Genomic DNA, 72,089 nt, shown 5'->3' with positions numbered 1-72,089 from the left:
CTTCGAGGGCTAATAGACTTTCGCAATAAGTATGTGAGTTCATTAGGACTAATGTGAGTCCATGGATTATACACACTCTTACCTTTCCATAATTTGCTCGCCTCTTTGGTACCGTGCATTGACCTTTCTCACCTTGAGAGTTGGTGCAAACTTTGTCAGTGCATCCAAACCCTGTGATATGATACACTCTATCATACATAAGCCTCCTTATATATTCATCAAAACAGCCACCATACCTACATATCATGGCATTTCCATGGCCACTCTGAGATATATTGCCATGCAACTTCCACCGTTCCTTTTTTATGATATACACATTCATTGTCATATTGCTTTGCATGGTCATATAGATGACATAGTATTTGTGGCTCAACCACCATTCATTATTATCATACATGTTACGCTATCATCATTGCACATCCTAGTACACTCCCAAAGGCATTCAGATAGAGCCATATTGTTCTAGTATCGAGTTGAAATATTGAGTTGTAAGTAAATGAAAGTGTGATGATCATCATCATTAGGGCATTGTCCCAGTGAGGTAAGTGAGGGAGTCCTGAACTAAGGGGTCCTCGGGCGTCCGGCCCATTAGCCATGGCCGGACTGGTGGGCTGTGAAGATACGAAGACCGAAGACTGCACCCGAGTCCGGATGGGACTCTCCTTGGCGTGGAAGGCAAGCTTGACGACCAGATATGTAGATTCCCTTCTTTGTAACTGATGACCCACAAGTATAAGGGATATATCGTAGTCCTTTCGATAAGTAAGAGTGTCGAACCCAACGAGGAGCAGAAGGAAATGATAAGCAGTTTTCAGCAAGGTATTCTCTGCGAGTACTGAAATAAGTGGTAACAGATAGTTTTGTGATAGGATAAATTGTAACGAGCAACAAGTAACAAAAGTAAATAAAGTGCAGCAAGGTGGCCCAATCCTTTTGTAGCAAAGGACAAGCCGGAACAAACTCTTATAATAGGAAAAACGCTCCCGAGGACACATGGGAATATCGTCAAACTAGTTTTCATCACGTTCATATGATTCGCGTTCGATACTTTCATAATTTGATATGTGGGTGGACCGGTGCTTGGATGTTGTTCTTACTTGAACAAGCATCCCATTTATGATTAACCTCTATTGCAAGCATCCGCAACTACAAAAAAAGTATTAAGGTAAACCTAACCATAGCATGAAACAGATGGATCCAAATCAGCCCCTTACAAAGCAACGCATAAACTAGGGTTTAAGCTTCTGTCACTCTAGCAACCCATCATCTACTTATTACTTCCCAATGCCTTCCTCTAGTCCCAAATAATGGTGAAGTGTTATGTAGTCGATGTTCACATAACACCACTAGAGGCTAGACAACATACATCTTATCAAAATATCAAACGAATACCAAATTCACATGACTACTAATAGCAAGAATTCTCCCTTGTCCTCAGGAACAAACGTAATTACTCACAAAGCATATTCATGTTCATAATCAGAGGGGTAATAATATGCATATAGGATCTGAACATATGATCTTCCACCAAATAAACCAACTAGCATCAACTACAAGGAGTAATCAACACTACTAGCAACCTACTAGCACCAATCCCGGACTTTGAGACAAGAATTGGATACAAGAGATGAACTAGGGTTGGGAGATGAGATGGTGCTGGTGAAGATGTTGATGGAGATTGCCCTCACCTGATGAGAGGAGCGTTGGTGATGACGATGGTGATGATTCCCCCCCGGAGGGATGTATCCCCGGCAGAACAGCTCTGCCAGAGCTCTAGATTGGATCCGCCAAGGTTCCGCCTCGTGGCGGCAGAGTCTCATCCCGAAAAGTTCCTCCTTATTTTTTTCTCATTGAAAGACTTCATATAGGAGAAGATGGACGTCGGAGAGCCACCAGGAGGCCCACGAGGTAGGGGGCGCCCTAGGGGGGGCGCCCCACCCTCGTGAGCAGGGTGTGGGCCCCCTGGCCTTCATCTTTGGCGAGGATTTTTCTTTATTTGTTTTAAGATGTTCCGTGGAGTTTTAGGACTTTTGGAGTTGCGCAGAATAGGTCTCTAATATTTGCTCCTTTTCCAGCCCAGAATTCCAGTTGCCGGCATTCTCCCTCCTTATGTAAACCTTGTAAAATAAGAGAGAATAGCCATAAGTATTGTGACATAAAGTGAAATAATAATCCATAATGCAATAAATATCGATATAAAAGCATGATGCAAAATGGACATATCAACTCCCCCAAGCTTAGACCTCGCTTGTCCTCAAGTGAAAAGCCGATAACAATAAATATGTCCTCATGTTTAGAGGTAGAGGTGTTGATAAAAATAAAATACGGACATGAAGGCATCATGATTATTCTCATAACAGCAACATATATAGCTTTTGTCATATGATTACTTATGTTCAAGTGATGATCTATTCACAATGCAAAAGTATAAATCATAAACCTTATTGGGCTCCGACAAATTATAATCCCAGTCATTGAAGCAATTGCAATTTATCATAACGTCGAAAAGATTCTATGTTAGAGCTAAAAAGCAAGCCCACATACTCAACTATCATTTAATCCTCCATAATTGCTAACACTCATGCAATACTTGTGGTTACGGAGTTTTAATCGGACATAGAGAAAGATAGGGGCTTATAGTTTTGCCCCACAACCTTTTACCTCAAGGGTAATGTCAAAAATAATGGTTCATGCTCCCCTACATCCAATTAGATATATATATATCATGTTCTTTCCAACATCCTGAGCTTGCCAAAGGAGAAAATGAAAAAGAAAAGGTGAAGATCACCATGACTCTTGCATAAGGTAGAAGATAATAATAAAGGATAGGCCCTTCGCAGAGGGAAGCGGAGGTTGCCATGCACTTTTATGGTAGGATGCATAAAATCTCAATGCGAAAGAACATCACTTTATATTGCCCCTTGTGATATGAACCTTTATTATGCAGTCTGTCGCTTTTATTACTTCCACATCACAAGATTGTATAAAGCTTATTTCTCCCACACCAATTAATCATACATATTTAGAGCAATTTTTATTACTTTGCACCGATGACAACTTACTTGAAGGATCTTACTCAATCCATAGGTAGATATGGTGGACTCTCATGGCAAAACTGGTTTAAGGGTATTTGGAAGCACAAGTAGTATTTCTACTTGGTGCTGAGAATTTGGCTAGCATGAGGGGGAAAGACAAGCTCAACAAGTTAGAGGATCCATGACAACATACTTTATCTCAGATATAAGAAATACATAACTCATTACGTTGTCTTCCTTGTCCAACATCAACTCTTTAGCATGTCGTATTTTAATGAGTGCTCCCAGTCATAAAAGATGTCAGTGATAATTTATCTATATGTGAAAACCTCTCTTTACTTATTACTTCCTATTAATTGCAACAATGACCAAAGCTATGTCTGCCAACTCCCACCAACTTTTAGTCATCATACTCTTTCTATGTGAAGTCATTACTCTCAATGAGATCAATATGAACTCTTTGTTTATTTTTATTCTTTTTCTCTTTTCTTTTATTCACCCAAGATCATGGCAAAATAATCAAGCCCTTGATTCAACCCTAATCTTTATTATATATAGCTCACGTACTCGATTACAAAGAGAGATCATAAAGCAAAACTCAAGACTAGATCATGCCATAAACTTTATTCTACTAGATCAAGATTGTAACATCCCAAATTTTCAATTTGGAATGTTATACATTAGATCATCATTGCATATCATATTTTATTTGCGTTTGGTTTTGATCCTAGAATTTCTACGCAACTCAAGGACCCACGGAGAGAGTTGGGGAATTCATTATTTTCATATTTGAGTTTTCTCAAATTTTGAGAATAGGATCATTTGATTTTATTTATTTTATCATCAATTATTTCTATTCCAAAAATATGAGAGAGGGAATAAAATGACTTTCCCAAAATAAAGAAATATTGAGGATTTGATAATAAAATCAAATAAGATTTTATTTCGGAGTTTTTCGTTATTTTATTTGAATTTAGGAAAAATGTGAGTTTTTCAAAATTGCATTTAGGCCCCAAATAAATGTTCACCTTGTGCGGCTTGATTTTAGAAGCCCGTGAAAATTTATTTCGGAATTTTTGGAGCCCGTTTAGCATTTCTTTTTATTTTTTTTCTTCTGCGTGTAATTATTTAAAAAAACGAACCGACCTAGGGCCGTGTCCGACTAGGACTCCCGGGCCGTTAGGCTATATATAGCCGGGGGAGGCCCAGCCGAAACCCTAGCCAGCCCCAAGTCGCCCCAGCCCCGCCGCCGGACGCCGCCGCCGCCGCAGGCCGCCCGAGGTCTGCCCCCACCTCGTTTTCCGCGCCGGTTTTTTTATTTTTTCTCGAAAACCGTCCGGTTTTTCTGTCAGTTTTTTTTAGGTTCGGTTTTTTAAATAGATAGGTTCTCCGATTTATTTAAATAGCGAGCGTTCATCCGTTTGTTCGTTCTAGCGAATGTTCGTCGTTTTTCTTTTTCTCGGATTAAATCCGCGATTTTTCTGATCGCGATTCCTGATCCAATTTTCTTTTTAGTATAACTTTTCGCTCGTTTATCAGAATCAGGCGATTCAAGCGCCTAGAGTTTCGTCTCGAAATCCTCTATCTGTTTAATTAACTTAAACAAGTTTTTGCTACTGTAAAATTTGCCCTAGATCCAGATTAGTAGAACGAAGTTGTTTTCTTTCGTCGTATCACTTTCGTTGCCTCGTTCGATTTGATTCTTTTTGCAAACCGGTGTTCTTAAGTTGAACCTTCTGGTTAGATCTCTTATTTGAGTTTTACATATGCATTAGATGAGTACTTATTGTATGCTTGTTTGTTTGTTTGTGATAGAGTACCCGGAGTGCGCCGCTTGTTACTTCGAATCACTAGGTTTCACGGATCATCAGCAAGGCAAGTAACACTTTGATTATACCTTTCCTACTACCCAGTTTTATTGCATTAGATCAATCCTCACACATTGCATGATTAGGATCTAATTAAATTGTGGGATGGGAAGTAGTTGAGGTAGTACCTATTACCTGTTAATTATCAAACCTTTGGGAGTTACTTCTACGTTTGCTTATTATGCCATGCTGTGCTAGTAGACGTGGATTGGGTGAGTGATATCCATGACAGATGTGAGTATGTTAATTAATGGTTTATCTAAGGTGGCAACTCAAACACACATCTGGGTGGATTGAGGCACCTGGGTATTCCAGGACTTGCCTGTTTTCTTTTGGACCGCCACCCAGGCTCAAAGGGATCATGAGACTATTCATACTAGAAACTTCCATGTGCAGCCACAAGCTATTATGGGCTCTAGCATAGTTGACTAAGTCGTGCGAACTCTTACAGTGGTAGACTAGCAGATGTAGGGGATGTAGGTGGTACGGTCTACCCGATCGTAAGGTGCTAGCGCTTCTGAAAGACTATGTCTCGGTCATCCGTCTTCTCAAACACCATGTAGTGCGAGAAACCAAACGGAGGCGATCGAGTCTTGTGGGGAAAAGTGCGCAAACCTCTGCAGAGTGTAATAAACTAATCATGGTTAGCCGTGTCCCCGGTTATGGACATCTTGAGTATCTAGTTGCTGGATTATCATGTGAATCTCAACATGTTACCCTAAATTAATTTTGTTGGGCTTTGTTTAATGATGATGCTTAATTGGGATTGAGAATGCTGTCAACCATTCTCAATGTTTAACAACCACCATGATAGTAATTAAATTTATTCCTTTGTAGTAGGAAAAAATTGGCTTTTCGCAAGACAGTAACCATAGAGCTTTCCACCAGCCAAATATGCATATAGTATAGCTGTTTCATTCCATTATTCTCTATGTGTTACCGTGCCAGCATATTCCATGTGCTGACGCGTTTCGGGCTGCAACGTTAATGTTGCAGACTTTTCAGACGATGATTAAGGAGTTTTTAGGTCATGGTTCTATACTCAGTGATGCCATTGGAGTTGATGGACTCACTTATCTTCCAAGCCTTCCGCTGTTATCGTTATTAGATGGCCTTAAGCCATATTTATTGTAATAAGTTCTCTATGGAGACACTCGATGTAATAAGTGTGTGATTGCTACTCTGTTATAAATCCTCCGAGTACCGTGTGGTGTCAGCATTACTGATCCAGGGATGACACCGGAGCACAGAGATCAGACCGTTTGAGGTCTGGTCGCTACAGAGATGGTACCAGAGCACACACTGGCTGTAGGACACGACCACTAAGCTAAAGACCTAGATCACTATTCACCCTCTTCTCTTCTGACTCCTCATCTTTTCTACTCTTTTAGGATGGCGGATGCAAGGAACAAGTTCACGCAACCAGATGAAGATACACCCTTTGGACGACACTTGAAGGAAGTCACTAGATACCTGAACATAGGAGTACCAAGCTTCACCGGAACCTACAACGCCACTTTACCTGAAGAAGAGCGCTGGATGATTCAAGTTCAAGTTCTAGGGAGAACGTTCATGCAAGTCACTGAGCCCATAGAGTTTTCTTTCGATGCACCAACCTGGAGTCTAGGAAAGAGCATGGCAGCTCACATCACCATGGGAGGCATTGGAGAAGTCTGCCGCAATGATCTCAAGGATACTATCTACCAGATTTGTGGGCGCCGAGATGAGCACTGGGAGATGATCAGCACCAGGAAGGATAGATCAATTGCAGCTTTTATCCAGGAGTTAAACCAACACATTTGACGACAGGAGAACCAGATGTGCGCCGACATGATAGATCTGAAGAAGGCTAAGACAAGAATCAAGGAACTGGAGGAAGAACTCAAGGCTACACGCGAAGATCATGAAGAAGAAATTGAAGTATTGGTGGATAAGAATGCCGACCTAACAATGAAGCTAGCAATATTTATGGGAGGCCCTACACTAGTAGATGAAGACGAAGAACCCAAGGAGATTCGTCCGGAAGACTACATCATCATCGACGACACCGATTCGGATCTAGACGATAGCGATGATGATTATGTGGATGAAGCTAGAGCAGATATCATGGAGTCTGCAACCGAAGAATATTTCTAGTAGACCACCTCATCAGTAGTAGTAGTCCACCATGTAAATATAGTAGTCCGAGCACTTTTGCGATAGTTAGATCGATTGTATGCCCTTGTTTGATTGAATGAAGTGAATTGTTTGCTTTTGCCTCATGTGCATATGGGTAGTGTTTTCTCTTTAGATCCCCCTCTATTCTTAACTCTCATCTTTTCTAAACCCTCAGATGCCTCCGAGACGTGACCCCAGATTTGCCTTCCCACCAGAGCTCACCCAATTGATCCAGCAGCAGAACACATTGATGTAGTTGCTAGTCCAGAATCAGAATCAGGGGAACAACAACAACAACAACCCACCACCACCACCTGTTGATCACTTAGCGCGTTTTCTTAGGCTGAATCCGCCGATGTTTTCCAGTAGCACCGAGCCGATAGTAGCAGATGATTGGCTACGTAAGATAGCTAGAGAGTTGACCACAGCAGGGTGCACGGATGCGGAGAAGGTGAAGTTTGCCGCACATCAGCTTGAAGGACCCGCGGCATCATGGTGGGAGAATTTCACAGCCACTTTCCCTGTCGACACTGTCACATGGGACCAGTTTCAGCAGGCCTTTCGTACTACCCATGTTTCAGCAGGAGCTATGGCCATGAAGAAGCGTGAGTTTCGTAACTTGCGCCAAGGAGGATGGACAGTTGGCCAGTATGTGGAGGACTTTAGTAAGTTAGCACGTTATGCCCTAGATGACGTCACTATGGATGCAACGAAGCAGGAGAAGTTTCTAGAAGGACCGAATGATGAGTTGAGCATGCAGTTGATGGTAGCAACCTTCAACAACTATCAGGAGTTGGTAGATCGTGATCTTATGATTGAAGGCAACCAGCGGCAAATTGAGAATCGCAAGAGGAAGTATGGATAAGGCAAATACAATTCAGGAGCTCAGTAGAAGCCATGTTTTACCCCTAGACCGGGAGGACATTTTCAACATACCCATGGAGGAGGTAGCTCGCACAATCACAATGGCACCAGGAAAGGTAACGGGAATGGAGGAAGCAATGGCCAGAATCGCACCAACCCATCAACCCCAGCTAAGAAGGACCTAAGCCAAGTCACTTGCTTTAAGTGTTCGAAGACCGGACATTATGACAATGAATGCCCTGAATTAGAAAATGGAAATGGCAATGGAAGCTCTGGGAAGAAGTCGAACCCTTTCAACAGGGGACAGGTGAACCACGTTAGCGTGGAGGAGGTTGAAGCTCAGCTTGATGCAGTAATAGGTAAGTTTTTGGTTAAGTCATTTACTCCACTCGTTCTTTTTGATACTGGTGCATCGCATTTATACATCTCAAGGGGATTTGTGGATAAGTATAACCTGTCAACCCAAGCCCTTAGGTCACCCATGTTAGCAACCTCGCCTGGAGCAGAATATATGGCCAGTCGATGGTGTGATCGGTTACCATTAAGGATTGGTAACTATGTTTTTCCCTCACACCTAATAGTATTGGAATCCCAAGGATTGGATGTGATATTAGGCATGGATTGGTTGTCAAAGTATGAAGGGAATGTTGAATGTGCTAGTAAGTCAATTTTGCTTACCACCCCAGAAGGGAGAAGGATCAAGTATATATCCCGACATGTGCCAAAGAGGACACAAGTAAATTGCTTAACAGAAGTTGTGCAGGAGGAAGTACCAGTGGTAAGGGATTTCCCTGAAGTATTTCCAGAAGAGTTGCCAGGCATGCCACCGAATAGAGATATTGAGTTTTTGATTGAGCTATTGCCAGGCACCGGGCCAATATCAAAGAGACCATATAGGATGCCAGCAAAGGATTTGGTGGAAATTAAGAAGCAGATTAAGGAGTTACTGGATAAAGGATATATTCGCCCAAGTTCTTCGCCTTGGGGATCGCCAGTACTTCTGGTGGAGAAGAAGGATGGATCGTTAAGGATGGTTGTTGATTATCGAGGATTGAATGAAGTTATGATCAAGAACAAGTACCCATTACCAATGATCAATGATCTGTTTGATCGATTGCAAGGAGCTAAGGTATTTTCCAAGATCGATTTGCGATCGGGATACCACCAGTTGAAGATTCGAGAACAGGATATTCCTAAAACAGCATTTACCACCAGGTATGGGCTGTACGAGTATACCGTTATGTCATTTGGTCTGACTAACGCACCTGCATATTTTATGAACATGATGAACAAAGTGTTTATAGAGTTCTTGGATAAGTTCGTCATGGTGTTCATTGATGATATCCTGGTTTACTCGAAGAATGAAGAAGAGCATAAGGAACATTTGCGATTGGTACTTGAGAAGCTCAAAGAACATCAGTTGTATGCCAAGTTTAGCAAATGTGAGTTTTGGTTGAAGGAAGTAGGATTCCTCGGACACGTTATATCCGGAGAAGGAATAGCAGTAGATCCCGCTAAAGTTGAAACCATGACTAAATGGGAAGCACCGACCACGGTTGGAGAGATACGGAGTTTTCTTGGACTCGCAGGATACTACCGGAGATTTATTGAGAATTTCTCAAAGATTGCGAAGCCTATGACTGAGTTGTTGAAGAAGGATACCAAGTTCAAATGGACTGAGGAATGTGAGGCTAGTTTCCAGGAGTTGAAGAAACGTTTAGTTACCTCACCAGTGTTGATTCTGCCAGACCAGACCAAGGATTATGAGGTGTATTGCGACGCTTCACGTCGAGGACTTGGAGCAGTGCTTATGCAGGAAGGGAGAGTTGTTTCATATGCCTCAAGACAACTGAAACCTCATGAGTTGAATTATGCTACGCATGATTTAGAGTTAGCAGCCGTAGTGCATGCATTGAAAACATGGAGACATTTCCTCATTGGAAATCATTGTGAGGTGTATACGGATCATAAGAGTTTGAAATACATTTTCACGCAGAAGGAGTTAAACCTCAGACAGAGGAGATGATTGGAGCTCATCAAGGATTATGATATGAGATTGCATTATCATCCCGGAAAGGCTAATGTAGTAGCCGATGCATTGAGCCGTAAGAGCTATGTCAATACATTAATGACGGGAGCAATACCAAGGGAGTTAGCGGAAAATCTTCGTGAACTATGTTTGGAAATAGTTCCGAGAGGCTATGTAGAAGCATTGGAGATTCAGTCAACCTTGATGGATAGAATCAGAGAAGCTCAGAAGACTAACAAGGAGATTGCCTCTCTTAAGGAGAAACTGAGCAAAGGAAAGGCTAAAGGATTTCGTGAGGATGAGCACGACACCCTATGGTTTGAAGACCGTGTTTATGTGCCCAATGACCCGGAGATTAGGAAGTTGATTCTGCAAGAGGCACATGATTCACCATATTCGATTCACCTAGGAAATACCAAGATGTATTTGGATTTGAAGGATATTTTCTGGTGGACCGGAATGAAGAAGGATATTGCGGAGTATGTAGCAGTCTGTGATGTATGTCAGAGAGTAAAGGCAGAGCATCAGAAGCCAGCAGGATTGTTACAACCGTTGCCAATACCCGAATGGAAGTGGAATAAATTAGGCATGGATTTTATCACGGGATTACCCAGGACTCGTTCAGGCTATGACTCGATTTGGGTTATAGTCGATCGGTTGACGAAGGTAGCTCATTTTCTCCCGGTAAAGACCACTTACACCAGTACTAAGTTGGCAAAGATATACATGACCAGGATCGTATGTTTGCATGGAGTTCCGAGGAGTATCGCATCAGATAGAGGAACCCAATTTACCTCAAAGTTCTGGAAGCAGTTGCATGAAACTTTGGGTACTAGGCTAGAATTCAGTACAACTTTTCATCCACAGACAGATGGACAGACCGAGAGAGTCAATCAGATTTTGGAGGATATGTTAAGAGCTTGTGCGCTAGATTATGGATCTAGTTGGGACGACAATTTGTCATATGCAGAGTTCTCTTACAACAACAGTTACCAAACCAGTTTAAAGATGGCCCCTTTCGAAGCTTTGTACGGAAGGAGAGGCAGGACACCGTTGTCATGGGATGAAGTTGGAGACCGCCAATTGTTTGGACCTGACTTGATTAAAGAGTCTGAACAGAAGGTGAAATTGATTCGCGATAGGCTCAAGATAGCCTAGTCCAGACAGAAGTGTTATGCAAATTCTAAATGGAAGGAGACGGTTTACGAAGTTGGAGATAGAGCTTATCTTCGAGTATCTCCACTTCGGGGAACAAAGTGTTTTCGAGTTAAGGGAAAATTAGCGCCACGATTTGTAGGACCATATCGAGTTTTGGAGCGTATGGGAGAAGTGGCCTACAAGTTGGAATTGCCTGAAGGATTGTCAGGAGTTCATGATGTGTTCCATGTTTCTCAGTTGAAGAAGTGTCACGTGGAGATGGCTGACATACCCTTGAGTGACACAGTGCCATTGGAAACAATTCAGTTGGATAACGATTTGACCTACGAGGAGAAACCAATTAAGATCCCCGAGTTTGCCAGCCGAGTCACTCGCAGCAAGGTTATCAAGTTTTGCAAAGTTTAGTGGAGCAATCACACGAAGGATGAAGCCACCTGGGAGCGAGAGGAAGATTTAAGGACCACCCTCACCTATTTTCTAGCCAACCCTAATCTCGAGGGCGAGATTCATCTTAAGGGGGGTAGGTTTGTAACATCCCAAATTTTCAATTTGGAATGTTATACATTAGATCATCATTGCATATCATATTTTATTTGCGTTTGGTTTTGATCCTAGAATTTCTACGCAACTCAAGGACCCACGGAGAGAGTTGGGGAATTCATTATTTTCATATTTGAGTTTTCTCAAATTTTGAGAATAGGATCATTTGATTTTATTTATTTTATCATCAATTATTTCTATTCCAAAAATATGAGAGAGGGAATAAAATGACTATCCCAAAATAAAGAAATATTGAGGATTTGATAATAAAATCAAATAAGATTTTATTTTGGAGTTTTTCATTATTTTATTTGAATTTAGGAAAAATGTGAGTTTTTCAAAATTTCATTTAGGCCCCAAATAAATGTTCACCTTATGAGGCTTGATTTTAGAAGCCTGGGAAAATTTATTTCGGAATTTTTGGAGTCCGTTTAGTATTTCTTTTTATTTTTTTCTTCTGCGCGTAATTATTTAAAAAAAACGAACCGACCTAGGGCCGTGTCCGACTAGGACTCCTGGCCCGTTAGGCTATATATAGCCGGGGAGGCCCAGCCGAAATCCTAGCCAGCCCCAAGCCGCCCCAGCCCCGCCGCCGCAGCCGCCGGCGCCGCCCCGCCCCGCTGCGCCGCGCCGCCCCCGCCGCCGCGCGCCGCCCGAGGTCCGCCGCCGCCTCATTTTCCGCGTTGTTTTTTTTATTTTTTTCGAAAAACCGTTCGGTTTTTCTGTCGGTTTTTTTAGGTTCGGTTTTTTTAAATAGATCAGCTCTCCGATTTATTTAAATAGCAAGCGTTCATCCGTTCGTTCGTTCTAGCGAATGTTCGTCGTTTTTCTTTTTCTTGGATTAAATCCGCGATTTTTCTGATCGCGATTCCTGATCCAATTTTCTTTTTAGTATAACTTTTCGCTCGTTTATCGGAATTAGGCGATTCAAGCGCCTAGAGTTTCGTCTCGAAACCCTCTATCCGTTTAATCAACTTAAACATGTTTTTGCTACTGTAAAATTTTCCCTAGATCCAGATTAGTAGAACAAAGTTGTTTTCTTTCGCCGTTTGACTTTCGTTTCTTCGTTCGATTTGATTCTTTTTGCAAACCGGAGTTCTTAAGTTGAACCTTCTGGTTAGATCTCTTATTTGAGTTTTACCCGTGCATTAGATGAGTACTTATTGTATGCTTGTTTGTTTGTTTGCGATAGAGTACCCGGAGTGTGCTGCTTGTTACTTCGAATCACTAGGTTTCCCAGATCATCAGCAAGGCAAGTAACACTTTGATCATACCTTTCCTACAACCCAATTTTATTGCATTAGATCAATCCTCACACATTGCATGATTAGGATCTAATTAAATTGTGGGATGGGAAGTAGTTGAGGTAGTACCTATTACCTGTTAATTATCAAACCTTTGGGAGTTACTTCTATGTTTGCTTATTATGCCATGTTATGCTAGTAGACGTGGATTGGGTGAGTGATATCCATGACAGATGTGAGTATGTTAATTAATGGTTTATTTAAGGTGGCAACTTAAACACACATCTGGGTGGATTGAGGCACCTGGGTATTCCAGGACTTGCCTATTTTCTTTTTGGACCGCCACCCAGGCTCAAAGGGATCATGAGACTATTCATACTAGAAACTTTCGTGTGCAGCCACAAGCTATTATGGGCTCTAGCATAGTTGACTAAGTCGTGCGAACTCTTAAAGTGGTAGACTAGCAGATGTAGGGGATTTAGGTGGTACGGTCTACCCGATCGTAAGGTGCTAGCACTTCTGAAAGACTATGTCTTGGTCATCTGTCTTCTCAAACACCATGTAGTGCGAGAAACCAAACGGAGGCGATCGAGTCTTGTGGGGAGAAGTGCGCAAACCTCTGCAGAGTGTAATAAACTAATCATGGTTAGCCGTGTCCCCGGTTATGGACATCTTGAGTATCTAGTACCTGGATTATCATGTGAATCTCAACATGTTACCCTAAATTAATTTTGTTGGGATTTGTTTAATGATGATGCTTAATTGGGATTGAGAATGCTGTCAACCATTCTCAATGTTTAACAACCACCATGATAGTAATTAAATTTATTCCTTTGTAGTAGGGAAAAATTGGCTTTTCGCAAAACAGTAACCATAGAGCTTTCCACCAGCCAAATATGCATATAGTATAGCTATTTCATTCCATTATTCTCTATGTGTTACCTTGCCAGCATATTCCATGTGCTGACCCGTTTCGGGCTGCAATGTTAATGTTGCAGACTTTTCAGACGACGATTAAGGAGTTTTTAGGTCGTGGTTCTATACTCAGTGATGCCGTTGGAGTTGATGGACTCACTTATCTTCCAAGCCTTCTGCTGTTATCGTTATTAGATGGCCTTAAGCCATATTTATTGTAATAAGTTCTCTATGGAGACACTCGATGTAATAAGTGTGTGATTGCTACTCTGTTATAAATCCTCTGAGTACTGTGTGGTGTCAGCATTATTGATCTAGGGATGACACCGGAGCACAGAGATCAGACCGTTTGAGGTCTGGTCGCTACAAAGATACTACTACTAGGATCGAGCTAAGAAAAACGGTAAAGATAGGAGTTGTGATTATGATATGATACCGGGGCACCTCCCCCAAGCTTGGCAGTTGCCAAGGGGGTGCCCATACCCATGTGATTATATCTCCTTGGTTGGTGAAGAAGGTGGAGGTGTTGATGGTAGCTTAGTTGATGGCTTAGGCTTCTCCCTTAATTTGCGCTTGAGGACGGCATTTTGATCCCTCAGATCATCAATCTCCCACTCCAGGGTTAATATCTTTTTGCATAGGTCCTGCTTATTTTCCTACAAGAGACGAAAAGGGATAAACTCGAACTTGGGTTTCTTTACCCTATCAGGGAGACTTGACTTTTTGAACTCCATGTGCATGTCCCCAGGTTGAGGCAATGGGGCTTCATCTTCATCTGAGCTCGTCTCCTCCTTCCCCTTGGGTTCATAGTCCTCTTCTTCCTCCGTGGTCCAACCATCGTGTTCCACATATCCATAGACCTTGGGATTTGCTAAGTAATCATCCACATAGCTTTCTCCTTCCGAATCCTGGGAAGACATGTTGATTTAACCTACAACGGGACAGCTCGAAACGAAAACAGAGGATATTTGCGTGATACGGGAGTCAAAACCTTTGGGAGGTTATATAATGAATTTTTACCGACCCAAATACGTATCGTGCAAGAAAACAGAGTCCGGAAGGCACACGAGGTGCTCACGAGGTAGGGGGCACGCCCACAACCCTCGTGGGGCCCTCCTGTCCTTCCCGTACTGCTACTTATTTTTCTATTTTTCTAAATATTCCAAAACAGAGAAATATTGCCTTAAAAATTGTTTTGGAGTCGGTTTACTTACCGTACCACATACCTATTCCTTTTTGGAGTCTGAAACGTTCCGGAAAGTGTCCCTTATGTATTCCTCCGGTGTTACGGTTTCAATAATATTGGTTTCAACATTTATGGGATTACCTGAGATATAATGTTTAATTCTTTGACCGTTTACCACCTTTGGATTTGTGCCCTCGAAGTTGTTGATTTTTATGGCACCGGAACGATAGACCTCTTTGATAACATAGGGGCCTTCCCATTTAGAGAGAAGTTTGCCTGCAAAAAATCTTAAATGAGAGTTGTATAGCAATACATAATCACCTACATTAAACTCACACTTTTGTATCCTTTTGTCGTGCCATCTTTTGACTTTTTTCTTTAAACAACTTGGCATTTTCATAAGCTTGGATTCTCCATTCATCAAGTGAGCTAATATCAAATAACCTCTTCTCACCGAAAAGTTTAAAATCATAGTTGAGCTCTTTAATAGCCCAATACGCCTTATGTTCTAGTTCGAGAGGTAAGTGACATGCTTTTCCATAAACCATTTTATACGGAGACATACCCATAGGATTTTTATATGCAGTTCTATAAGCCCATAATGCATCATCAAGTTTCTTGGACCAATTCTTTCTAGACCTATTAACAGTCTTTTGCAAAATTAATTTGAGCTCTCTATTGCTCAACTATACTTGACCACTAGACTGAGGGTGATAAGGAGATGCAATTCTATGATTAACATCATATTTAGCAAGCATTTTACGGAAAGCACCATGAATAAAGTGTGAACCACCATCAGTCATTAAATATCTAGGGACTCCAAACCTTGGGAAAATAACTTCCTTAAGCATTTTAATAGAAGTGTTATGATCAGCACTACTAGTTGGAATAGCTTCTACCCACTTAGTAACGTAATCAACAGCAACTAGAATATGTGTGTATCCATTAGAGGCAGGAAAAGGTCCCATATAATCAAAGCCCCAAACATCAAATGGTTCGATAACAAGTGAATAATTCGTAGGCATTTCTTGACGTCTACTAATATTACCAATTCTTTGATATTCATCACAAGACAAGACAAACTTACGGGCATCCTTGAAGAGAGTAGGCCAATAAAAACCAGATTGCAATACCTTATGTGCAGTCCTATCTCCAGCGTGGTGTCCTCCATAAGACTCGGAGTGACACTTGCGTAGGATTTGTTCCTGTTCATGCTCAGGTACACAACGTCTAATAACACCATCTACTCCTTCTTTATAAAGATGTGGGTCATCCCAAAAGTAATGTCTCAAATCATAGAAAAACTTTTTCTTTCGCTGGTATGTGAAACTTTTTCTTTTCCCAAATGGTATATCTTTTTGTAATAAATTAGTCAGAGGCCGAGAAATTTTTGAGAAGTCCTTAATGAACCTCCTGTAAAATCCGGCGTGACCAAGAAAACTTCTTATACCTTTGATGTCCTTGGGACATGACATCTTTTCAATAGCATCGACCTTGGCTTTATCAACTTCAATACCTCTTTCAGAAACTTTATGCCCCAAGACAATACCTTCATTAACCATAAAGTGGCACTTTTCCCAATTCAAGACAAGATTAGTTTCTTCACATCTCTGCAAAACTCGATCAAGATTGCTCAAGTAATCATCAAAAGAGGAACCATATACGGAAAAGTCATCCATGAAAACCTCACAAATCTTTTCACAAAAGTCAGAGAATATAGCCATCATGCATCTTTGAAAGGTAGCAGGTGCATTACATAAACCAAAAGGCATACGTCTATAAGCAAAAGTACCAAAAGGGCATGTAAAAGTAGTATTTGATTGATCTCTAGCCGACACATGTATTTGAGAGAAACCAGAATAACCATCTCGAAAGCAATAGTGTGTATGTTTGCATAATCTTTCTAGCATTTGATCAATAAAAGGTTAAGGGGTAATGATCTTTCTTAGTAGCTTTATTTAATTAGCAGAAATCAATTACCATCCTATAACCTGTGATAATTCTTTGTGGAATCAATTCATCTTTATCATTAGGAACAACAGTAATACCTCCCTTCTTAGAGACACAATGGACAGGACTTACCCACTCATGATCAGCAACGGGATAGATTATACCTGCCTCCAGAAGCTTTAGTATTTCTTTTTCTTACCACTTCTTTCATTTTAGGATTCAGACGTCGTTGAGGATCACGAACTGGTTTGGCATCTGCTTCTAAATTTATTTTATGTTGACATAGAGTGGGACTAATGCCCTTAAGATCATCAAGATTATATCCAATAGCAGCACGATGCTTCTTCAGAGTTTTCAATAATCTTTCTTCTTCATGCTCTGAAAGGTTAGCACTAATAATAACAGGATATATCTTCTTTTCATCAATATAAGCATATTTAAGATTATCAGGCAACGGTTTAAGCTAAAACACGGGATCACCCTTGGGTGGAGGTGGATCCCCTAAAATTTCAACAGGCAAATTGTGTTGCAGAACAGGTTCCTGTTTAAACAATACCTCATCTATTTCCCTTCTTTCATTCATGAACATATCATTTTCATGGTCTAGCAAATAGTGTTCTAAAGGATCACTAGGAGGTACAGCAATAGAAGCAAGACCAATAATTTCATCCTTACTAGGTAATTCTTCCTCACGATGTTCTTTACTAAATTTAGAGAAATTAAACTCATGAACCATATCATCCAAGCCAATAGTAACAACATTCTTTGTGCAGTCTATGGTAGCATTGATAGTATTTAAGAAGGGTCTACCAAATATGATGGGACAAAAGCTATCTTGTGGGGAACCAAGAACAAGAAAATCAGCAGGATATTTAGTTTTCCCACACAAGACTTCAACATCTCTAACAATCCCAATTGGTGAAATAGTATCTCTAGTGCCAAGTTTAACTGTGACATCAATACCTTCTAACTCAGCAGGTGCAATTTCATTCTTAATTTCTTCGTATAAGTCAATAGGTATTACACTAGCACTAGCACCCATATCACATAAGCCATGATAACAATGATCTCCTATTTTAACAGAAATAACAGGCACGCCTACCACAGGTCTATGTTTATCTTTATCACAAGGTTTAGTAATTCTAGCAGTTTCACCTTCGAACTGAATAACATGCCCATCAATATTATCAGACAAGAGGTCTTTAACAATAGCAATATTAGGTTCTACTTTAACTTTCTCAGGGGGTGTATAAGTTCTAATATTGCTTTTACGAACAACAGTTGAAGCTTTAGCATGATCCTTTATTCTAACAGGGAAAGGTGGTTTCTCAATATAAGAAGTAGGAACAATAGGATCATTATAAGTGACAGTCTTTTCTTCAACTTTAATAGGTGCAGCTACTTTTACTTCTATGGGAGGATGATATTTAAACCACTTCTCCTTAGGGAGATCAACATAAGTAGCAAAATATTCACAGAAAGAAGCTACTATCTCAGAGTCAAGTCCATATTTAGTGCTAAACTTACGGAAAATATCGGTGTCCATAAAAGATTTAACACAATCAAACTTAGGTGTCATACCTGACTCCTTACCTTCGTCGAGGTCCCAATCTTCAGAGTTGCGTTTAATTCTATCCAATAAATTCCATCTGAAGTCAATAGTCTTCATCATAAAAGAGCTAGCACAAGAAGTGTCGAGCATGGTGCGATTGTTTTCAGAAAGCCGAGCATATAAATTTTGAATGGTCATTTCTCTTGAGAGCTCATGATTGGGGCATGAATATAACATTAATTTAAGCCTCCCCCAAGCTTGAGCGATGCTTTCTCCTTCGCGAGGCCAGAAATTATATATATATAATTGCAATCATGATGAACAAGATGCATAGGGTAATACTTTCGATGAAATTCCAACTTCAATCTTTTATAGTCCCATGATCTCATATCATCACATAGCCTATACCATATCAATGCGTCTCCCTTCAAAGATAAAGGGAAGACCTTCTTCTTAGCAACATCATCGGGTATACCTGCAAGCTTAAATAATCCACAAACTTCATCCACATATATTAAGTGCTCATCAGGATGCTTCGTTCCATCTCCTGTAAAAGGGTTAGCTAGCAGTTTTTCCATCATACCCGAAGGAAATTCAAAAGGAGTTTCATTTCAATAGGTTCAATAGGTTGAGGAACAACTCTTTGCTCTACTGGACGGGGTGAAGATACCCTGAACAAGCACCTCAGAGAATTACTTGCCATAGTAACAAGTGACAGTAAATTTCAGCACACTATATAAATTTTTCCTTGCCAAATTCCACCTACCAAAGGCGCTACACTCCCCGGCAACGGTGCCAGAAAAGAGTCTTGATGGCCCACAAGTACAGGGGATCTATCGTAGTCCTTTCGATAAGTAAGAGTGTCAAACCCAACGAGGAGCAGAAGGAAATGATAAGCGGTTTTCAGCAAGGTATTCTCTGCGAGTACTGAAATAAGTGGTAACAGATAGTTTTGTGATAGGATAAATTGTAACGAGCAACAAGTAACAAAAGTAAATAAAGTGCAGCAAGGTGGCCCAATCCTTTTTTAGCAAAGGACAAGCCGGAACAAACTCTTATAATAGGAAAAATGCTCCCGAGGACACATGGGAATATCGTCAAACTAGTTTTCATCACGTTCATATGATTCGCATTCGATACTTTGATAATTTGATATGTGGGTGGACCGGTGCTTGGGTGCTGTTCTTACTTGAACAAGCATCCCACTTATGATTAACCTCTATTGCAAGCATCTGCAACTACAACAAAAGTATTAAGGTAAACCTAACCATAGCATGAAACAGATGGATCCAAATCAGCCCCTTACGAAGCAACGCATAAACTAGGGTTTAAGCTTCTGTCACTCTAGCAACCCATCATCTACTTATTACTTCCCAATGCCTTCCTCTAGGCCCAAATAATGGTGAAGTGTTATGTAGTCGACGTTCACATAACACCACTAGAGGCTAGACAACATACATCTTATCAAAATATCAAACGAATACCAAATTCACATGACTACTAATAGCAAGAATTCTCCCTTGTCCTCAGGAACAAACGTAATTACTCACAAAGCATATTCATGTTCATAATCAGAGGGGTAATAATATGCATATAGGATCTGAACATATGATCTTCCACCAAATAAACCAACTAGCATCAACTACAAGGAGTAATCAACACTACTAGCAACCTACTAGCACCAATCCCGGACTTTGAGACAAGAATTGGATACAAGAGATGAACTATGGTTTGGAGATGAGATGGTGCTGGTGAAGATGTTGATGGAGACTGCCCTCTCCCGATGAGAGGAGCGTTGGTGATGACGATGGTGATGATTTCCCCCTCCTGGAGGGAAGTATCCCCGACAGAACCGCTCTGTCGGAGCTCTAGATTCGATCCGCCAAGGTTCCGCCTCGTGGCGGCGGAGTCTCGTCCCGAAAAGTTCCTCCTTAATTTTTTCTCATCGAAAGACTTCATATAGGAGAAGATGGACGTCGGAGAGCCACCAGGGGGGCCACGAGGTAGGGTCGCCCTAGGGGGGCGCCCCCCACCCTCGTGAGCAGGGTGTGGGCCCCCTGGCCTTCATCTTTGGCGAGGATTTTTCTTTATTTATTTTAAGATGTTCCATGGAGTTTCATGACTTGGAGTTGCGCAGAATAGGTCTCTAATATTTGCTCCTTTTCCAGCCCAGAATTCCAGCTGCCGGCATTCTCCCTCCTTATGTAAACCTTGTAAAATAAGAAAGAATAGCCATAAGTATTGTGACATAAAGTGAAATAATAATCCATAATGCGATAAATATCGATATAAAAGCATGATGCAAAATGGACGTATCAGTAACCGACCTTGTGTAACCCTAGATCCTCCCGGTGTCTATATAAACCAGAGGACTTAGTCCGGATAGGACACTCATTATCATAGCCAAACAAGCTAGACCTCTAGGGTTTTGCCATTACGATCTCGAGGTAGATCAACTCTTGTAACACTCATATTCATCAATATCAATCAAGCAGGACATAGGGTATTACCTCCATAGAGAGGGCCTGAACCTAGGTAAACATCGTGTCCCTTGTCTCCTGTTACCATCGACCTTAGACGCATAGTTCGGGACCCCCTACCCGAGATCTGCCGGTTTTGACACCGACATTGGTGCTTTCATTGAGAGTTCCTCTGTGTTGTCGCCAAAAGGTTCGATGGCCCCTTCGATCATCAATAATGACGCTGTCCAAGGAGAAATCTTCCTTCCCGGACAGATCTTTGTGTTCGGCGGCTTCGCATTGCGGGCCAACTTGTTTGGCCATCTGGAGAAGATCGAAAGCTACGCCCCTGGCCATCAGGTCAGATTTGGGAGCTTGAACTACGTTGTGGACATTCGGGGAGACTTGATCTTCATCGGATTCAAGACCGCGGCAGCTGCTCCCGGTGACCCAGATGATCATGACCTAAATCTGTCATCTGGCCGCATCCAAGAGATTGCTCCTATAACCGCTCTTGCCCTAGATCCGGAGCAAACCACGCCATCCCACTACGGAGGCCACAGATTCCACGGCGTTGGAGCCGCACATAGACTCAACCTCTCATGATGTCTTGGTCACCAGAACTGCGGACTCGTCTCTGGCCGTAAGTTCCAAACCACGTGAGCCCGCGGACTCCGAGCTTGATCGTTTATCGATATTCGAATACGGTGTCGCGGACATCTTCCAGCACTCGCCTTTGGGCGATGTGCTAAGCTCGTTAAAGAACCTGTCCTTGATAGAGGACTCACAGCCAAACATTATTCGGCTCGAACCAGGTGCTGGCTGCGGAGAATTTTGCTTCCCACCCACCACCCACTTCATAGCCACAGTTGAATATTCGACAGATACACTTGACTACGACTCTGAGAACATTGATGGTATGGATGACGATGCTGAAGACAGCGAAGACCCCGTTGATACAGCTAATGACCAGGATGAACGGGAAGATGGGCAGGTTAGCCCTGGTAAGCAGGCCAAGTACGAAGATTCGGAGGACGACAATTACCTTCCCCTCTCTGAGGATGAGGTGAGCCTCGGCACCGATGATTTTATCGTGCCTGAGGAACCTCTTGAGCAGGAGCGCTTCAAGCGCCAACTAATAGCCACTGCAAGGAGCCTAAAAAAGAAGCAGCAGCAACTTCAAGCCGACCAAGATCTACTCAATGATAGATGGACCTAAGTCCTAGCCGCCGAAGAATTCGGCCTTAGTGGCCCAACCAAAAGCTACCCGAAGAGTAGATTTCTACCCTAGGGCGACGACAAGGTGCTCGAGCCCGCGCCATTATCGCACAGGATGTAAGGTCAAGCACAACTTGGTCCAGGTAAAGCGGCAACTCAAGTCGAACACCAGACCGCCCCACCTCGCCATAAAGGAAAGAACAAAACAGCTCGGTATTGTGCACTACCGTCACCAGGCCCCGGGTAGCAGAGTAGGACACCCAAGAGCGACCTATGGATCGCAAGGACATACCTCGACACGCGACGATGGCCACCTATCTGGACGTGACAAACCTAGCCACGCCCGGGCTGAAAATCGCAATCGGACTCCATCGGAGATACGTCGCAGTGTGGCCCAACATAGAGGCGCCACGCACCCTCTTTGCTTCACAGACGAAGTAATGGAGCATGAATTCCCAAATAGGTTCAAACCTATGAATATTGAATCATACGATGGAACAACAAATCCCACGGTATGGATCGAGGACTTCCTCCTCCATATCCACATGGTCCGTGGGGATGACCTTCATGCCATCAAATACCTACCACTAAAACTAAAAGGACCAGCTCGGTACTGGTTAAACAGTTTGCCCGAAAATTCTATTGGCGGCTGGGAAGATTTGGAGGACGCCTTTTGTGAAACCTACCAAGGAACATATGTCCGGCCACTGGACGCCGATGTCTTAAGTCACATTGTCCAGCAGCCCGAAGAATCAGCCAGGCAGCTCTGGACTAGGTTCTTAGTTAAAAAGAACCAAATCGTCGACTGTCCGGACGTGGAAGCCCTTGCGGCCTTTAAACACAGCGTCCGGGATGAATGGCTTGCACGCCACCTCGGTCAAGAAAGACCTAGATCCATGATAGCCATTACCGCTCTAATGACCCGCTTTTGCACGGGAGAAGACAGCTGGCTCGCTCATAGAGGCAATAGGCCAGTGGCACATGCACTTCTAAAATCCGAGACGGCAACGACAAGCCATGACAACGTAAACACAACAATTGCAATGATAATGAAAGATCACGCGGCATAACGGTCAACGCCGGATTTAGCAATCCTAATCCTAGTCAATGGAAAAAGCCATTCAAGGTGAACATAGATGGACCATCCAACCTAGATAGGATATTGGACCGACCCTGCCAGATTCACGGCCACCCCAATAAACCAGCTAATCATACCAACAGAAGTTGTTGGGTCCTCAAGCAGGCCGGTAAGCTCAATGCCAAACACAAGGGAAGGGGTCCGCCATGCAATAGGGACAACGGAACGGTTCACCAGCCAAGTGCCGAAGGCCAGAAGCAATTTCCCCTCGAAGATCGATCAAATCCGGGGCAGAAATATCAGTTCGGCTTCCATTGCCCATCTCATATACCCGTTAAAACTATACTGCGCATACATAACTACGCGCTTAAGATACCATGGGCATCGGCGGAAGCATAATACGAACAACTCTACAAGCACTCCGGTAACATTTTCTATCTACTTTCCTTTTTCTTTCTTTCTTCATTACCTCTTAACAGGTGGCGCAAAGGAGAAACATCTAAAACTAACTCTATCAGAGTTCGGATCCGTACACTCATCTACGGGGCTACTTCCTTCAAGGGTTCCCCTCGCCGAGGAAAGGCGGCGCAGACGAGCGACGGGAGGTCCAAATAACTTTTAGTAGACCGCACTCTTTTTCGAGCCTGTAACATGCCTTTTTCCTCTGCCTTCGACCCAGGGCATATCAAACAGCCGGGGTCGTGGCCCTTATATATATCTAGTAATCTTTGGCATATCGCTTAGGTCCCAGTTCACATTACCAGTATTATTTATCCGTGTCTTTACGCAATTGAACAAACCTCCTATGGTTGTTTCACATATATACCCCGGCTTAAACTTGCCAGGGGCTCGGTACGGGAACAATCGAGTTGCCAACAAAAGTCCGAACAGCTTTTGCAACATACTTCGGCGTCGCGAGTTTGGCCTTATATGCATCAGCTCCGAATCATGTCTTGGGTCAATAGTTGGGTTGCCCAGCTCCTGTGCTTGCTATCCTAAGTTCCGCTCTATCGTCTAGGTTAGTAAAGGGAGAACTACTGCGATTGTGCTTCCGGTTCACCTGGCTCAGCACCTCAGTAGAGAAAGCCGAAAACTGACTGTCATGATGCGGTGAGAGCTAGTCAACCACTCGATGACTTATCAGAATCTCTAGCGATTCCTCCATTTCACATGAAGGACCACTTTTCCGTCAAATATGTACACGCATCGTATGAATAAGCCGCATACATACCAGGGGCTATGTCATAGACCCACCATAAAACTCCTATGGCTAAGTGAAAGTGTTAACGCCCTATAGTCTAGTTGCCTATTTCGCCGCATTGACACCTCCTTCATGGACCAAGACGTTAGGTCAAGAGTGATCAAATGCTTTTCCGTACACCCCCGTACTTCCCACGAGGGGGCTGAAGCCGATGACTGGAAAACTTTCAGATTATATTAAAATGGCCGCACAGGAGGAACACAAACTTTCGAGCAATAAATAAAAACAGATTAACTATAAAATTGTCTCATACAATTCTCATACATCTCACTCGAACATTATGTCTTTCGAGCACTGGCCCTATATCAAGCGGGCAACCACTAGGACGTCTTCAAAATAATGCTCCGGTTCTTGGTGGTCCTTACCCTTGGGTGGACTGTTCACTGCAACATCGATGGCCTTCATCTTCCCCCATAATGTCTTGACTCGGGCAAAGGCCATCCGTGCACCCTTGATGCACACCGACCGCTTCACAGCGTCGATACGTGGCACCGCGTCAACAAGACGTTGCACCAAGCCGAAGTAGCTATTCGGAACAGGCTCAGTTGGCCATAACCGAGTTATGACATTCTTCATGGCAGTGCCGGATATCCTATGAAGCTCGGCCCACTGGGACATCTACTTATTTAGCAATAGGGGGCGCTTCAACGCGCTGAATTGTGACCAGAAAAGCTTCTCTGATGCATACCCCTCTCGCGCCTGGTAAAACTGTGCCGCATTGGAAGAACTCTTCGGCAAGTCTAAAAACTCGTCCGAAGAACTCTATAATTGGTTACGCTGAGCATAGTTTGGATTGCCGAACTTAGTCTATAGCAAAAATGCCTCACTGGCCGCAATCTCCCTAGCTTGCCAGATCTCCTCATAGGCGGCTCTGGATTCAGACCACGCTTCCCTCGCCTCTTGTAAGGACTTGTCAACTTCAGCCATTTTAGCTTCATTCTCCTTCTCAAGAAGGTCACAGCGGCTAGCAGCATTTTTTAGTTCAAGCGCCATCGTGGATATGTTCTCCTCGTCTTGATGCCGAGCAGTTCGTTCGGCCTTTAACTCAGCCGATGCCTTTTCGGCAGCCGCATGACTGCATCGGGCCTGCTCCTTGGCCCGAGCCAGCTCCGCCAGAAGAATTTCAATGGCGGCAACACCATCTGCAGCCATGCATATTACAGTATATAAATTTCAGCATTATGCTTCTATCACAAACATGTATGTGAAGGGACTGCCCCGAACACATACCTTGCAATTCGTCAAGACGCACATTGATTAACGCAATGTCATCCTCGGCCATATCAAGCTTTCATTGTAGCTCGGCAATATCCGTAGTCTGGGAAGTAGCCAGGGGGAAGTAGCCTGTGTTCAAGTCGATCAGATTAGTCCTTGAATGTTTCTTCTTGATCCTCCATTCGCCACCCATGGGAAGCCAACCTGGGTCTCAGGGGCTACTATCTATGCACATGTGTATTTTCCGAATAAAACACAATTGCACATATTACAGTACAAACCTCAAAGCCTCTTAGTAGGCTCACAAAGGCCTCATCCAATCCGCTCTTCACGGATTGTACCTTTTCAACCACCGTACTCATTAAGGTACGATGTTCCTCTGAGACGGACGCCTGCCGCAGCATGTTCGTCAAGATATCCGGCGCCTCTGGGTCTCCGGGGGCTGCCCTGGGAGTACCGCCACCCTTTGAAGGGATCTGTTCATACGTCTCCGGATGTATATCAGATTGTCCGGGGCCCTCATTGTGGCCATCGAAGTATCACCTTCGGGAAATGTCTTCATCATCCCTTGCACCACTTGTTGGTCGGGGGAGACCCTCCGTGACGACACCTCCAAGTCATCCGCCCTATTGGATGGGGAATCTGGTGGAGGCGTTTCGCTTTCCATCATCTCTGGGAGAAGGTCCCCCGAGGAAAAGGATTGTTGAGGAAGATTGTGTGTTGAACTGCAAAAACAAAGAATATATATTCCGGGCATTATAAGAAAGGAATGGGACATCTTTAAAATAGCCTTGATTCACTTACGATTTGGCCTAAGGTTTGTCCTCGTCATGAGACTGCGCTTCGACGTCCTCCAAACCCGAGCCAGCCACCTGAGGCATCTTGCCTCGTTTAGAAGCCCGCTTCTCCCCATCTTCGGAGGCGGCCCTTCTCTTCTTAGGAGGAAGGGAGACATTGCCCCCCCTTTCACTTTTGTCTTTGGATGAGGGGACTTTGATTCCTCCAGACACAATGTCCGATGCACCCTTGGAATAGGGGGCATCTTTGGTCCTCTCACTCTCCGCCTCGCCCTCCTTCACAGGCATCTGGGATGGTGCCAGGGCCAGCATCCTTGTTAGAACAGGATTCGCTGGGCCCTCAGGCAGAGGGGCCGAACACATAATTAGTTCCGCCTTCCTTGTCCAGCCCTGGAAGAAGATAGGTTGCTTAGTACCATATTATGGTATGCATAATTACAAAGTGTTCAGGAGCCAAGTGCTTACCGGGGTATCCGGACGGTTGCAGTTAAGGCCAGCATCTTCGGTGGTGTCCAGCCAATGTTTCCACTTCCTGAAAAATAACTTCCACATCCCTTTGTGTGTGGTGCCGAAGAAGTGTTGGAGGGTTTGTGGTCCTTCTGGATTAAACTCCCACATGCGGCGAGACATGCACTGGCACGACAGGATTCGGTGAACTAACATCACTTGGATCACATTGACAAGATCGATGTCTCTCTCGAGGAGGGTTCGGATGCGGCTCTGTAAAGTCTGCACTTTATCAATTGATCCCCAGTCCAGCCCCTTGTTGACCCATGACGCAAGCTATAACAGTGGGCCAGGATGGAATATGGGTGCAGCTACCAACTTGGTGCTGCGGGGCTCCGTAATGTAAAACCACTCCCTTTTCCAGTGATTGGAAGCTTTGGTAAAAGAACCTTTTGGCCAAGGAGTGCTGGTGAATTGGCAGATCGTAGCACCGCCGCACTCCACCTGCTCCCCGTCGACTACCTTCGGCTTCACACTCAAGGTCTTGAGCCATAAGCCGAAGTGTGGGGGATTCGGAGGAAGGCCTCGCATGTAATGATAAATGCCGAGATGTGAAGGATAGAGTCTGGGGCTAGGTCATGAAAATCTAGTCCGTAATAGAACATTAGCCCCTGGACGAAGGGGTGAAGAGCAAACCCTAGCCCCCAGAGGAAGTGGGAGATGAATGCGACCCTCTCGCCAGATCTGGGAGTCGGAATAACCTGTCCTTGAGAACGAAGCCTGTGGTGCACCTCCGCAGTCAAATATCTGGCCGCCCGAAGCTTTGTGATATCCTCCTCCGTGACGGAGGAAGCCACCCTTTGGCCTTGGGAGCTGGGTCCGGACATGAGGGGAGGCTTGAAACGATGAAGTCGAACCTTGGGTGCTAGAACTCGAGGCCGGGAAGTATGAGGAAAGGTTTGGCATAAAACACGGCCCTTGGTTCCTTTATAAAGGCAGCGGGTATTAAACGCCTCCTCCCAAGCCTAAGAACTTGCCTATTACTAAGGAATCTTTCCCGCGGGATGGTTGGGTTACCCACGCTTGTATTAATGAAAATCCCGCAATTAGGGGACACGATCTCTGCTTCGACAAGATGTGTCAATGACAACCACGCCCTGAAAAGTGGGACGGCGGGACAGGAAACGGTTCGAAATAATGACCGAGAAGCATGACGTCACATTACTAAAAGTTGTCAGCGGATTGGATTCGTAGAATGCTATACGCTCTATGGCCGTGTGTTACAGGTCTGGACACGATCAATTCATCTGAAGACTATTCTAGAATTCAGAAGGAGGAACCCGTCTTGCAATGCCGAAGACAGCACTACGCGTCGGATACCTTGTCATTGAAGCCAGGTTCACGAGCTACTGAGGGAGTCCTGGACTAAGGGGTCCTCGGGTGTCCGGCCCGTTAGCCATGGGCCGGACTGATGGGCTGTGAAGATACGAAGACCAAAGACTACACCCGAGTCTGGATGGGACTCTCCTTGGCGTGGAAGGCAATATTGACGACCTAATATGTAGATTCCCTTCTTTGTAACCGACCTTGTGTAACCCTAGATCCTCCCGGTGTCTATATAAACCAAAGGACTTAGTCCGGATAGGACACTCATTATCATGGCCAAACAAGCTAGACCTCTAGGGTTTAGCCATTACGATCTCGAGGTAGATCAACTCTTGTAACACTCATATTCATCAATATCAATCAAGCAGGACATAGGGTATTACCTCCATAGAGAGGGCCCGAACCTGGGTAAACATAGTGTCCCTTGTCTCCTGTTACCATCGACCATAGACACATAGTTCGGGACCCCCTACCTGAGATCCGCCGGTTTTGACACCGACAGTAAGGATGATGGAGACTATGATTCCCCCACAAGTCGGGATGAGGAACCAGATGAAAAACGAGGCCAAAAAGTGCCAAACAAAAAAAATGAGAGAAAAAAGAGAAGGGGCAATGTTACTACCCTTTTCCACACTTGTGCTTGAAAGTAGCACCATGTATTTCATATAGAGAGCCCCCTATGTTGTCACTTTCATATACTAGAGGGAATTTTTCATTATAGAACTTGGCTTGTATATTTCGATGATGGGCTTTCTCAAATGCCCGAGGTCTTCATGAGCAAGCAAGTTGGATGCACACCCACTTAGTTTTCCATTTGAGCTTTCATACACTTAATCGCTTATAGCTCTTAGTGCATTCGTTGCATGGCAATCCGTACTCCTCGCATTGACATCAGTCTATGGGCATCTCCATAGCCCGTTGATTAGCCGCGTCGATGTGAGACTATCTTCCTTTTTTGTCTTCCCCTTATTGATCTCCATCACTGCATTCTATTCCACCCATAGTGCTATGTCCATGGCTTACGCTCATGTATTGTGTATGGGTTGAAAAAACTGAAGCGTGCTAAAAAGTATGAACCAATTTATCGGTTTGTCATTGGGGTTGTACATGATAAATACTTTGTGCTAAGAAGATGGAGCATGACAAGACTATATGATTTTGTAGGGATAGCGTTTTTTAGCAATTTTTATTCTGAAAGAGATGATTGTTTGTTGGTATGCCCGAGTATTGATTGAAGGAAATATGCCCTAGAGGCAACAATAAAGATGTTATTTATATTTCCTTATATCATGATAAATGTTTATTATTCATACTAGAATTGTATTAACCAGAAACTTAGTACATGTGTGAATACATAGACAAACAGAGTGTCACTAGTATGCCTCTACATTTACTAGCTCGTTAATCAAATATGGTTAAGTTTCCTAACCATAGACATGAGTTGTCATTTGATGAACGGGGTCACATCATTAAAGAATGATGTGATTCACTTGACCCATTCGTTAGCTTAGCACTATAATCATTTAGTTTATTGCTATTGCTTTCTCCATAACTTATACATGTTCCTATGACTATGAGATTATGAAACTCCCGAATACCGGAGGAACACTTAGTGTGGTATCAAACGTCACAACGTAACTGGGTGATTATAAAAATGCTCTATAGGTGTCTCCGATGGTGTTTGTTGAGTTGGCATAGATCGAGATTAGGATTTGCACTCCGATTGTCGGAGAGGTATCTCTGGGCCCTCTCGGTAATGCACATCACTATAAGCCTTGCAAGCAATGTGACTAATGAGTTAGTTGTAGGATGTTGCATTATGGAACGAGTAAAGAGACTTGCCGGTAACGAGATTGAACTAGGTATAATGATACCGACGATCGAATCTCGGGCAAGTAACATACCGATGACAAAGGGAACAAATGTATGTTGTTATGCGGTTTGACCAATAAAGATCTTCGTAGAATATGTAGGAACCAATACAAGCATCCAGGTTCCGCTATTGGTTATTGACCGGAGATGAGTCTCAGTCATGTCTACGTAGTTCTCAAACCCGTAGGGTCCGCACGCTTAACGTTCGATGACGATCAGTATTATGAGTTTATGTGTTTTGATGTACCGAAGGTAGTTCGGAGGCTCGGATGCGATCACAGACATGACGAGGTGTCTCAAAATGGTCGACACATATTGGAAGGTTATGTTTGGACACCGGAATGGTTTCAGATGAGTTCGGGCATATACCGGAGTACCGGGGTGTTACTGAAACACCCGGGGGCTTAATGGGCCTACATGGGCTTTAGTGGAAGAGAGAGGAGGTGGCCAAGAGGTGGGTGCGTGCCTCCCCCAAGCCCAATCTGAATTGAGAGGGGGGTCGCCCCCCTTTCCTTCTTCTCCTCTTCCCCTTCCTTCCCCTCCTATTAGGACTAGGAAAGGGGGAAACCTACTCCTAGTAGGAGTAGGAATCCCCCCTTGGGGGCGCACCATGAGGCCAGCCGGCCCCCTCCTCCCCTCCTTTATATACGTGGGAGGGGGCACCCCATAGACACACAAGTTGATCTCTTAGCCCTGTGTGATGCCCTCCTCCATAGATTTCCACCCCGGTCATATTGTCGTAGTGCTTAGGCGAAGCCCTGCATCGATAAATTCATCATCACCGTCAACACGCCATCGTGCTGACGAAACTCTCCCTTGGCCTCAGCTGGATCTAGAGTTCGAGGGACGTCACCGAGTTGAACGTGTGCAGATCTTGGAGGTGCCATGCGTTTGGTACTTGATCGGTTGGATCGCTAAGACGTTCGACTACATCAACCGCGTTACTTAACGGTTCCGCTTTCGGTCCACGAGGGTACGTAGACACACTCTCCCCTCTCGTTGCTATGCATCCCTAGATAGATCTTTCGTGATCGTAGGAATATTTTTGAAATATTGTGTTCCCCAACAGTGGCATCCGAGCCAGGTCTATGCGTAGATGTTATATGCACGAGTAGAACACAAAGGAGTTGTGGGCGTGGGTATATACATATTGCTTGCCTTCACTAGTTGTTTCTTGATTCGGAGATATGGTTGTATGAAGCGGCCCAGACCGACATTACATGACCGCATTCATGAGACTGGTTCTACCAACGTGCTTTGCACACAGGTGGCTGGCGGGTGTTAGTTTATCCAACTTTACTTGAATTGGATTCAATGAACGGGGTTCTTTCTAAAGATCAAAAAGCAATCACTACACCGCGTTGTGGCTTTTGATGCGTAGGTAAGAACGGTTCTTGCTAAGCCTGTAGCAGCCAAGTAAAACTTGCAACAACAAAGTAGAGGACGTTTAACTTGTTTTTGCAGCGCATGTTGTGATGTGATATGGTCCAGACATTATTATATAAATTATTGTATGAGATGATCATGTTTTGTAACACAGTTATCGGCAACTGGCAGGAGCCATATAGTTGTCGCTTTATTGTATGAAATGCAATCGCGATGTAATTGTTTTACTTTATCACTAAGTGGTAGTGATAGTCGTAGAAGAAATAGTTGGCGAGACAACAACGATGCTACGATGGAGATCAAGGTGTCAAGCCGGTGATGATGGTGATCATGACGGTTCTTTGAAGATGGAGATCAAAGGCACAAGATGATGATGGCCATATCATATCACTTATATTGATTGAATGTGATGTTTATCCTTTATGCATCTTATTTTTCTTAGTACGGCGGTAGCATTATAAGATGATCTCTCACTAAATTTCAAGGTATAAGTGTTCTCCCTGAGTATGCACCATTGCTACAGTTCGTCGTGCCAAGACACCACATGATGATCGGATGTGATAAGCTCTATGTTCACATACAATGGGTGCAAGCCAGTTTTCCAAAAGCAGAATACTCGGGTTAAACTTGACGAGCCTAGCATATGCAGATATGGCCTCGGAACACTAAGACCGAAAGGTCGAGCGTGAATCATATAGTAGATATGATCAACATAGTGATGTTCACCATTGAAAACTAATCCATCTCACGTGATGATCGGACATGGTTTAGTTGATATGGATCACGTGATCACTTAGATGATTAGAGGGATGTCTATCTAAGTGGGAGTTCTTAAGTAATATGATTAATTGAACTTTAATTTATCATGAACTTAGTACATGATAGTATTGTGCATGTCTATGTTGTTGTAGATAAATGGCTCGTGCTATTGCACAAAAGAATTATGTCCTGGAAGCACCGCTAGGTGCCAAACCCGCTACAGGAGCAACTCCAGATGTTATGAACACCTGGCAAAGCAAAGCTAATGACTACTCGATAGTTCAGTGTGCCATGCTTTACGGCTTAGAACCGGGACTCAAACGACATTTTGAACGTCATGGAGCATATGAGATGTTTCAAGAGTTGAAGTTAATATTTCAAGCAAATGCCCGGATTGAGAGATATGAAGTCTCCAATAAGTTCTAGAACTGCAAAATGGAGGAGAATAGTTTTGTCTGTGAGCATATACTCAGAATGTCTGGGTACCACAATCACTTGACTCAGCTGGGAGTTAATCTTCCAGTTGATAGTGTCATTGACAGAGTTCTTCAATCACTCCCACCAAGCTACAAAAGCTTCATGATGAACTATAGTATGCAAGGGATGGATAAGACAATTCCCGAGCTCTTCACAATGCTAAAGGCTACGGAGGTACAAATCAAGAAGGAGCATCAAGTGTTGATGATCAACAAGACCATCAGTTTCAAGATGAAGGGCAAGGTGAAGAAGGGGAACTTCAAGAAGAATGGCAAGCAAGTTGTTGCTCAAGTGAAGAAGCCCAAGTCTGGACCTAAGCCTAAGACTGAGTGCTTCTACTGCAAAGGGACTGGTCACTGGAAGCGGAACTGCCCCAAGTATTTGGCAGATAAGAAGGATGTCAAAGTGAAAGGTATATTTGATATACATGTTATTGATGTGTACCTTACTAATGCTCATAGTAGCACCTGGGTATTTGATACTGGTTCTGTTGCTAATATTTGCAACTCGAAACAGGGGGTACAGATTAAGCGAAGATTGGCTATGGACGAGGTGACGATGCGCGTGGGAAATGGTTCCAAAGTCGATGTGATCGCCGTCGGCACGCTACCTCTACATCTACCTTCGGGATTAGTTTTAGACCTGAATAATTGTTATTTGGTGCCAGCATTAAGCATGAACATTATATCTGGATCTTGTTTGATGCGAGACGGTTATTCATTTAAATCAGAGAATAATGGTTGTTCTATTTATATGAGTAATATCTTTTATGGTCATGCACCCTTGATGAGTGGTCTATTTTTACTAAATCTTGATAGTAGTGATAAACATTTTCATAGTATTGAAGCCAAAATATATAAGTCTAATAATGATAGTGCAACTTATTTGTGGCACTATCGTTTAGGCCATATTGGTGTAAAGCGCATGAAGAAACTCCATGTTGATGGGCTTTTGGAATCACTTGATTATGAATCACTTGATGCTTGTGAACCATGCCTCATGGGCAAGATGACTAAAACTCCGTTCTCCAGAACAATGGAACGAGCAACAGACTTATTGGAAATAATACATACTGATGTATGTGGTGCGATGAGTGTTGATGCTCATGGCGGGTATCGTTATTTTCTGACCTTCATTGAGCAGATATGGGTATATCTACTTGATGAAACATAAGTCTGAAACATTTGAAAAGTTCAAAGAATTTCTGAGTGAAGTGGAAAATCATCGTAACAAGGAAATAAAGTTTCTACGATCTGATCGTGGAGGATAATATTTGAGTTACGAGTTTGGTCTTCATTTGAAACAATGTGAAATAGTTTCGCAACTCACGCCACCTGGAACACCATAGTGTAATGGTGTGTCTGAATGTCGTAACCGCACTTTACTAGATATGGTGCGATCTATGATGTCTCTTATTGATTTACCGCTATCATTTTGGGGTTATGCTTTAGAGACGGTTGCATTCACGTTAAATAGGGCACCATCGAAATCCGTTGAGACGACGCCATATGAACTGTAGTTTGGCAAGAAACCTAAGTTCTTGTTTCTGAAAGTTTGGGGCTGCGATGCTTATGTGAAAAAGCTTCAACCTGATAAGCTCGAACCCAAATCGGAGAAATGTGTCTTCATAGGATACCCAAAGGAGACTGTTAGGTACACCTACTATCACAGATCCGAAGGCAAGATATTCGTTGCTAAGAATGGATCCTTTCTAGAGGAGTTTCTCTCGAAAGAAGTGAGTGGGAGGAAAGTAGAACTTGAGGTAATTATACCTGCTCCCTTATTGGAAAGTAGTTCATCACAGAAATCAGTTCCAATGATTCCTGCACCAATTAGTGAGGAAGCTAATGATGATGATCATGAAACTTCTGATCAAGTTACTACTGAACCTCGTAGGTCAACCAGAGTAAGATTCGCACTAGAATGGCATGGTAATCCTGTTCTGGTGGTCATGTTACTTGACCATGACGAACCTACGAACTATGAGGAAGCAACGATGAGCCCAGATTCCGCAGAATGACTTGAGGCCATGAAATCTGAGATGGGATCAATGTATGAGAACAAAGTATGGACTTTGGTTGACTTGCCCGATGATCGGAAAGCCATAGAGAATAAATGGATCTTCAAGAAGAAGACTGGCGATGACGATAATATTACTGTCTACAAAGCTCGACTTGTTGTGAAAGGTTTTCGACAAGTTCAAGGAGTTGACTACGATGAGACCTTCTCACCCGTAGCGATGCTTAAGTCCGTCAGAATCATGTTAGCAATTGCGGCATTTTATGATTATGAAATTTGGCAAATGGATGTCAAAATTGCATTCCTTAATGGATATCTTAAAGAAGAGTTGTATATGATGCAACCAGAAGGTTTTGTCGATCCAAAAGGTGCTAACAAAGTGTGTAAGCTCTAGCAATCCATTTATGGACTGGTGCAAGCATCTCGGAGTTGGAATATACGCTTTGATAGTGTGATCAAAGCATATGATTTTATACAGACTTTTGGAGAAGCCTGTATTTACAAGAAAGTGAGTGGGAGCTCTGTAGCATTTCTAATATTATATGTAGATGACATATTGTTGATTGGAAATGATACTGAATTTTTGAATAGCACAAAAGGATACTTGAATAAGAATTTTTCAATGAAATACCTCGGCAAAGCTGCTTATATATTGGGTATCAAAATCTATAGAGATAAATCAAGACGCTTAATTGGACTTTCACAAAGCACATACCTTGATAAAGTTTTCAAGAAGTTCAAAATGGATCAAGCAAAGTGTCACATCCCTAGCTGCTGGTAGTGCTCTAGGCTAGCTTCATGTGTGCATCATGTTTAAATTATTGAAACCTGAACTGAGGAATTTTGGAAGCCTCAAAAACTTAAATAAAAGAGGGGCAAAGAACCCTGGAAAATGCATTCAATGTTTTCAAAATGGCCTTAAATAATGTTGGTTATATTTTGGCAAGGGTTTTGCACCAAACCAAAAATAATGAACATTTTTGAGGAATATTTTGAGCACTGAATTTAAATCATTAGCTATTTGAATTTGAATTATATTCATATAATTAGAATATAATTTCAAATATCCCTGAAATATTTTATGAGCTTTTGGAAAAGTCCATCTAGCAAAATAAAAATATTCAGAGGAGCTTTTGGCATTGTTTTGAATTATTTTTAAATTCAAAACAGTGGCAAAAGAATTAAATAAAAATAAAACAGAACAGAAATAGGAAAAACAGAGAAAGGGAGAGAAGGCCACCTGGGCCACTTACCTGGCGCCACTTACCTGGCCCAGCTCCATCTGGCCGGCCCAGCCCACCTCCTCCCCCTTGTCCTCTTCCTCCTGTGCCAGGAGGACGAACAGAGGCGAGGCGTGGCGCGCGCCCGAGAGGCCTCGGCCACCTCCTGCTTCCCCCCTGGCCACCTCCTGCCTGGTTGCCTCCCTCCTCGATGCCCGGAGACGCCACGCACTCCCCCTCGCCCCCTGCACCTCTCCTCTCTCCCCCTGGACCCCCTCCTCCTCCTCTGCTCTCCCTCCCTCTCGTCACCGAACGCACCTGAGAGCGCCGCTCGCCGTAGCCATGACCACCGGCCACCCCTCGCTCCCTCTCCACATTCCTGAGCCCCGTCCCGACCCCATGGAGCTGCACACCGAGGCACGCGACCAGAGGAGGCCCCAGTCGACCGGAGCATCGTCGTCTTCATCTCTGGTGCCCGGAGATCGCCGCCGTAAATTCGCGTCGTCCAGAGCTTCCCCGACCTCGTCGTCGGCTCTGCTAGTCCCTACGTGAGCCACTCTTCTTTTTCCCCCTGGAATCCCCGTCGTTCCCCTCCCCTAGCTAGCCTCCCCACCTCGGCCGAGAGCTTCTCGCCGCCGGCCATGGCGTGGCCGTGGCCACAGCCACCGCAGCTCGCTTCCGAGCCCACCATCGTGCTCAGCACGATCGCATGAACCCGTAGACACCCACAACGCCTCCTACCGTGCTCCCTAACACCGACCCCGAGCTCGCCCGAGCTCCGGCCGCCGCCGAGGTCGACGCCGTGCTCAACTCCGGCCACCTCGCGGCCTCCCGCCCGTTCCTTTGGATGCGGAGGAGCAAGAGCTTCTCCCTAGTGCCCTCAGCGCGCCAAACCACCGCTCGTAGCGCCAAACCCGCCATCCACCCGAACTCCGGCCGCCGCTCACGAGCTCGCCGTCGTCGATACCGACCATCACCGGCACGGCCACCACCACCGTTCGATGCGCACGAGTCCCAGCTCGCCGTAGAACCCAACCGCACCCTAAACTGTGCCCTGTAGCGCGAACCCGATGCGTTTCCGCCGCTCCGTTGGTCGTCGCCGGCGAAACTCCGGCGGGAGCTGACGTGGCTCCGTCATTAGGAGCTAACCCAGCTGGTTAATCAACCTACAGACACTGACACTGGGCCCCACCCCTGGTCAAACCCCAGCCAGCGCTGGGTTTGACCGGGATTAGTCCCTGTGTCACTGACGTGTGGCCCCCACACGTCAGGTTTGACCTGGACCCGCCCTGTTGACCTGATGACGTCAGGGTGAGGTCATGCTGACGCAATATTCTTTTTCTGGAATTTAGTTTATTTTATAATAATCAGGAAATTCCAGAAATAGCTAAAACTTCTAAAAATCATAGAAAATTAACCGTAACTCCAAATTAAATAATTTATATATGAAAAATTATCAGAAAAATTCAAGGAATCCATCTGTACCATTTTCATGCATGTTAGAACAACTTATCACTACTGTTTAGGACAAATGAAATAAAGGGCATTTAAATAATCACATATGGAGTTTGAATTTGAATCTTGTATTCAAACCAACTTCATTTAATCTGTTGCTAGTTGCATTAGCTCAAAACACATTCATTTTTGCCATGTCATGATCATGCATCATATTGTGCATTGCATTGATTGTGTTCCCTTCTGTGTTGCCGGTATTTGTCCCCTCTCAATAGACGTGATACCGATGATGTGATCGTTGACACTGATGAAGACTCAATGTTATCTTCAGAAGTGCCAGGCAAGCAAAACCCCCTTGTTCATTCTGATAAAATCCCACTCTCTCGCTCCTGCTCTCTTTTACTGCATTAGGACAACAACGACATATTTGTTACTTGCTGCGGTAGCTGAACCCCTTTATCCTTTGCATGACCTGTCATTGCCACAGTAAATAGATGAAACCCACTAGCATGAGTAGGAGTTGTTTGAGCCCTGATGTGCCTACTCATTCATGCTTGTTTTTCATGCCTGCTACTGCTTAGAGTTGAGTCAGGTCTGATTCATCGGGGATGAATCAGAGGTGTGTGAACATGTCCTACTGTGTGTGAGCTAAGTGTGTGAACACGATTTGGTAAAGGTAGCGGTGAGAGGCCATGTAGGAGTACATGGTGGGTTGTCTCATTGCAGCCATCCTCAGGAACTGAGCTCTGTGCCTGTGATCCATGAACAGCTACTACCACACATTGGGATCCTTAATTGACTCTCTCGACTTATTAATCAACATGATCTCTGTCCAGGAGTTGCAACTAGTTTCTGGTGTTTGTAGGTAGTGTTAGTAGTCTACCAAGTGGCACCCGGTACAGGTGGGCTTGGGACAGACTAGGCACAGTGGCACGGTGTACCAAGTGGCACCCGGATGGTGGGCTTGGGAACCCTGCTCACATCGTTTGGGGCCGTGAGCGACACCCCGGCCGGATCTCCTTGCGGATGGAACCCGAATAGGCGATAAACCTGGACGAGAGACTTGTTCGGTTAGTCAGGTCGTGGCCGACTCCCTCGCCCGACTTCCGCTTGAAGGTTGCCGAGGTACATGACGTGTACAGGGCGGTAAGTGGCGAGAGCGTGTGTGAAGAAGTACACCCCTGCAGGGTTAACATCATCTATTCGAATAGCCGGATTCCTCGGATATGGAAACATGGACCCCTTGTACAGTTCATAGACAAGTGAAAGTGGATACTCTAAAATACGCAAGATAAGCGTGAGTGCTATGGATGGCGTTCTCGTAGGGAGACGGGAGCGGATCCATAGTGGTGTATTGATATGGTGAATATGTGGACTCGTGTGCGCCACCTCAAAAGAGTTACTTGCAGTCGTAGTTCAGGTTAGCCACCAAGTCAAAGCTGGCTTGCTGCAGTTAAACCCCACCATCCCTTTGTTGATAATGATGCATATGTAGATAGTTCTGATGTAAGTCTTGCTGGGTACATTTGTACTCACGTTTGCCTATTTTATGTTTTTGCAGAGAGACTTCAGTCTCACTAGTAATTCCGCGTGGTCTTCGACGTTTAGCTTGTTACCTCAGCTACGATCTTGTGCCCTCGGCGGGATCTGGTAGATAGTCAGGCTTCTTAGCCTTTTTCAGTTATAGATGTCTGTACCCAGACATGATAGCTTCCGCTTGTGCTTTGACTTGTATGCTCTGATTGTTGAGTCATGAGACCCATGTTTGTAATATCTCGCTCCTCGGAGCCTATTGAATAAATTACTTGAGTCGTAGAGTCATGTTGTGATGCCATGTTGTATTTGCACATATCGAGCATATTGTGTGTATGCTATTGAAATGCTTGGTATGTGTGGGATCTGACCATCTAGTTGTTTATCTTTAGTAGCCTCTCTTACCGGGAAATGTCTCCTAGTGTTTCCACCGAGCGATGGTAGTTTGCTACTGCTCCGGAACACTTAGGCTGGCCGGCATGTGTCCTTCTTCGTTCCTGTGTCTGTCCCTTCGGGGAAATGTCACGCGATGAATACCGGAGTCCTGTTAGCCCGCTACAGCCCGGTTCACCAGAGTCCTGCTAGCCCAGTGCTACAGCCTGGATTCACTCGCTGATGACCGACACGTTCGATGTTGGGTCATGGATGCCTGTCCCTGTAAGTTTGTGCCACTTTGGGTTTACGACTAGCCATGTCAGCCCGGGCTCCTTACCATATGGATGCTAGCGACACTACCATATACGTGTGCCAAAAGACGCAAACGGTCCTGGGCAAAGGTAAGACGACACCCGTGGGAATACCGTGCGTGAGGCCGCAAAGTGATATGAGGTGTTACATGCTAGATCGATGTGGCATTGAGTCGGGGTCCTGACAGCGTTGGTATCAGAGCTTGACTGCCTGTAGGTTTACCAAGCCAAACTGGTCGAAGTTGAGTCTAGAAATTCTTTAGTTATATAAGGGAATTGATTGTGGGATGGAACATAAGGCTCTTTTTACTCCTTATACTTTATGCCCTTCTGATCTGAGTCATCTTATCTTTCCTACGGGGGTTAAGGAACTAGGTCTTCTCATCTATCTATCAGGATGACGTGTTACTAATCCGTAGACTTATAAGATTGTTGGATTTAAGCTTGAGTTCAGTTCCTACTACTTCTGTATGTTAACTGTTGATCTCCAAACCTTGATATTGTGCTTCTGAGTGGTTATGCCACCATTTTTGTGAATGCCTCAAATCTTTTCTGAGCATTTACAGCCGTTATGCTGTCCGAGTCATTCCAGGTTTCTAAATAGTCTGATGCATTTGCAAAATCCTTTTCCTTTGGTTTCGATGCTCCTTTATGCCAGCTCAATCACACTAATTGTTGAGTTGAGGTATTCTATTGCCTTGACATTATGTTGGAGTTACTATTATGGCCCTAGGTGTTTAGGGAGTCACCTAGTAATCTAGCAATGTTTTGTGATCCCAGTGTGATGATTCTGGCTTTTATTCTCGAAAGCATCCCGTGATGCCACTTAGTAGTAGGTATTCTACTCCTTGGGCTTTGAACCCGAGATTCACTCTACTTACTTCATGTTGATAGTGTTTGCTAGTTCCTGTAGGATATTAGTAACTTTGCGATAGTCCTCGAGGTCCGTGGTATTTCCTTCCTCCAAATACTATGAACCGCTTATGGCAGATGTTTATTGGATCAAAAGATCACAATTAGAGTACTCTTGAGGAGTTCTCCATTCATAAATCGTGACTCTGCCAGTTCTACCTTTCTGCATGGGTTATCCGGAAGAATTATGTTGAACTCGGTTCGACATACTAATTTATGCATCCACAACTCAGAAAGTTATATGTTCCTTTGAGTTGTCCCTCTTTAGTTGTCTACTGACCTTCGTCTATCAATTGATAGTCAAGAGTATGCGTGCGTTCGTTTGTCGATGCCTATTACTCTTGTGGCCCGTCAAGCCATTCCGTCCTGAATGACTAGGAGAAACAAACTCCAGTACCTCATCCATATCTAGGATTGGGTCAAAGTAGTTGTATTCTGCAGATCAAATGCCAATCCAGCTTTTGGTTCTGTTCTACCTTGGAGTATTACCCCCTTTATGTCAGAGTTGTCATGAGAACTGCACCAACTCTCATGAATTGTGACGTAGTGATACTTCTCACCATCATTAGTCATTCCTCGGCCCTCGTGTTGATGCAACCGGAATACCGACAAATGAATTGTGATGTGTGGAATCAATACTCCTAGCAACCTCGTTGCTTGGTAGTTAAAGGATAATAATTTTATTCTTAGTATGTTGGTTATTGAATCACCATTCTAAGATTGATCGTGCTACCTAGTCCTTATTTCCTGGTGCACTCTTTGATTGATGAGTTAGGATTTGTCAAGTCCTCGCTCATTTGATCATATCATCTTGCCCTGAAAAGCAAGATTGTTCTCGAGCTTAGTAACATATCGGTGGTTCGTGATTTTCCGAAGATCTTCTCGGAAGTACTACCAGGTTGTCACCTGACCGCTATGTTGAGCTCGTGATCAAGTTGGTTTATTGTAAACCACCCTTTCTCCAAGAATCCGTGTTGGATACTCCTGAGCTAGTTGGTTGAGCTAAACGACAACTTGGAGAGTTGGAAGATAAAATCTTGCCTGACTTAGTTCGTTCCAAAGGGATATTCTTGTGTAGTGTGTGTTGAAAGAAGATGATATCTTCATCGATTGGTCCCTGTGATCAGTTGCTGGACCTATTGTCTTATCAATCCCTTGATTTGAATGTGGGCTATCGTCAAATCAAATCAGTACCAACGATGCTCGTAATGTTGTCCTACTCGTGGTTGATCCCTCGAGCATACACCATTACATCTTTGGTCTGACCAATGCTATCACCGTGTTCACATGATGGTGGAAGTCCAGTGATATGGAAATTCCGATGAGTTGCTGTTGAGCCCATCAGTAGCATTTTGTCTCCCCCCATGAATCATGTTGAACATCAACCTAGTGTTGGAAACTTGTGTAAGCATTTCTTCGTGTTTCGTTCATGAAGCATATGTTTGGATGAAAGTAGTGACTTTCCCTAATTCATGTGCATATGATGCAAGTTGCCGCCATGAATTCGAGGAAGATTGTTTTGTTTCCTTGGAATCATCCCAAATCAGTCATGCACACGTGCGAAGTATTCTGTGGTCTGGAGACTTGCAACCTTCATTCCATATGTGTCCCGAGCACACCAAGCCACTGATTGATTTGTTCAAGGAGAAGAAGTTCCTTCATAAGAGCTAATCATATGACTTATGCAAGGACTTCGTTATCCACGGTGATGGTTCCCAACCAGAACTCGGTAGCGTTTTATTGTAAGACTACCACGTGGTCATGCTTGTCTGGGACAACGTGTTCACATGTTTGTAGCAGAACCAGCTCATGTTTTGGAGCTTACTATCGTAGTTCATTTCCTGAGAATTTCTCAACGTCATCTCGTCGATTTGTGTTGCAAACTTTCATTTTTCTTCCTAGACTCGATGAGTCTGGAATATCCTGACACCAGCCAGATCTGAGTCTCAGGCAGATATGATGGTTGGAACATTTCCCAAGAACTATAATATTGGTCCCTCGATAACCGGTAAAGTGGATGTCATGGCCAACACACCCAGCCGGAAGACCTGTTATTGTAGTATCTTGTTTGAGGAAGTTGGCCACCTCCCCATAAGGATTTCGTAGGATTTACCTCCGTAACTATTCCTTATGGATTCTATTGCTCCCGAAGTCCGACCTTTTACTTGATGTCTAGTTACCAAACCATTTCAATGATTGGATTACACTAGCACATCAAGGAGAACATTAGAAGCGGAGTGCTAAATGTCTCTCGGTCGATCATCCAGATTTTGTTTCCTTGGCCTCGCTAGGATGAAATCTGAGTTGATGTTATCTTCCTATGCATCTGCATCGTCCATCGTTGTTCATCATGGTGGTATGTTGTGTTGCCAGGATCCTTGACACGGATGTTGTTAAAACCTTGATGAATATGGAAATGCTCAAGTTCTTGAGAGCACGCACAAGCGCTAGGTGTTATCATCGGCACTAACTGGGGTTGCTCTCAGTTCCCTCGGCAATGCTATGACCTATTCAAATAGTGAATTCACTCTCTATTGTTGGGTTCTTCCCCAGTTACCAGAATCATTCCCAGCATTTGCATTTTGTTCCCAGCTTGCACCGCCAATGTGCCATTCTACCATGGGTCTCTTCCATTTCCGGTGGTAAGCAAATTCATCCATTACGTTGTCTTCAACAAGGTAATCCACATCATCCAAGTCCGAGTATGCCATTCTACCGAACCCCTCCAAACGATCACTCAAGAATTGCCTTAGGCTGGTATAAAGAGTTTCAATGGTCTCGGTATCAAAGGTAATTCTTTTTGCCACTTAAGGGGATATATCTTCGAGTCACCTTCCCTAAGGTGCATCATTATGGTATCATGGAAACTCAACTCCTCGCTACGTTGACAACCGTTTACCACCTTCTTAGGTGTGGAATTGTTGTCCACCTAGTGAACCTTCGTCATCCGTTTCTTTCCACCCCTCTTGATGTGTATCTCGTGTCTCAACCCGAGAGATGGTTCTATGTCTCATTCCGTGAGTTGTTCGACCTTCAAGAAGTTCGATCCTTCTAGAGTTTCCCTTTCCCCTTCTTGTCATGATTAGCTGAAGTTCTCGAAGCAAGACATCAAGACAATGATGGTGAACGAATCAACGTTCATTCGAAGTGCAACCTGGATCGTGAAGATTATACTAGTTTGCGTTTCCCCCTTCATCTTACCCTACGCTTGAATCTCGAGACGAGATTCTTGTTTAGTGGGGGTGAGTTGTCACATCCCTAGCTGCTGGTAGTGCTCTAGGCTAGCTTCATGTGTGCATCATGTTTAAATTATTGAAACCTGAACTGAGGAATTTTGGAAGCCTCAAAAACTTAAATAAAAGAGGGGCAAAGAACCCTGGAAAATGCATTCAATGTTTTCAAAATGGCCTTAAATAATGTTGGTTATATTTTGGCAAGGGTTTTGCACCAAACCAAAAATAATGAACATTTTTGAGGAATATTTTGAGCACTGAATTTAAATCATTAGCTATTTGAATTTGAATTATATTCATATAATTAGAATATAATTTCAAATATCCCTGAAATATTTTATGAGCTTTTGGAAAAGTCCATCTAGCAAAATAAAAATATTCAGAGGAGCTTTTGGCATTGTTTTGAATTATTTTTAAATTCAAAACAGTGGCAAAAGAATTAAATAAAAATAAAACAGAACAAAAATAGGAAAAACAGAGAAAGGGAGAGAAGGCCACCTGGGCCACTTACCTGGCCCAGCTCCATCTGGCCGGCCCAGCCCACCTCCTCCCCCTTGTCCTCTTCCTCCTCTGCCAGGAGGACGAACAGAGGCGAGGCGTGGCGCGCGCCCGAGAGTCCTCGGCCACCTCCTGCTTCCCCCCTGGCCACCTCCTGCCTGGTTGCCTCCCTCCTCGACGCCCGGAGACGCCACGCACTCCCCCTCGCCCCCTGCACCTCTCCTCTCTCCCCCTGGACCCCCTCCTCCTCCTCTGCTCTCCCTCCCTCTCGTCACCGAACGCACCTGAGAGCGCTGCTCGCCGTAGCCATGACCACCGGCCACCCCTCGCTCCCTCTCCACATTCCTGAGCCCCGTCCCGACCCCATGGAGCTGCACACCGAGGCACGCGACCAGAGGAGGCCCCAGTCGACCGGAGCATTGTCGTCTTCATCTCCGGTGCCCGGAGATCGCCGCCGTAAATTCGCGTCGTCCAGAGCTTCCCCGACCTCGTCGTCGACTCTGCTAGTCCCTATGTGAGCCACTCTTCTTTTTTCCCCTGGAATCCCCGTCGTTCCCCTCCCCTAGCTAGCCTCCCCACCTCGGCCGAGAGCTTCTCGCCGCCGGCCATGGCGTGGCTGTGGCCACAGCCACCGCAGCTCGCTCCCGAGCCCACCATCGTGCTCAGCACGATCGCATGAACCCGTAGACACCCACAACGCCTCCTGCCGTGCTCCCTAACACCGACCCCGAGCTCGCCCGAGCTCCGGCCGCCGCCGAGGTCGATGCCGTGCTCAACTCCGGCCACCTCGCGGCCTCCCGCCCGTTCCTTTGGATGCGGAGGAGCAAGAGCTTCTCCCTAGTGCCCTCAGCGCGCCAAACCACCGCTCGTAGTGCCAAACCCGCCATCCACCCGAACTCCGGCCGCCGCTCACGAGCTCGCCGTCGTCGATACCGACCATCACCGGCACGGCCACCACCACCGTTCGATGCGCACGAGTCCCAGCTCGCCGTAGAACCCAACCGCACCCTAAACTGTGCCCTGTAGCGCGAACCCGATGCGTTTCCGCCGCTCCGTTGGTCGTCGCCGGCGAAACTCCGGCGGGAGCTGACGTGGCTCCGTCATTAGGAGCTAACCCAGCTGGTTAATCAACCTACAGACACTGACACTGGGCCCCACCCCTGGTCAAACCCCAGCCAGCGCTGGGTTTGACCGGGATTAGTCCCTGTGTCACTGACGTGTGGCCCCCACACGTCAGGTTTGACCTGGACCCGCCCTGTTGACCTGATGACGTCAGGGTGAGGTCATGCTGACGCAATATTCCTTTTCTGGAATTTAGTTTATTTTATAATAATCAGGAAATTCCAGAAATAGCTAAAACTTCTAAAAATCATAGAAAATTAACCGTAACTCCAAATTAAATAATTTATATATGAAAAATTATCAGAAAAATTCAAGGAATCCATCTGTACCATTTTCATGCATGTTAGCACAACTTATCACTACTGTTTAGGACAAATGAATTAAAGGGCATTTAAATAATCACATATGGAGTTTGAATTTGAATCTTGTATTCAAACCAACTTCATTTAATCTGTTGCTAGTTGCATTAGCTCAAAACACATTCATTTTTGCCATGTCATGATCATGCATCATATTGTGCATTGCATTGATTGTGTTCCCTTCTGTGTTGCCGGTATTTGTCCCCTCTCGATAGACGTGATACCGATGATGTGATCGTTGACACTGATGAAGACTCAATGTTATCTTCAGAAGTGCCAGGCAAGCAAAACCCCCTTGTTCATTCCGATAAAATCCCACTCTCTCGCTCCTGCTCTCTTTTACTGCATTAGGACAACAACGACATATTTGTTACTTGCTGCGGTAGCTGAACCCCTTTATCCTTTGCATGACCTGTCATTGCCACAGTAAATAGATGAAACCCACTAGCATGAGTAGGAGTTGTTTGAGCCCTGATGTGCCTACTCATTCATGCTTGTTTTTCATGCCTGCTACTGCTTAGAGTTGAGTCAGGTCTGATTCATCGGGGATGAATCAGAGGTGTGTGAACATGTCCTACTGTGTGTGAGCTAAGTGTGTGAACACGATTTGGTAAAGGTAGCGGTGAGAGGCCATGTAGGAGTACATGGTGGGTTGTCTCATTGCAGCCATCCTCAGGAACTGAGCTCTGTGCCTGTGATCCATGAACAGCTACTACCACACATTGGGATCCTTAATTGACTCTCTCGACTTATTAATCAACATGATCTCTGTCCAGGAGTTGCAACTAGTTTCTGGTGTTTGTAGGTAGTGTTAGTAGTCTACCAAGTGGCACCCGGTACAGGTGGGCTTGGGACAGACTAGGCACAGTGGCACGGTGTACCAAGTGGCACCCGGATGGTGGGCTTGGGAACCCTGCTCACATCGTTTGGGGCCGTGAGCGACACCCCAGCCGGATCTCCTTGCGGATGGAACCCGAATAGGCGATAAACCTGGACGAGAGACTTGTTCGGTTAGTCAGGTCGTGGCCGACTCCCTCGCCCGGCTTCCGCTTGAAGGTTGCCGAGGTACATGATGTGTACAGGGCGGTAAGTGGCGAGAGCGTGTGTGAAGAAGTACACCCCTGCAGGGTTAACACCATCTATTCGAATAGCCGGATTCCTCGGATATGGAAACGTGGACCCCTTGTACAGTTCATAGACAAGTGAAAGTGGATACTCTAAAATACGCAAGATAAGCGTGAGTGCTATGGATGGCGTTCTCGTAGGGAGACGGGAGCGGATCCATAGTGGTGTATTGATATGGTGAATATGTGGACTCGTGTGCGCCACCTCAAAAGAGTTACTTGCAGTCGTAGTTCAGGTTAGCCACCAAGTCAAAGCTGGCTTGCTGCAGTTAAACCCCACCATCCCTTTGTTGATAATGATGCATATGTAGATAGTTCTGATGTAAGTCTTGCTGGGTACATTTGTACTCACGTTTGCCTATTTTATGTTTTTGCAGAGAGACTTCAGTCTCACTAGTAATTCCGCGTGGTCTTCGACGTTTAGCTTGTTACCTCAGCTACGATCTTGTGCCCTCGGCGGGATCTGGTAGATAGTCAGGCTTCTTAGCCTTTTTCAGTTATAGATGTCTGTACCCAGACATGATAGCTTCCGCTTGTGCTTTGACTTGTATGCTCTGATTGTTGAGTCATGAGACCCATGTTTGTAATATCTCGCTCCTCGGAGCCTATTGAATAAATTACTTGAGTCGTAGAGTCATGTTGTGATGCCATGTTGTATTTGCACATATCGAGCATATTGTGTGTATGCTATTGAAATGCTTGGTATGTGTGGGATCTGACCATCTAGTTGTTTATCTTTAGTAGCCTCTCTTACCGGGAAATGTCTCCTAGTGTTTCCACCGAGCGATGGTAGTTTGCTACTGCTCCGGAACACTTAGGCTGGCCGGCATGTGTCCTTCTTCGTTCCTGTGTCTGTCCCTTCGGGGAAATGTCACGCGATGAATATCGGAGTCCTGTTAGCCCGCTATAGCCCGGTTCACCGGAGTCCTGCTAGCCCAGTGCTACAGCCTGGATTCACTCGCTGATGACCGACACGTTCGATGTTGGGTCATGGATGCCTGTCCCTGTAAGTTTGTGCCACTTTGGGTTTACGACTAGCCATGTCAGCCCGGGCTCCTTACCATATGGATGCTAGCAACACTACCATATACGTGTGCCAAAAGACGCAAACGGTCCCGGGCAAAGGTAAGACGACACCCGTGGGAATACCGTGCGTGAGGCCGCAAAGTGATATGAGGTGTTACATGCTAGATCGATGTGGCATTGAGTCGGGGTCCTGACACAAAGAAACGGTTCTTGCCTGTGTTACAAGGTGTGAAGTTGCCGACCACTTCAGAAGATAGAGAGAAAATGAAAGTAATTCCCTATGCTTCGGCCATAGGTTCTATCATGTATTCAATGCTGTGTACCAGACCTGATTTGTTCCTTGCTATTAGTTTAGCAGGGAGGAACCAAAGTAATCCAGGAGTGGATCACTGGACAGCGGTCAAGAATATCTTGAAATACATGAAAAGGACTAAGGATATGTTTCTCGTTTATGGAGGTGACAAAGAGCTCGTCGTAAACGGTTACGTCGATGCAAGCTTTGACACTGATCCGGATGACTCTAAGTCACAAACCGGATAGGTATTTTTATTGAATGGTGGAGCTGTCAGTTGGTGCAGTTCTATGCAAAGCGTCGTGGCTGGATCTACGTGTGAAGCAGAATACATAGCTGCTTCGGAAGCAGCAAATGAAGGAGTCTAGATGAAGGAGTTCATATCCGATCTAGGTGTCATACCTTGTGCATCGGGTCCAATGAAAATCTTTTGTGACAATACTGGTGCAATTACCTTGGCAAAGGAATCCAGATTTCACAAGAGAACCAAGCACATCAAGAGACGCTTCAATTCCATTCGCGATCAAGTCAAGGAGGGAGACATAGAGATTTGTAAGATACCTACGGATCTGAATGTTACAGACCCGTTGACTAAGCCTCTCTCAAGAGAAAAACATGATCATCACCAGGACTCCATGGGTGTTAGAATCATTACTATGTAATCTAGATTATTGACTCTAGTGCAAGTGGGAGGCTGAAGAAAATATGCCCTGGAGGCAATAATAAAGTTGTTATTTATATTTCCTTATATCATGATAAATGTTTATTATTCATGCTAGAATTGTATTAACCGGAAACTTAGTACATCTGTGAATACATAGACAAACAAAGTGTCACTAGTATGCCTCTACATTTACTAGCTCGTTAATCAAAGATGGTTAAGTTTCCTAACCATAGACATGAGTTGTCATTTGATGAACGGGATCACATCATTAGAGAATGATGTGATTGACTTGACCCATCTGTTAGCTTAGCACTATCATCGTTTAGTTTATTGCTATTGATTTCTCCATAACTTATACATGTTCCTATGACTATGAGATTATGCAACTCCCGAATACCAGAGGAACACTTAGTGTGCTATCAAACGTCACAACGTAACTGGGTGATTATAAAGATGCTCTACAGGTGTCTCCGATGGTGTTTGTTGAGTTGGCATAGATCGAGATTAGGATTTGTCACTCCGATTGTCGGAGAGGTATCTCTGGGCCCTCTCGGTAATGCACATCACTATAAGCCTTGCAAGAAATGTGACTAATGAGTTAGTTGCGGGGTGTTGCATTACAGAACGAGTAAAGAGACTTGCTGGTAACGAGATTGAACTAGGTATAATGATACCGATGATCGAATCTCGGGCAAGTAACATACCGATGACAAAGGGAACAAACGTATATTGTTATGCGGTTTGACCGATCAAGATCTTTGTAGAATATGTAGGAACCAATATGACCATCCAGGTTCCACTATTGGTTATTGACCAGAGATGAGTCTCAGTCATGTCTACATAGTTCTCGAACCCATAGGGTCCGCACCCTTAACGTTCGTTGACGATCGGTATTATGAGTTTATGTGTTTTGATGTACCGAAGGTAGTTCGGAGTCCCGTATGTGATCACGGACATGACGAGGAGTCTCGAAATGGTCGAGACATGAAGATTGATATATTGGAAGGTTATGTTTGGACACCGGGATGGTTTTGGATGAGTCCGAGCATATACAGGAGTACCGGGGGGGTTACCGGAACCCCCCGGGGATTTAATGGGCCTACATGGGCTTTAGTGTAAGAGAGAGGAGGCGGCCAAGAGGTGGGGGCGCCCCCCCCCCCCCAAGCCCAATCTGAATTGGGAGGGGGGTCGGCCCCCTTTCCTTCTTCTCCTCTTCCCCTTCCTTCCCCCTCCTATTAGGACTAGGAAAGGGGGGGAACCTACTCCTAGTAGGAGTAGGAATCCCCCCTTGGGGTGCACCATGAGGCCGGCTGGGCCCCTCCTCCCCTCCTTTATATACGGGGGAGGGGGCACCCCATAGACACACAAGTTGATCTCTTAGCCGTGTGCGGTGCCCCCCTCCACAGATTTCCACCTTGGTCATATTATCATAGTGCTTAGGCGAAGCCCTGCGTCGGTAAATTCATCATCGTCGTCAACATGCCTTCATGCTGACGAAACTCTCCCTCAGCCTCAGCTGGATCTAGAGTTCGAGGGATGACACCGAGCTGAACGTGTGCAGATCACAGAGGTGCCGTGCGTTCGGTACTTGATCAGTTGGATCGCAAAGATGTTCGACTACATCAACCGCATTACTTAACGCTTCTGCTTTCGGTCTACGAGGGTACGTAGACACACTCTCCCCTCTTGTTGCTATGCATCCCTAGATAGATCTTGCGTGCTCGTAGGAATATTTTTGAAATACTGCCTTCCCCAACATTGATGTCTTTATATCAAATTATAGACTACTTTGAATCAGTCACATCTAATTATTCATGCCATAATTAGATTATATGATCAAGATTATGCTAGGTCGCCTTCCAAATAAAAAAAATATCTTTTTATCATTTACCAACTCGTCGGGTATGAATTAAGCTTGGGGATGCTGATACGTCTCTGTCGTATCTATAATTTTTTATTGTTTCATGCCAATATTCTGCAACTTTCACATATTTTTGGCAACAATTTATATGATTTTCTTGGACTAACATATTGATCCAGTGCCCAGTGCTCGTTGTTGTTTGTTGCATGTTTTTTTTTCATAGAATATCCATAACAAACAAAGTCCAAATGCAATAATATTGACGAAGATTTATTTTGGAATATATGTGATTTTTGGGGAAAAAGAATCAACGTGAGACGATGCTCGACTGGCCCACAAGCTCAAGGGGCACGCCCCTACCCTGGGCGCACCTAGAGGGCGTGTGGCTCCCTTGTAAGTCGTTTGGAGGTGTGCTTCTGCCACAAGGAAGCTAATATCTGAATAAAAAATGGCGTGGCTTATCACTGTGTCAGTTTTCCCCAAAGAGGAAGGGATGATGCAGCACAGCTACAGTAAGTATTTCCCTTAGTTATGAAACCAAGGTTATCAATCTAGTAGGAGAACCAAGCAACACTATGTAAACGGTACCTACACACAAAGAACAAATACATGCAACCCGACGCGTAAGAGAGGTTGTCAATCCCTCTACGGTAAAAAGATAGATTAAATTGTATCAGATTGGATAAATAGATCTAGCAATAACACAAAATAAAAAAGGTAAATAAAAAGTGTAGCAAGGTATTTTTGGGTTTGTGTAATCATAGATCTAAAAACAATATGATAAAAGATAGACCTGGGGGCCATAGATTTCACTAGTGGCTTCTCTTGAGAAAATAGCATACGGTGGGTAAACAAATTACTGTTGGGAAAATGATAGAAAAACAAATAACTATGAGGATATCCAAGGCAATGCTCATGTATATAGGCATCACGTCCAAGATTAGTATACCGAAACAACTTTGCATCTACTATTATTAATCCACACATCGACTGCTATCTAGCATGCATCCAGTGTATTAAGCTCATGGAGAAACGGAGTAATGCAATAAGAATGATGACATGATGTAGACAAGATCTATTCATGTTGGTATAGACCCCATCTATTTATCCTTAATAACAATGATACATACGTGCCTCGCTACCCCTTCTGTCACTGGGTGAGGACACAGCAAGATCGAACCCATCACAAAGCACCTCTTCCCATTGCAAGAAAAATCGATCTAGTTGGCCTAAGTAAACAATATATTCAGAGAAGAAATATGAGGCGATAACAATCATGCATATAAGAGATCAAAGAAAACTCAAATAATATTCATGGATAGATCTGATCATAAACTTGAACTTCATCGGATCCCAACAAACACATCGCAAAAAGTCATTATTACATCAAATAGATCTCCAAGAACATCGAGGAGAACATTGTAGTTCGTAAAAACAGTGTACCAAGTATGATGGGACAAGACGGATTTCAATCAATATCAAGAACAATAAAATATATGGGCACATAGTTCCTATTTGTAAGAATAAGAACATCATTAATTCTTCCCAAAGGCTTTTTAATAGTAGAATCCGCCAAGTGCAAATTAAGAGAACACTCTTCAATATTGGTGAGACCAAGGACATCACATAGAGATTTCAGAGGTGTGGAAACACTAGCACCCAAATCACATAAGGCAAATCACTCATAATTTTTAATCTTGACTTTAATGGTTGGTTCCCATTCATCATATAATTTTCTAGGAATCGAAATCTCTAATTCCAACTTTTCTTCTAAAGCTTTCATCATCGCTTCTACAATAGGTTTAGTAAAAGATTTATTTTCTTCATAGGCATTGTGTGAATTTATCATGAATTGCAACAAAGAAATACATTCAATCAAAGAGCAACTATCATAATTAAAGTCTTTGTAATCCAAAAGAATGGGCACATCACTAGTTAAAGTTTTGCCCTCTCCAAACCCACTTTTATCAAAATTTTCAACATGATTTTCACCCTCCGAATTATGAGGACGCCCTCTAGCTAAAGTTGAATCTTATTCAATCCTATTTTCATCAAGTTTAATATTGCTAAACAAAGAATCAATAGAAGAAACACCAATCATTTTAAGATCTTCATCATTATTATGAAAGCAATCGGTAGAAAACGCTCTTTCTAAAAATCCTATTTTAGCTCTAAGCATAGTGGTTTTTTCTTAATTTCATCTATAGAAACATATAAAGCTTTAATTGATTCATTGACATCAACCTTAGGTGGAAAAAAATTTAATCTTGAGATTTTCTACATCATGAGAAATTCTATCAATGTCTCCAGACATATCGTCAATTTTATTCATCTTTTCTTCTATCTTAGTATTGAAAACTTTTTGAGCATTGATAAATTCTTTAATATTAGTCTCAAGATCGGAGGGGTTCCTATTATTATTGTAATAAGAATTACCATAGGAATTGCCATAATAATTAGAGGAATTTCCAGGAAAAGGCATAGGACTAAAATTACCTCTATAAGCATTGTTATTAAATTGTTTCGCGAGACAAAATTCACATCTATGGGATCACTATTTTGCTCAATAAAAGTAGACAAAGGCACATCATTAAGATCAATAGGAGTATTTTTAATAGCAACCAATTTCATAAGAGCATCAACCTTTTCACTCAAAGTACTAATTTATTCAACCGAATTAACTTTTTTACTAGTAGGTGCTCTTTCGATATGCCATTATGAATAATTTGCCATAATATTATCTAGCAATTTAGCAGCTTCACCCAAAGTAATCTCCATAAAAGTACCACCCCGCGGCGGAATCTAAAAGATTTCTAGAAACAAAATTCAATCCTGCTAAAAAATTGTATGATCATCCAAAGATTTAAACCATGACTAGGACAATTTCTTAGCATCAATTTCATTCTTCCCCAAGATTGTGCATCATGTTCATGCTCATGATTCTTAAAATTCATGATTTGAGTTCTAAGAGAAATAATTTTCACGGGAGGAAAATACTTAGTAATAAAAGCATCTTTGCACTTATCCCAAGAATTGATACTATTGCGAGGCAAAGAAGAAAACCAAATTTTCGCATGATCTCTCAAGGAGAAAGGAAATAATTTCAACTTCACAATATCATTGTCCACATATTTTTTCTTTTTCATACCACACAATTCTACAAATGAGTTTAGATGGGACATGTCATCCTCATTAGGTGTTCCGGAAAATTGGTCTTTCATAACAAGATTCAACAAAGCGGCATCAATATCACAAGACTCCGCACTAGTGGTGGGAGAAGCAATCAGAGTACTAATAAAATTATTATTATTGGTATTGGAAAAATCACACAATTTGGTATTTTCTTGAGACATCGCGACTACGCAAACAAGATTTCAAGCAAACAAGAGATCTGACGAGAAAAAGGCGAACGAAAAAGAAGGCAATTTTTTGTGAAGTGGGGGAGATGAAAATGATAGAAAAATGGAAAATAATGTAAATTGCAAGGAGATGCGATTTGTGATAGGAACCTAATAGATATTGATGATGTCTCCCCGACAACTGTGCCAGAAATCCTTTTGATGTGGCTTAGCATTGCGTCGGTTTTCAAAAAAGAGGAAAGGATTATGTAGCATAGCTACGATAAATATTTCCCTCGGTTATGAAACCAAGGTTATCAATCCAGTAGGAGAACCAAGCAACACTATGTAAATGGTACATGCACACAAAGAACATGTAACATCCCAAAATTCTAAATTTTGGAATGTTATATTAAATAAATATTTATGATTGTTTCTTTGAATGTGGTGTGATTGATTGTGTGAATTCGAGTGGAATTTGAAAGTTTTTGAAAGTTGAATGAGAGGGAATGAAATAACTTTCCCAAACTTTAATCATTTCATTTTGATCTCCATGAATTCAAATTCATATCATCACAAAACCCTAGAGTGAAGATGATATGACTTCTTCCATTTAAATAAATGAAAAGGGTTTTGAAAAGAATTGAAGTCCACTTGGAAATATTTCAAATTCAGAAACTTTATGCAACACAATGATTTTCATGAGAGAAGATAAAATGAGTTCTTCAAATTATATGAAATATGAGTTGGAAGTTTAAAAGAATCAAATTGACAGTCCGGTTGAAGTTATTTTGAAACCCACTTTCAAATTGGAGTTATTTGGTTTTATTGAAATTATTTTTCTCCAAAAATAAAATATATGGAAAATAGGGTAAAATGATTCCCTAAAATATAAAATTGGAGAAAAATAAATTTGAAATCATTTTAGTATTTTAAAAATGATTTTTATTGGGTTTCATTGCAATAGTAACGTTGTTTGACTTTTGTGAATTTGCTTGGATCTAATGTGTCCCTGAAAAATAGTTCATGATTTAGGATTTCTTTTTCTAAAAAATTGATATATAATATGTATATATAAAAGTCTTATTGTTTTCCCTTTATTTAGTTTTCTTGTGTGTGCTTATTTCAAAAAAAACCGAAGCCAACTGACTAAGGCCCATCTCTCTCTCTTTCGGCCCACGGCCACCTCCCCGCGCCGAAGCACTTCGCCTCGGTCCACCGCTGCTCAATCGCCTGCCCTCTCCCGCTGACCGTTGGACCCCACCCCTCTTCTTCTTCCACTCCACTTAATGCCAAGCCAGAGCGTGCCTATGCCGCTGCCGAATCCCGATCTTCTCGGGATCGCGCCCCCAAGCTTTCCCCTTGCGCACGCCTATGCCCTATATAATCCCTGCACCCTCCTATCTTGATTCCCTTTAAACCCCGAGATCAAAACCCCCTAAACCCTCGCACACGCCGTTCGCATCTCGTCCGAGCCTCCACCGTTCATCGACGAATTTTCACGCCGGTGAGCAACCCCGTGTTTCTGTTTTCCTGATGTTGTTTCCTCCCGTCCTTGTGCACCTCGGCAACATAATTTTGGCCCTCCTTTCGATCTACAGAGATGAGCCCAAGCTCAACCAGTCTCGCCAGAGCGTGTAGCTCACAGGAGCTTCTCCAACGCCGCCCCGCTCGCCTCCGACCACCCCAAGGGGGTACTCCACCACCACCGGAACCCTATCGCCCCGCCGAGTTCGCCAGTTGCCTTCGCCATCGCCCCAACCACCAGAGTCATCACCTCGCCCCCGCCCGAGGCATCACGGTCTTCAACTCCAGCAACCACCGCAGTAAGCCCCGCCGCCCCCTTTCCGCCGCCCGATTTGTTTTATACGGCGTAGATTAGATCTGTGTAGGGGCTAGGTTTATTTTTTATTAGTTCGGTTTTATGTACGGTTTTATGGTTTAGTCCAGATCGGTTTAGCCGACCCGTTTCTTTTATTTAGTATGTATGCGGTTTAGTTATTTATCGACCGGGCGATGTTTAGTTACTGAATGCCCACCGCCTGGCCCAGTAGTAGTAGGCCATGTAGCTCGCGCATGTTTTGTTTGTTTTTTATTTTCGTTTCTGTTTTTAAGAAACAGAAAAGTTTCAATCTTAGATATTCAATATCTTTTAGTTTATAGATCCAAATTGACTGATTCTTTTTCTGTAGTTTCAAAGTTCTATGAATTTTCTATTTGTGCCATTATTTTTCAAATTTGAGTAGTTTAAATTTGAGTTTTATGAAATTTGTTCAAATCACTATTTTGGTCGTATTTTGAGTTTTATAAAATATTTTTGATTCATTCTTTTTGCTACTGTTTTGTTATTGTTCTGTCTATCTAGTAGCATAGTGACTTATTTTAGTTTATTTTAAATCAGGGTTCTAGGAAAAATAGTATTATCATAGTTCTAGTTTAGTTTTAGTCTTTTCTTTATAGTTTTAATTGTTCTTAAATTATTGTATTTTTGTCACTTTTGACAAATTTAGTTTTGTTTCTTTTGATCAAAAAAATAAATTTTATTTTTATTTTAAAAATTTATTTTCTTTAGTTTTGAAGGAAAACTTGTATAGGTCATAGTTAGAGTTTTATAAAAGCTTTTTACTTTGTTTCTTTTTGCTTCTAAAATTTTATGAAAAATACTTTCTGTTGACTTCGTTGTTTTACATTTTATTTTTTGTTAATTTATTAGTATAGTATTTTACTTTGCTGTTAAGTTTTATGTAGGTCAAAAACTATTTTTATTGCTTGTAGTAAAGTCTTAGACTTTTTCTTAGTAGTTTTTCTTGAAGTTCTTTGGATTTTATTTGGGTTTTATTCATTTGTTATTTATTGAAATTTATGACTGATAGAAATTGCTTGCAAGAACAATTGCTTATGTGAATGCAATGTTTGACTATATAGATTTTTCAACGGAGTGATGAATAGTTTTACCAAGTCTTTATTCTGAGAGCGATATTATCTTCATCAAGTAATACCAGGAAAGTTCACTTTGACCATGTTATTCATACCCATGTTTTTATTGCATCTAGTGTCACCATTCGTGATCGCTCCAGTAGTGTTATAGCCTTCTTGTAGTTGAGTAGAATGCATGAGGTAGGAACCCATCACCCTGTAACAAGCCTCGGGATGTTTAGTTCTAATGCTACGCTATAGTAGATGGGGTTGGTATGAGTGCTCGAGAGTGGTGTGAGTATGAAGGACCCCCTACGTCAATGACGACAACTTCATGATGGCATCGGCAATGACTGCATCTTCAGGACCTCAAGACTTAAGACCTCAAGATTTCAAGACTCGAGACAAGAATTCAATGCAAACTACCAGGTGAAGGACGGATTTGATGGTCACCCTGGAGCAACCAGTGGATGGCCAGGATGCATGGAGAAGCGCCATGACATCTTGCGGAAAGCTTCACCCAAACTCAAAGAGACGGAAGAATACTTCATGCCCGGAAGCTTACCTATGCAACCGCAAGTCACTATAGGCTCTGGCTTGGTTGATCTTAGTTGTGATTCTAGCTGGGACGGTGCTAGAAGATGGAGAACTTGGATCTATCTCGGAACTCTCAACACCGAACTGGTAACTTAATTGTCGGCAACTTATGATGATTTGGGCTATGAGACATCGGTTGGCGGAACCATGTCATGATAGAAAACTCCATAGTACAGACTCCTGATATTCCTTTGTTGTAGGGAAAATAAAACCAACTTTTACGCAAAAACTCAGACATAGAGCCACAATGCCATATTACATGTAGTATAGTTTTATCATCTGTTTTTCTTACCATGATCTTGCCGGTACATTATGTACTGACCTACACGGATGCAACGTATCATGTTGCAGGATTATTTCTACGACGAGTGAGTTTTGTTGTTGGGTTACAGTCTACACTCAACCTGCCAATGGCGTTGATGGGACTCCACACCCGTTGATTGTTTTCGCCGAGACTTATGAGGTATATATCAGTCTTACGTTATTTATACATGTGATTGCACTTTGATATATACATTGATGTATTGTGTGTGCCAGCATACTAATCCAGGGATGGCACAGATACATAGAGGCTTGACCGTTTGAGGTCGGGTCGCTACAGAACAAATACTTGCAACCCAACGTGTAAGAGGGGTTGTCAGTCCCTCTACGGTAAAACTATAGATTAAATTGTATGAGGTTGGATAAATAGATCTAGCAAGAACACAAAATAAATTCCATAAAGAACAAGTGCAGCAAGGTATTTTTGGGTTTTTAGAATAATAGATCTGAAAACAATATGATAAAAGATAGACCCGGGGCTGTAGATTTCACTAGTGGCTTCTCTCGAGAAACTAGCATACGGTGGGTAAACAAACTACTATTGGGCAATTGATAGAAGAACAATAATTATGACGATATCCAAGGCAATGATCGTGTATATAGTCATCACGTCCAAGATTAGTAGACCAAAACAACTCTGCATCTACTACTATTACTCCACACATCTACTACTACCTAGTATGCATCTAGTGTATTAAGCTCATGAAGAAACGGAGTAATGCAATAAGAACGATGACATGATGTAAACAAGATCTATTCATGTCCGAATAGACCCCATCTTCCAATCCTTAATAGCAATGATACATACGTGCCTCGCTACCCCTTCTGTCACTGGGTGAGGACACCGCAAGATCGAACCCATCACAAAGCACCTCTTCCCATTGCAAGAAAAATCGATCTGGTTGGCCTAACTAAACCAAATATTCGGAGAAGAAATACAAGGCTATAACAATCATGCATATAAGAGAACAAAGAAAACTCAAATAATATTCATGGATAGATCTGGTCATAAACTCAAACTTCATCGGATCCCAACAAACACATCGCAAAAAGTCATTATTACATCAAATAGATCTCCAAGAACATCGAGGAGAACATTGTATTGAGAATCAAAAGGAGAGAAGAAGCCATCTAGCTACTGCCTACGGACCCGTAGGTCTATGGTGCACTACTCACACATCATCGGAGGAGCACCAATGAGGATGATGAACCACTCCATGATCGTGTTCCCCTCCGGTGGAGTGCCGGAATAGGGTTCTAGATCGGATCTGGTGGTTCTAGAACTTGCGGCAGCTGGAATTGTGTTTCAATCGCTCCCCTAGGGTTTCTGAAATATTTATGTATTTATAGAGATGAGAGGCGGTGGAGGAGACCTCCATGGGCCCCACCACCCATCAGGGCGCGCTAGGGGCCTTTGTCATGCCCTGGTGGGTGGTGGTCCCCATGGGCCTCCCGCAGGTGCTTCCTTAGCTCCCAAGTTGTCTTCTGATCCAAAAAAATCTCCAAAAAGTTTCATGGTATTTGGAGTTCATTTGGTACTGATATTTTGTGAATTAAACATGCAAAAAACAGCAACTGGCACTGGGCACTATGACAATAGGTTAGTCCCAAAAAATGATACAAATTTGCTATAAAAGGAAGGTAAAACATCCAAGAATGATAATATAACAGCATGGAACAATAAAAAATTATAGGTACATTGGAGAAGTATCAAAGATACCCTCAAAATTTCAGCCCAATCGAAGTTACGGATCTTCGGGAATTTAGAAAATAGTTTTTGGCCCAAAAAGAGGAACGTGAAACAGAGGAAAATAGAGAGAGATCCAATCTCGGAGGGGCTCCTGCCCTCCAGGAGCCATTGCAGCCATGGACCAGAGGGCAAACTCTCCTCCCATCTAGGGGGAGGCCAAGGAAGAAGGAGGAGCGGGCTCTCTCTCCCTCTCTCCTAGTGGCGCTGGAGTGCCATCGAGGCAACCATCGTGACAACAATCTACACCAACAACTTCGCCGCCGGCATTGCCAACTCTCTCCCCCTCTATGCAGTGGTGTAACACCTCTTCTACCTGCTGTAATCTCTACTTAAACATGTTGCTTCATGCCACATATTATTATCCAACGATGTGTTGACATCCTATGATGTTTGAGTAGATTCGTTTTGTCCTATGGGTTGATTGATGATCACGATTGGTTTGAGTTGTATGCTTTATTTTGGTGTTTTCCTATGGTGCTCTCCGTGTCACGCAAGCATGTGGGATTACCGCTGTAGGGTGTTGCAATACGTATATAATTCGCTTATAGTGGGTTGCGTGAGTGACTGAAACACAAACCCGAGTAAGGGGGTTGTTGCGTATGGGAGTAAAGAGGACTGGTTGCTTAATGCTATGTTTGGGTTTTTCCTTAATGATCTTTAGTAGTTACGGATGCTTGCTAGAGTTCCAATCATAAGTGCATATGATCCAGGTACGGAAACTATGTCAGGTCATGCCTCTCCCTCATATAAAATTGCAAAAAATGATTACCGGTCTAGTTATCAATTGTGTAGGGACAAATCCTTCTCTTGTGTTAAAAAAAAGCTTTCTACTAAACAACCACTTCTATTATCTCGCAAAGTACTCCTAGTTTTATTCTTGCAAACTAGTTCTAGCATTACACCTACAAAGTACTTCTAGTTTCATACTTTCTCTAGGTAAAGCAAACGCTAAGTGTGCGTAGAGTTGTATCGGTGGTCGATAGAACTTGAAAAGAATATAAATTCTACCTTTAGCTCCTTGTTGGGTTCGACACCCTTATCGATAGAGGATACAATTGATCCCCTATACTTGTGAGTTATCAAGACCTTGAGGATCCACGACGACTCCGAGGAGTCCTTCACGTTTCGGAGACTACACACCTTACCTATTCTTACCTTCTGGTTTGGTGGGACCTTGATTTAGGTGGGGCCATCTAGCCTCATGGGTCGATCAATTTTCACATTACGAGGATTAACCACGGTCGTCACCAATATTGACGTTCAAGAATCAGGTTTCCACTACGGGTATCCTTAGTAATGTGGTTAGGGCTGAATAAGCAAGGATGCATACAGTGACCTGATACGTCTGCAATGTATCTATAATTTATGAAGTATTCATGCCATATTTACATCAGTGCTACATGGTTTTGGTGCACTTTTATATTATGTTTTGGACTAACATATTAATCTAGTGCCCAGTGCCTGTTTCTGTCTTTTGTCTATTTCTTTGTTTTGCAGAAAAACCATACCAAAATAAGTCCAAACACGGTAAAAAATTACGGTATTTTTTATGAAAGAAAAGAGACCCGGGAAGCTTCGGGAGGGACACGGAAGGTGCCTAGTGGGAACAAGCTCAAGTGGTGCCCCCCTAGGGCGCGCCATGTGAGCTTCTGGGGCCCTCAGGACTCCCCCTGGCGTGATTCCAATGCTGAAAAATTCTATATATTCAGGAACCTCCAAAAAGTAATCAAAACGAGTTTTCGCCGCCGCAAGCCTCTCTCTCTCTCGTGTTCTTGATTTGGCATGATCTTAATGTATCATGAGCTTTATCAATATAATTGGATCACATGATGTTCTTCCCCTCTATCTAACTTTTAGTGAATTGAGTCTTGCTCGTTAAGGTTTCGTTATGTTGGTACTTACACAATGACGGGACATCTTCATTTGCATTACTTACATGTTTTAACTGTGATCATCTTATATGTCTGAATTTTTTCAATTTCTAGGAAGATATTAAAAAAATTATAAGCAAATGTGCCTCATTGTATGTATGACTATAGCTATGCATAGTAATCTGGAACATACTAATTTTATCAGGACGTGGAATTTCTACACCCGGGAGCAAATGCTTCCTGGTGTGAATAGTAACATCAAATAAATTCAAAAATTCTGAATTTTTTTGTGGCATACTTTCACAAGTATTTGTTGTGCATGCAAAATTTCATTACAAAATCACATTGGTGTAAGACGTGGTAAAAAACAAAATTGATGCTCTAAAAATGTTACTTACAAAATCATCTTGGAGCTCTAATTTTGTTCTTTTGGCACGCCTTCCACCAATGTGATTTCGCGATGAAATTTTGCATGCACAACAAACATTTGTGAAAGCATGTCACAAAAAAATTCGGAATTTTTTGAATATTTTTCTATTTTTTTGATTTTACTGTTCATACCAAGAGCATTTGCTCCTGGGTGTAGAAAGTACTTTCGTATGTTATTGTAGTTCCAAACTGTGGATGTTGTGCCTCATGAGAAGAATAGTGTTGTTCCTTAACTTGTACTCCCTCCGTTTCTAATCTAAATATAAGCCTTTTTAGAGATTCCAATGTGAACTGCATATGGAGCAAAATGACTGAATCTACACTCTAATATGTCTATATACATATGTATGTAGTTCTTCTTGAAATATCTAAAAAGACTTATATTTAGAAAGGGAAGGAGTATAATCTAGAAGCAAAGAAGATAAACAATGAAAAAATGTTGCATTTACTACATAGTTTATTGCTAGCAGCATGAACATGAATAGAGTACCATTTGCTTATCTTGCTTTACTATCCATGATGACTAGTTTTGCTATTATGTGACATCCTCTGGATGTTTTGTTTCCAAATTATGTTTTCTTCATGTAGTTAGTTTATTCTTGTACTGCCTGAGCTAACTTGTTCATGTGCATTTCTTTCTTTGTCATGTAGTTCATTAATGACACGGGGTTGCGGCAGCGACGATGACGACATCAACATGTGGCTACGGCGATGATGATGATGGAGACATCGACATGGGGTTGCAACAACAACGATGATGATGACGATGACATCAACACGAGGCTACAGCAACGATGAGCACAACCTCTATGCGCGACATTGCTTCTGGACCCGTGGATCTTACAAATGTACATATACTAAATGTATGAACTGGATGTATGGATGAAACATATGTATGTATTTCGTGAAATTTGTAATCATGTCAAACCTATTTTTTGTTTTAAGAAATTTTTAGTGCTGACGTGTGAGTGAGTGTACACCTCACTAAAAGCCTGGGTATAGTGGTAGCATGTGAAAACATTCCACGCCATTGCAATTTGACATAGTGATGGCGTGAGTGAATAGTACCATGCCAATAGTATGTAAAATATCTATGGCGTGGATCTGCATGCCATTGGTATTTTTTAACAATGGCGTCATATTAGTGACGTTAATCTCTTACGCCAGCAATGTGGTTTTTTAGAATGCCGGCACTAGCATTTTCTACACTAGTGCTTGATGCATGTCTCACTCACGAATACTCATGGTGATATTGGGGTATCTACAATGGCGGATCCAGGAATTTGCAACCGGGTATTCATATGTATTCATTTTGCCAAAATCATTCATTGTTGTTTTTTCAAAAATTGTCACTATTTTGCCAAAAGCAACACTATTTTGTAAAAATCATGGGTATTCACATGAAGACCCATAACGCTGATACATCTCCAACGTATCTATAATTTTTGATTGTTTCATGCTATTATATTATCTGTTTTGGATGTTTATGGGCTTTATTATACACTTTTATATTATTTTTGGGACTAACCTATTAACCGGAGGCCCAGCCCAAATTGTTGTTTTCTTGCCTATTTCAGTGTCTCGAAGAAAAGGAATATCAAACGGAGTCCAAACGGAATGAAACCTTCGGGAGAGTTATTTTTGGAACGGAAGCAATCCAGGAGACTTGGACTAGACGTCAGGGAAGCTTCAAGGTGGCCACGAGGCAGGGAGGCGCGCCTGCCCCCTGGGCGCGCCCCCACCCTCGTGGGCCCCTCGTGGCTCCCTTGACCGACTTCTTTCGCCTATATATGTCCATATACCCTAAAAACATCGAGGAACAGAATAGATCAGGAGTTTCGCCGTCAGAAGCCTCCGTAGCCATCGAAAACCAATCTAGACCCGTTTCAGCACCCTACCGGAGGGGGGATGCCTCTCCGGCGGCCATCTTCATCATCCCGACGCTCTCCATGACAAGGAGGGAGTAGTTCACCCTCGAGGCTGAGGGTATGTACCAGTAGCTATGTGTTTGATCTCTCTCTCTCTCTCTCTCTCTCTCTCTCTCTCTCTCTCGTGTTCTTGAGTTGGCACGATCTTGATGTATCGCAAGCTTTGCTATTATAGTTGGATCTTATGATGTTTCTCCCCCTCTACTCTCATGTGATGAATTGAGTTTTCCCTTTGAAGTTACCTTATCGGATTGAGTCTTTAAGGATTTGAGAACACTTGATGTATGTCTTGCATGTGCTTATCTATGGTGACAATGGGATATCACGTGATCCACTTGATGTATGTTTTGGTGATCAACTTGCGAGTTCCTTGACCTCGTGAACTTATGCATAGGGGTTGGCACACGTTTTCGTCTTGACTATCCGGTAGAAACTTTGGGGCACTCTTTGAAGTTCTTTGTGTTGGTTGAATAGATGAATCTGAGATTGTGTGATGCATATCGTATAATCATACCCACGGATACTTGAGGTGATATTGGAGTATCTAGGTGACATTAGGGTTTTGGTTGATTTGTGTCTTAACGTGTTATTCTACTACGGACTCTAGGATAGATCGAACAAAAAGAATAGCTTCGTGTTATTTTACTACGGATTCTTGAATAGATCGATCAGAAAGGATAACTTTGAGGTGGTTTCGTACCCTACCATAATATCTTCGTTTGTTCTGCGCTATTAGTGACTTTGGAGTGACTCTTTGTTGCATGTTGAGGGATAGTTATATGATCCAATTATGTTATTATTGTTGAGAGAACTTGCACTAGTGAAAGTATGAACCCTAGGCCTTGTTTCCTAGCATTGCAATACCGTTTGTGCTCACTTTTATCATTAGTTACCTTTCTGTTTTTATATTTTCAGATTACAAAAACCTTTATCTACTATTCATATTGCAGTTGTATCACTATCTCTTTGCCGAACTAGTGCACCTATACAATTTACCATTGTATTGGGTGTGTTGGGGACACAAGAGACTCTTTGTTATTTGGTTGCAGGGTTGTTTGAGAGAGACCATCTTCATCCTACGCCTCGCACAGATTGATAAACCTTAGGTCATCCACTTGGGGAAATTTGCTATTGTCCTATAAACCTCGGCACTTGGAGACCCAACAACGTCTACAAGAAGAAGGTTGTGTAGTAGACATCAAGCTCTTTTCTAGCGCCGTTGCTGGGGAGGTGAGTGCTTGAAGGTATATATTTAGATCTTGCAACTGAATCTTTTTGTTTCTTGTTTTATCACTAGTTTAGTTTATAAAAGAAAATTACAAAAAAATGGAATTGAGTTTGCCTCATATGCTTCATCTTTTTAATATCTTTCGTGAGAATGATGGAGAGGAAAATTGTGCTCAAGTTCTAGAAGAAGAAGTCTCTAAAATGTTTAGCACTAAATCTTTGAATGATGAGCATGATTGCAATGTTGTTAGTATGAACTCCTTGAATATCCATAGTACTAATGATGATTGCACTAGTCATGATGAAAATGTCTCTTATAAGCATGTCAACTTTTGTGGAGTGCATAGAGTTTGCAAGTACACACCAAATAGGGAAGATAGATTTTGCAAGAGGCATAAGTATTTAGAAACCAAATGGTTACAAGAGAGGCTAGATGTTTGTGCTGAAATTTTAAAATTTCTTCACCATACTTATGAACTTTTTCATGAACATGGTCATTTAAATCTCCGATGCAAATTGTTCCATGATCGTATCGTGTCCAAAAATTGTGATGATTTGATTTCCCTTGCACATCATAATGAACTTAGTTTGCTTTTGGATTATGAAGAAATGAAACATATAACTAAGCATATTCCAGAATATAACCTTGAGAAATTCCTCGATATTGATCTAGAAGAAATTTTTATGTATTGTGTGGTGAATTGCATTGAGAATCCTTATATTGCCAATTACATAAAGAAAATAAAACAAATCAAGGATGAAGAGAATAATAATTAAAGGGAAGAGGCTTCCCAATATCCTCCTATTATTTCTTATGATGAATCAGGTAACGAGGAGGAGCCTTCTATTCGACCAATCTCATCAATAAGGAGCTCCGAAAAGAGGATTGAACCCACACATAATGTGAAGAATAAAAAGAAAAGATGAAGAAGCAAAGTTAGAAAAGTATCTCTCCCAAATGATGTTGCTCCTATTACTCATTGTGATGATGATAATTGCTATACTATTGGTGCTATCCATACTATTAATGTTGAGAGTGATTATGCTTATGATATGAAAAGGCCCAATCTTGGAGATGCTATGTTTGATGAGAATGACATGTTTGCGAATATATTTGCTGCAATTAATGTTTGTCCCAAGCTTGGGGATGCTATGTTTAACGAAGATGATATTTCTAGCCTCCCAAGTTTTGATATGCAAATTTACTATGATGATAGCATGCCTCCTACTTATGATGATTATATTGATGAAAGTGGGTTTGGAAGAGTGTCAACTTTAGGAAGTAATGGTCCCACTATTTTGGAGGATGTTGAATCTTATTGTGATAATTATAAAAGTGAATTTGGAGAGGTCATGACTTTATTTAGTAATGATTCCACTATCTTGGAAGAGGTTTCGATTGATTATGATGAGAACAAAGTTGCTACTTATGATGATTATTGTGATGATAGTTATGCTACAAAAAGTAGAGATGATTATATTTATAAAACTTGTCATGATTATGATTACCCTCTTTCTGAACATTACTCTTTTAGTTTGGAAACAATTTATAGTATTCGAGTTTCTTATGATACTCTCACTATTCCGAATAAGAAGAATTTTGCTTATGTGGAGAGTAGTAAATTTTCTATGCTTGTAGACCATGAAAAGAATGCTTTATGCGATGGTTATATTGTTGAATTCATTCATTATGCTACTTTAAATTATTATGAGGGAGGAACATATGCTTGTAGGAATTGCAATAGTATCAAGTTTCCTCTCTATGTGCTTAAAATCCAGAAGTTATGCTTGTTTTACCTTCCTATGCAAGTTGATTCTTGTTCCCATAAGTTGTTTGCTCACAAAATCCCTATGCATATGAAGTGGGTTGGACTTAGATTTGCTAGTCATATTCTTCATGATGCTCTCTTTATGTTTCAATTCGTATCTTTTATGTGAGCATCATTGAAATCATCATGCCTAGCTAGGGGCATTAAATGATAGCGCTTGTTGGGAGGCAACAAAATTTTATTTTTATTCCTTGCTTTCTGCTCATGTTTAGTAATAAATAATTTATCTAGCCTCTGTTTTGGTTGTGTTTTTTGTGTTTAATTAGTGTTTGTGCCAAGTAGAACCGTTGGGAAGACTTGGGGAAAGTCTTTTTGATCTTGCTGTAAAAAACAGAAACTTTAGCGCTCACGAGAATTGCTGCCATTTTTATTTGGAAAGTGATATTAATTTAATTTTTTTAAGATGATTAATAGATAAATTCCTTAAGTCCAGCAATTTATTTTTGAATTTTTGGGGTTCCAGAAGTTTGCGTTAGCTACAGATTACTACAGACTGTTCTGTTTTTGACAGATTCTGTTTTTCGTGTGTTGTTTGCTTATTTTGATGAATCTATGGCAAGTAAAAGAGTTTATAAACCATAGATAAGTTGGAATACAGTAGTTTTAACACCAATATAAATCAAGAATGAGTTCATTACAGTACCTTGAAGTGGTGTTTTGTCTTCTTTCGCTAACGGAGCTCACGAGATTTTCTATTTTGAGTTTTGTGTTGTGAAGTTTTCAAGTTTTGGGTAAAGATTTGATGGATTATGGAACAAGGAGTGGCAAGATCCTAATCTTGGGGATGCCCACGGAACCCCAAGGTAAAATTCAAGGACACTAAAAAGCCTAATCTTGGGGATGCCTCGGAAGTCATCCCCTCTTTTGTCTTCGTCTATCGGTAACTTTACTTGGAGCTATGTTTTTATTCACCACATGATATGTGTTTTTCTTGGAGAGTCTTGTATGATTTGAGTCTTTGATTTTTAGTTTACCACAATCATACTTGCTGTACACACCTTTTGAGATAGACTCACATGATTTGAAATTTATTAGAATACTCTATGTGCTTCACTTATATCTTTTGAGCTATATAGTTTTTGCTCTAGTGCTTCACTTATATCTTTTAGAGCACGGAAGTGGTTTTATTTTATAGAAATAATTGATCTCTCATGCTTCACTTATAGTATTTTGAGAGTCTTTAGAACAGCATGTTAATTTGCTTTGGTTATGAAATTAGTCCTAATATGATGGGCATCCAAGATGGGTATAATAAAAACTTTCAAATAAAGTGCGTTGAATACTATGACAAGTTTGATACTTGATGATTGTTTTGAGATATGAAGATGGTGATATTAGAGTCATGCTAGTTGAGTAGTTGTGAATTTGAGAAATACTTGTGTTAAAGTTTGTGATTCTCGTAGCATGCACGTATGGTGAACCGTTATGTGATGAAGTCGGAGCATGATTTATTTATTGATTGCCTTCCTTATGAGTGGCGGTCGGGGACGAGCAATGGTCTTTTCCTACCAATCTATCCCCCTAGGAGTATGCATGTAGTACTTTGTTTAGATGACTAATAGATTTTTGCAATAAGTATGTGAGTTCTTTATGACTAATGTTGAGTCCATGGATTATACGCACTCTCACCCTTCCACCATTGCTAGCCTATCCAGTATCACGCAACTTTCGCCGGTACCATAAACGCACCGCATACCTTCCTCAAAACAGCCACCATACCTACCTATTATGGCATTTCCATAGACATTCCGAGATATATTGCCATGCAACTTTCCACCGTTCCATTATTATGACACGCTTCATCATTGTCATATTGCTTGCATGATCATGTAGTTGGCATCGTATTTGTGGCAAAGCGTTCATAATTCTTCATACATGTCGCTCATGCATCATTGCACATCCCGGTACACCACCAGAGGCATTCACATAGAGTCATATTTTGTTCTAAGTATTGAGTTGTAATTCTTGAGTTGTAAGTAAAAATAAGTGTGATGGTCATCATTATTAGAGGATTGTCCTAGTGAGGAAAGTATGATGGAGACTATGATTACCCCACAAGTCGGGATGAGACTCCGGACGAAAAATAAAAAAGGAAGAAAAAAAGAGGCCAAAAAAAGAAGTTCCAAACAAAGAAAAGAGAAAATAAGAGAAAAAGAGAGAAGGGACAATGTTACTATCCTTTTACCACACTTGTGCTTCAAAGTAGCACCATGATCTTCATGATAGAGAGTCTCCTATGTTGTCACTTTCATATACTACTGGGGATTTTCATTATAGAACTTGGCTTGTATATTCCAATGATGGGCTTCCTCAAATTTCCCTAGGTCTTCATGAGAAAGCAAGTTGGATGCACATCCACTTAGTTTCTTTTGTTGAGCTTTCATACACTTATAGCTCTAGTGCATCCGTTGCATGGCAATCCCTACTCACTCACATTGATATCTATTGATGGGCATCTCCATAGCCCGTTGATACGCCTAGTTGATGTGATACTATCTTCCTCCTTTTTGTCTTCTCCACAACCACCATTCTATTCCACCTACAGTGCTATGCCCATGGCTCACGCTCATGTATTGCGTGAAGATTGAAAAAGTTTGAGAACATCAAAAGTATGAAACAATTGTTTGGCTTGTCATCGGGGTTGTGCATGATTTAAATATTTTGTGTGATGAAGATAGAGCATAGCCAGACTATATGGTTTTGTAGGGATAGCTTTCTTTGGCCATGTTATTTTGAGAAGACATAATTCCTTGGTTAGTATGCTTGAAGTATTATTATTTTTATGTCAATATTAAACTTTTGTCTTGAATCTTATGGATCTGAATATTCATGCAACAATAAAGAGAATTACTTGGATAAATATGTTAGGGAGCATTCCACATCAAAAACTCTGTTTTTATCATTTACCTACTCGAGGACGAGCAGGAATTAAGCTTGGGGATGCTGATACATATCCAACGTATCTATAATTTTTGATTGTTTCATGCTATTATATTATCTGTTTTGGATGTTTATGGGCTTTATTATACACTTTTATATTATTTTTGGGACTAACCTATTAACCGGAGGCCCAGCCCAAATTGTTGTTTTCTTGCCTATTTCAGTGTTTCAAAGAAAAGGAATATCAAACGGAGTCCAAACGGAATGAAACCTTCGGGAGAGTTATTTTTGGAACGGAAGCAATCCATGAGACTTGGAGTAGACGTCAGGAATCTTCAAGGTGGCCACGAGGCAGGGAGGCGCGCCTGCCCCCTGGGCGCGCCCCCCACCCTCGTGGGCCCCTCGTGGCTCCCCAGACCGACTTCTTTCACCTATATATGTCCATATACCCTAAAAACATCGAGGAACAGAATAGATCGGGAGTTCCGCCGCCAGAAGCCTCCATAGCCACCGAAAACCAATCTAGACCCATTCTGGCACCCTCCCGGAGGGGGATCCCTCTCCGGTGGCCATCTTCATCATCTCGACGCTCTCCATGACGAGGAGGGAGTAGTTCACCCTCGGGGCTGAGGGTATGTACCAGTAGCTATGTGTTTGATCTCTCTCTCTCTCTCTCTCTCTCGTGTTCTTGAGTTGGCATGATCTTGATGTATCGCGAGCTTTGCTATTATAGTTGTATCTTATGATGTTTTTCCCCCTCTACTCTCATGTGATGAATTGAGTTTTCCCTTTGAAGTTATCTTATCGGTTTGAGTCTTTAAGGATTTGAGAACACTTGATGTATGTCTTGCATGTGCTTATCTGTGGTGACAATGGGATATCACGTGATCCACTTGATGTATGTTTTGGTGATCAACTTGCGAGTTCCATGACCTCGTGAACTTATGCATAGGGGTTGGCACACGTTTTTGTCTTGACTCTCCGGTAGAAACTTTGGGGCACTCTTTGAAGTTCTTTGTGTTGGTTGAATAGATGAATCTAAGATTGTGTGATGCATATCGTATAATCATACCCATGAATACTTGAGGTGACATTGGAGTATCTAGGTGACATTAGGGTTTTGGTTGATTTGTGTCTTAAGGTGTTATTCTAGTACGAACTCTAGGATAGATCGAATGGAAAGAATAGCTTCATGTTATTTTACTACAGACTCTTGAATAGATTGATCAGAAAGGATAACTTTGAGGTGGTTTCGTACCCTACCATAATCTCTTTGTTTGTTCTCCGCTATTATTGACTTTGGAGTGACTCTTTGTTGCATGTTGAGGGATAGTCATATGATCCAATTATGTTATTATTGTTGAGAGAACTTGCACTAGTGAAAGTATGAACCCTGGGCCTTGTTTCCTAGCATTGCAATACCGTTTGTGCTCACTTTTATCATTAGTTACCTTGCTGTTTTTATATTTTATGATTACAAAAACCTTTATCTACTATCCATATTGCACTGGTATCACTATCTCTTCGCCAAACTAGTGCACCTATACAATTTACCATTGTATTGGGTGTGTTGGGGACACAAGAGACTCTTTGCTATTTTGATGCGGGGTTGTTTTAGAGAGACCATCTTCATCCTATAACTCCCACGGATTGATAAACCTTAGGTCACATCCACTTGAGGGAAATTTGCTACTATCCTACAAACCTCTGCACTTGGAGGCCTAACAACGTCTACAAGAAGAAGGTTGTGTAGTAGACATCAAGCGCCGCCCCTGGGTATCTAGGTGACATTAGAGTTGATTAATGCATATCATATGGTGTTGTCATAGTACGATCTCTAGAACTATTCATGACACTTTAGGGTGGTTCATAAGATTGATTGAACACAACTTTTAGGTGGTTTACTACCTACACAATTTCATTCTACTTTGTTCGATAGGAATAGAGACTTTGAAGTGATTCTTTGCCACACTATGAGGGATTATTATGTGATTCGGTTATGTTAATGATGTTGAGAGATTGCACTAATGAAAGTATGAAACCTAGGACTTGTTTTTAAGCATCGAGTCACTATTTTTACACACTTTTGTTACTTGCTACCTTACTGTTTTTATTTGTTCATATTATAAAAACTATTTCTACCATC

This window comes from Triticum dicoccoides, chromosome 4A, assembly GCF_002162155.2.
Source record: "Triticum dicoccoides isolate Atlit2015 ecotype Zavitan chromosome 4A, WEW_v2.0, whole genome shotgun sequence".
Taxonomy (NCBI): domain Eukaryota; kingdom Viridiplantae; phylum Streptophyta; class Magnoliopsida; order Poales; family Poaceae; genus Triticum; species Triticum dicoccoides.
Note: the sequence above shows the minus strand (reverse complement) of the source record.